A 72,089-nucleotide genomic window follows, 5' to 3' on the forward strand; every position below is an offset into this window, starting at 1 on the left:
GCTTGGCACGACATAATCCTTCAGCCTGTATCCATACTCTTTCCGCGTACAGAAACTGAACCTGTATACATCACTACAACACAACATGGAGATGTCGACGCGCGTATATTGATGAAATTAGCAGGCGTCGATATACGCGTCACAATGTGCGTTGATATACACGTGGAAATGGTTTATTTCCCACGCGTATATCGACGCGTATAGCGACGCAAAAAAATTTGGGGGGAAAAAGCGAAACCCGCGAGCAGTAGGGGCCATTTTCGCTTGCGCTCTGCTCAAATCTTGGCCTCCACCTGCTGCGCAGGTATTATGCCCCCCCCAACCCCTCTCTCTCTCTCTACATCGTGTGTGTGTCTGTAGGAAAGAGAGAGAGAGAGAGAGAGAGAGAGAGAGAGAGAGAGAGAGAGGGGGGGGGGGGGGGTGTGTGTGTGTGTGTGTAGGAAAGAGAGAGAGAGAGAGAGAGAGAGAGAGAGAGAGAGAGAGAGAGAGAGAGAGAGAGAGAGAGAGAGAGAGAGAGAGAGGTGTGTGTGTGTGTGTGTGTGTAGGAAAGAGAGAGAGAGAGAGAGAGAGTGGTGTGTGTGTGTGTAGGAAAGAGAGAGAGAGAGAGAGAGAGAGAGGTGTGTGTGTGTGCGTAGGAAAGAGAGAGAGAGAGAGAGGTGTGTGCGTAGGAGAGAGAGAGAGAGAGAGAGAGAGAGAGAGAGAGAGAGAGAGAGAGAGAGAGAGAGAGAGAGAGAGAGTGTGTGTGTGTGTGTGTGTGTAGGAGAGAGAGAGAGAGAGAGAGAGAGAATTAATGTATGCTTAGGAAATTAAAATTAAAGAAAAATAATTAAAGAGAGAAATGAAATGAAATGTTATATTAACGTCTTCGAAAGGCCAAAGTGACCTATGAGACATGAGACAAGAAAGTTACAATGTGATGGATCTGATACAAAGTCAGAGTAAGAAGATGACAAAATAAAATATTATGGAATCCTAAACTGCTGGGTATGGACTAAACGGCTAAACCAGCTAGCTGGGATAGGTAGATCATAGGAGATCTAGCAGCTGTCGCTGGCGGATCTCATCAATCTCCTCCATGGTCAGTAGTCTGACCGGGCGTTATGCATGTCAAGCCAAAGTGACCTAGCTAGATCCTCTAATGCAGCCTCTGTCAATGTTGTGTAGTCCTCCGCAATCGTGGACGTCTAGATCTCCCTAGCTCAGTCGCTCGTTCGATCAGTAGAGAGATAGGGAAGTAGAGAGCGCGAGAGAGAGAGAGAGAGAGAGAGAGAGAGAGAGAGAGAGAGAGAGAGAGAGAGAGAGAGAGAGAGAGAGAGAGGTAAGTAGAGAGAGAGAGATAGGAAATATCTAGAGAGATAGAGAAAGAGAGTTATAGTTTTATATATATATATATATATAGATAGAGAGAGAGAGAGAGAGAGAGAGAGAGGAAATAGAGAGATAGAGAAAGAGAGTTATATATATATTTTATATATATATATATATATATATAAATATATATAGAGAGAGAGAGAGGTAGGGAAATAGAGAGAGAAAGAGAGATAGCGAGAGCGAGAGCGAGATCGAGAGAGAGAGAGAGAGAGAGAGAGAGAGAGAGAGAGAGAGAGAGAGAGAGAGAGAGAGAGAGAGAGAGAGAGAGAGAGAGATAGTGAGAGTGAGATCGAGAGAGAAAGAGAGATCGAGATTGATTTTTTGAGCAAGAACCATGCAAGGCTTCTGAATCTTTCTCAAGTTGCTCATCCATCTCCACATTATCTTCTGGCTTGGACATGGAGGCCCCGTCCGGTTTACAATCAAATAGAAAACTTTCATTGGGCTGAGAACTTCCATGGCTTGTGCATGTGGTGAAAAAAACACCAGGATGGGCATAATATCCTTGGAAAAACCTGTGCAAAAAATTGCAAACAGACGGAACATTACAAAAATGACAAAAATGGTCATGCTTTAATATATTATTCATCAAGTGCGGCATTGGAAAGCTTTCTCTGACAGGCTACCTCGAAATGGAGGCAGGTGGGTTCGAAGATAGAGAAGAAGACAGGCTACCTCGGAATGGAGGCTAACTCCATTGAGGCAGTTTGCATGATTGAGAAGTATCTACCCACGAGCTGCCTAACTATCCAAAAACACTTGCTCGTCCATGTAGTAGATGAGGTTGCAGTGGCAGGTACAGTCCACAGTCGTTGGATGTTCTTTCTAGAGCGGTTCATGAAAACACTTAAGGGTTTTGTTCACCAAAAAGCGCGTCCAGAGGGGAGCATGGCAGAAGGATGGCTAGTGCAAGAGTCTCTTGTATTGACGACCGAATTTCTATCCGTTTTTGACCCAGAAATGCCTCGACTGTGGAGCGATGAGGAGGATGCAAGACTGGTGGGAGAGGAGCCACAAGGGCAAGGGGTGCCGAAGAAAATGAACCTGGCCATGCGAGAAAAGATCATGAAGTTCTGTATACTAAATTCACTGCCGATGCAAAAATGGCTTGAAAGGTACGAAGAAGAGAAAGAGAGACGCAATCTAGAGCGACAGGATTTCAGGCGAAGTCGAACGACTAGAGGCTTACCCTTGCTAGACTATCTCGCTCGTCTACCTGAATTTCCTACAATGGCATGGTTGGACAAGACAGTGAGAGCAGCTCGACAGATCGGAGAACCCATATCTCTAGAAGAGGAAGAGCTGGCTATTGGATGTGACTGGAAGTATCATACATACATGGCACTGTGGTCGCATGGAAATCATTTCAGAACACAACAAATTGACAACAGAAGAAACGCGTTTGACAGTGGGGTAATGGTTAGTTTCATGCAAAAGAGCAGGGCCAGTGCTAGAGACACGAATGAGAGCACTAGCAACCTGGATTACTGTGGTCTGGTGTCAGATATCCTGAAAGTAAGCTTCAGGCGGTTTGAGATGTTTTTGTTGGATGTGAAGTGGTTCAAGGTGATTACTTCTGGTCGCAATGCAACGGTACGCAGAGATGGAAACAAACTTGTGCAAATAGATTCTACAAATACTTGGACAGATGCGAGCGGCACATTTTCTCTCCCCGAACATTGCGAGCAAGTGGTCTTTGTACCGGACCCTCGAGAGCGACAATGGTGGTTTGTGGTTCAGGTTGCTCCAAGAAATAAACAAGTATTTGAAGGGCAAGATCTCCTGGAGGAAAGTCAGTCAGACGACGTCCATACTACTGTGACATTAGATGAGATGGATGAAGGTATGGCAGAGGAAGCTGACAGATATACGAGGGATGACGCAGACGAGCCAGAATTGACACTTGTAGATGAAGATGCAATGGATAAAGATAATCTGCCAGAACGAGTTGGGGCAGAGTTATGTTTGCAATTAGAGATAGACGATGATACGGTGCAATATCTTATCGATGATGCCTCACTTGTCGAGGCCTAGGCCTGTAAGTGTTTGTGTGAAGACTTTGATTTAAAATTAAGCTTAAAGTTAATTTAAACAGCTGTGTTCTGACGCTTTATTTTACTTTGTGCAGGACTTTAGTATGGCAGACGAGATTCCAGATCCCGCTTCCATGAGTGCAGATGCATTCGTGGGCTTCGTTACACGGATGACGCCTGCTTAGATGGCAGAGTCTTCTCAGTGCTGGGTAGCCAGAGGCATGGGTACTACGCCTCCGGGCTTCACATCCGAGGGACCGACGCCTAGGGGGGGACGCCTACGGGGTTCAGGACGCCTATGGGTACGACGCCTTCTTCTCCCATCACGGCCGCTTCGACATCTAGGGGTGGGGCAGAGGCGGGTACGTCCTCATCTCCGTAGCACAGGCGCACTCGCCGATCTCGGCGATCGTCAGGTGGAGGTGGTGGTTGCTGTGGAGGAGGATCCACAGATGCTTCGACCCCTCCTCGCTCACGACCCGCGTCTTACCCAGGCACACCTCTCAACACACCTCTTGGCACACCTCGGACACCTTGGGGGGCACACGATCCTAGTGCCTCCAAGCTCTATATTGTACGGGGAGATAGTTCTGTTGACATGGATAGAGTCGGTACTGAGATGCGACAGCGGATTCGCCAGCTCGTGGAGCTGCAGTTTTCGACCAGCATTCTGACGTCTTGGGATCAACAAGAAAAGGAAAAAGTCACTTACATAGTGGAGACCTGCATCCTGAGAGAGTACCAGCCTACTCCGGGTTCTTCCGTTGTTTCGGCGCGGTGGATCAAGGGTGTTGCACGAGACACCATCAAACATCGACGAGATGCAGCTCGGAAGGCTTTCAAGACCGGATCGCCGAAGCCTTCGGGCATCCCACACGAGACGTGGCTGCAAATCAGGGAGGATGAGCGGACAGCAGCCACGCGGTTCAGACAGCAGCGTGAGGCCGCGCAGGTACGACAGATAACTAGGGGGACATCTCATCTTGGCAGTGGAGGCTTCGACACCTTTCGCTATGAGTTTGTGAGTTTCTAATCTAATCTTAACTATGACGTTTTTTTTAATGCGATGAATCATGTATTCTTATTACTTTGATTTTTGTATAAACGCAGAATCTTGCGATGCATCGAGCTCCATCACGCGAGGAGGAGTCAGATGGATATCGCAGAGGTATCTATGAAGTACTGAATGATCTTGAAGCTTCAGGAGAGCCTGTAGACTGGGAGGCCTTACAGTCTCGCTGATCGCTTGAGGTGAGACGTTAATATGTGTGAGTTGATTTAATTAAGTCAGTATATGTGAAGTAATATCAATACTAATTTTGTGAATTGTCCTATGTGTAGGTTGCGACGCCTAGTCATTAGTGGACCAGATTTCATCTATATGCTTTGTGAGACACAGACACGCTTTTGTGTCTCTTTTTTGTACAAACAGTTAGTGTTCAGACAGTTATTGTTTCCCTTATGGTTATGATTATTGTCATTGTCATTGTATAGACAATTATTGTTTCTTTTTCTGGTTATGCTTATGGTTATTGTTAATTTTGTTTATGGTTATGGTTATCTGCATTATGGTTTTGATCAAAGTGATTATAGCCGGTTATGGTTTTAAGTTATGGTTATGGTTCGTTATGGTTATGCTTTTAAGTTATGGTTATGGTTCGTTATGGTTATGCTTTTAAGTTATGGCTATGTTTTTCAGTTGGTACGGTTGTCTTTCATTGGCCTTAAATCTCATGTGAGATCCTACATGGATAGCATGTAGGAGGCGTATACATGATATGATTTTTTTTGAAAAGTTTATGTAAAAACAAAGGGAACTCTGCCGAAATTTTTGCGCGTGGGAGCATGGTTGATATTTTGGTGCTGCTCGCTTTCTTGGGCACAGGGCAGGAAGTCTAGCTGTGCCTGTGTCCATCTTTTAACTGGGCACAGGCCAGGCTACCTGCCCTCTGCCCAAGAAATAATTTTTCTGCTATGATCGTCGCTATATGTGTCTCTATGGTCATCGCTATATGCGTCGCTATGCACGTCGCTATTAGCGTCGCTAATAGCGATTGGTTTCACAGCGACGCCTATAGCGACACTCATAGCGACGGGAAGCGTCGATATATGCATCGATAACACATTCTTTTGTTGTAGTGCATTGTGAAACGCCTGCATCATACACCATAACTTTGGTACCTGCGAAAGAGAGCTCCAGAACACGATCTACCTCCAAAAGACTGTGCACATCTTCTTGCACAACACTCTTCAACAACAACCCCATCAAAAGCATAGCACAGACCTTGAATACCTTCTTTTTGGCCTCCAATTTCCGCATAGCGATGCATACAAATTCTTCATATCTATCATCCACCAGACTGAAGTGCCCAACCCCTAGCTCTAGAAGTGCTCCTTTATCCTTAAATCGGCTACGACGTGTTCTTCAATCACCACATCATTGGACAAGCAAGACAAAAACTGATCCCACACTTCATCATCTACAAGGTTGGCAGCCTCCTACACTTCACAAGGAACCTGGCTCTCACAAGCCGCACAAATACCGGTCTCCACAGAGTCAATTGCCAATTGCGAGAGCTCTCTCTCCACGTCCACACGCTTGCTTTGAAACCCTAAAGTGCACCTCTTCCTGTTGATCAAGGCAAGGTTTTCCCACCCCCTGCATAGATAAAACACCACCACATACCTCTACTTCACCTTCACTCAAACCAAATGTAGATAGCAGACCTTCTTCCTCCACTAGGTCTTCAAAGTCTTGCACTTCCACATGGTAAGCTAGGTCAAGCATCACCTTCCAATCTTCATCATACGTCGCAAAAGCCGCAAAATCCTCCGTAGAACTGGAGCTTGAGTCACTCCAAGCATCTTCGTCACCACTTTCATATCCACTACTGGCAAAGCTTGTTACATCTTCATTATAGGAGTCAACATCAGCAATGCATACCTTTTGGTCGAATCTTCCACCCGATAGACGAGTCTTGAAATCTCTGACAAAACAGGTTCCAACCCTATCGGCAATGTCCACTCCCTAGAACCAAGCTTTGGCCTATCCTTGTAGCACTAATGGTAACGCCTTTAATTTGGCTTCATCCCCAACAATTCCCATCTGCAATAGGTATAACTCCAGATCCAAAAACCAATCTTCTGCCTCTTCATCTCCAGCACCCCAAGCAGCAATTTGATACTAGGCATCATCTTCACACTTCAACACTTTACCGAGGAGAAATCAGTAGATCCTCAGTGGGGGCACCACTGATGGGATGGGGGAAAAGGATACAACACCCTACACACAATACACTGCCTCTCTATAGCCCAAGGTAACAGTCCGCACCCCTACCCACACAGAATCGCACGCATATGCACACTATCTACCGACCTTCACAACACAAAGCGCCCTCGAGCAATCACGACCACCCACAACATCAACACTTCAGTACATTAAATCCATCAACAAACCCTCAGATCCCGACACCAATGGATGCCTACAACTACCAAACCTGTAAATGCATTCACACCGAGAGACCTCGCAAGACTCGACCACGCACAAAACCACACTCAATCTGCAAACACAACCACTCTCTCCATCTCTCTCTGCTCACAAACACACAAAAGACCCGGAGCCACCGCTACCACGGGCACTATGCACGAGACAAAAAGGACAAGGTGATTATATCCCAACTATGAAAAAAAAATAACCATAGATACGTTATGTATCATCAATAGCTAGACACAATAATGGCGACGGTCGAATACACTTTTTTGGAGTGTTTTAGCTTCATCCACACATGGAACACCTTCCCCTAGCTTGTGGCATCCCTCACATGTCCTGTCAATCTTCCATCTTGTCCTTTCACGGTCACTACGGTAGCAAATGCACTGATGGGCTGCAGTCCTTCCACATGCAACTCGCGGCCCCTCGCGGGCAACCCTCAGCCTTCATTGGTCAAGCCTCTTGGCGGCAGCTCTCTTGCTCCAGCCTCCTACAGTCCTGCTCCGACTTGGCAGCCCTTTGTGGCTTTCCTCACCCACTACAGTCGACTTCCCTCTCTTATCTTGCATCACCTCCTCTTGCATGCCCTCTATCGGATCTTCTTATCACGTGGCGGCCCTCCAGCCTCCCCTTACTGTAGCGCTGCCCAGCCATTCCACCACCTTCCTTAACTGATCACTTAGATGCCCTCTTTGCCATGCGAGCCCTCTCATCCACACATGGAACGCCTTCCCCTACCTTGTGGCATCCCTCACATGTCCTGTCAATCTTCCATCTTGTCCTTTCACGGTCACTACGGTAGCAAATGCATTGATGGGCTGCTGTCCTTCCACATGCAAGTCGCGGCCCCTCGCGGGCAACCCTCAGCCTTCATTGGTCAAGCCTCTTGGCGGCAGCTCTCTTGCTCCAGCCTCCTACAGTCCTGCTCCGACTTGGCAGCCCTTTGTGGCTTTCCTCACCCACTACAGTCGACTTCCCTCTCTTATCTTGCATCACCTCCTCTTGCATGCCCTCTTTCGGATCTTCTTATCACGTGGCGGCCCTCCAGCCTCCCCTTACTGTAGCGCTGCCCAGCCATTCCACCACCTTCCTTAACTGATCACTTAGATGCCCTCTTTGCCATGCGAGCCCTCTCACCTGGCGCAACTGTCCCTTCAAATTGCCGGTTCTTCTCCCATGCAAGCTTCCCATCTGGCAAGCTTTCCATCCTCAACTGCCGTCGACGTCTCCTTTCCCATCTAAAATCTCGCTGCAGTCACCTTTTTCCTTTAAAAAAAAAAAAGAGGCTAGTTTGGCCTCAGTTCCCACGCCCACAACTTCAGTTTCTCTTCTGGCTCTTCTATGGCCGGCTCCTCTCAGCAGCCCTTCTTTGCTTGTGCCTTCCCTACCAAACTGAGGGCAATGCCCCATGCACATGTAGCTTTCACCCGACCAGTGCTACCATGCCTTTTTACTTGATTTCGGACCACTCTCTAAGTAAGACGACTTGCAGTTCCAATGTGAGCAGCACAAAAATCAGTGAGGACATGTCTATCAGAAAACCAACCGGGTGGATAACTAGGCCATGTCAAACCGTACGGATTTCTCCCTGATATCTTCAGGGCTGGCTCCACAGCGCCATGGTGAAACGCCTGCATCATACACCATAACTTTGGTACCTGTGAAAGAGAGCTCCATAACACGATCTACCTCCAAAAGACTGTGCACATCTTCTTGCACAACACTCTTCAACAACAACCCCATCAAAAGCATAGCACAGACCTTGAATACCTTCTTTTTGGCCTCCAATTGCCGCATAGCGATGCATACAGATTCTTCATGTCTATCATCCACAAGAGTGAAGTGCCCAACCCCTAGCTCTGGAAGTGCTCCTTTATCCTTAAATCGACTGCGGCATGTTCTTCAATCACCACATCATTGGACAAGCAAGACAAAAACTGCTCCCACACTTCATCACCTGCAAGGTTGGCAGCCTCCTCCTCTTCACAAGGAACCTGGCTCTCACAAGCCGCACAAATATCGGTCTGCACAAAGTCAATTGCCGGATCTCTCTCTCCACGGCCACACGCTTGCTTTGAAACCCTAAATTGCACCGCTACCTATTGATCAAGGCAAGGTTGCCCCACCCCTTGCATAGATAAAACACCACCGCATACCTCTACTTCACCTTCACTCGAACCAGATGTAGATAGCAGTCCTTCTCCACTAGGTCTTCAAAGTCTTGCACTTCCGCATGGTAAGCTAGGTCAAGCATTACCTTCCAATATTCATCATACATTGCAAAAGCCGCAAAAGCCTCCGTAGAACTGGAGCTTGAGTCACTCCAAGCATCTTCGTCACCACTTTCTTATCCCCTATTGGCAAAGCCTGTTACATCTTCATTATAGGAGTCAACATCAGCAATGCATACCATTTGGTTGAATCTTCCACCCAATAGACGAGTCTTGAAATCTCTGACAAAACAGGTCCGAACCCTCGACCATGACTGCCTATCGGCAACCTCCACTCCCTGGAACAAAGCTTTGGCCTGTCCTTGTAGCACTAATGGTAACTCCTTTATTTTGGCTTCATCCCCAACAATTCCCATCTGCAATAGGTATAACTCCAGATCAAAAAACCAATCTTCTTCTTCTTCATCTCTAGCAAGCACCAATTTGATATCAAGCATCATCTTCACGCTTCAACACTTTACCGAGGAGAAATCAGTAGATCCTCAGTGGGGGCACCACTGATGGGATGGGGGAAAAGGACACAACACCCTGCACACAATACACTGCCTCTCTATAGCCCAAGGTAACATTCCACACCCCTACCCACACAGAATCACATTCACATGCACACTATCTGCTGACCTTCACAACACAAAGCGCCCTCAAGCAATCACGACCACCCACAACATGAACACTTCAGTACATTACATCCATCAACAAACCCTCAGATCCCGACACCAATGGATGCCTACAACTACCAAACCTGTAAATGCATTCACACCGAGAGACCTCGCAAGACTCGACCACGCACAAAACCACACTCAATCTGCAAACACAACCACTCTCTCCATCTCTCTCTGCTCACAAACACACAAAAGACCCGGAGCCACCGCTACCACGGGCACTATGCACGAGACAAAAAGGACAAGGTGATTATATCCCAACTATGAAAAAAAAATAACCATAGATACGTTATGTATCATCAATAGCTAGACACAATAATGGCGACGGTCGAATACACTTTTTTGGAGTGTTTTAGCTTCATCCACACATGGAACACCTTCCCCTAGCTTGTGGCATCCCTCACATGTCCTGTCAATCTTCCATCTTGTCCTTTCACGGTCACTACGGTAGCAAATGCACTGATGGGCTGCAGTCCTTCCACATGCAAGTTGCGGCCTCTCACGGGTGACCCTCAGCCTTCATTGGTCAATGTGGCTTTCCTCACCCACTAGAGTCGACTTCCCTTGCGTATCTTGCATCACCTTCTCTTGCATGCCCTCTATTGGATCTTCTTATCACGTGGCGGCCCTGGAGCCTCCCCTTACTGTAGCACTGCCCTTACTGCACCTAGCGGTCTCCCTCGGCTGCCCCTTGCTTCTCCTTCATGACCACCTCAAGGCTGGAATTTGCGCCACCCCGTGGACCTCAGCCCGTACTGCAGCTCCTCCACATCTCTGCAAGGGGGCCCCCCTCGGCTGTGCTTACTCAAGCTCCCCTCGACCCTGCCTTCCCAGATTCTCAAGCCCGCCCTTGGCCTGGCTCTGTCATGTGCCCCCTGTTCAGTATGGAGACTGATTTACCCTTGTAATTTTCTGTGGTAAAAGCGCACATTTGTAAGGCCCCCATTATGAGGAGAAGCCATCGTGCGTGAAGGAAAATCACTCACCGGAAACCAAAATTTTCACGGACAAGAATTAGGGGCAACTTTAGGGGCCTCGGGGGCGGAGGCCCCCGAGACTGTTTTTTTCCCCTTCGCCGGAATATTCCTTTTCGTCGAAATATTATGCTCGGACGGCGGCCGGAAAGTGGTCAGAAAACAACCGGTCGGTTGGCCAATGGCCGGTAGTCAATGGCCAGTGGCCGGTGGTCGGAAGTCAATGGCCGGTGGCCGGTGGCCGAATTCAAAAGCGGACTTGTCTTCTCAAGGGCGGCCACACATGGGCGGATTGGAGGGTCCGATTTGGACTTATTCGCACAAGAGCGGCTACACATGGCTGCCTCTCATAAGAGAGGGCTTGGCCTATAAAAGGAGGCCATTTCTACACACATTTCATAGTGTGAAGTTGATGCAACAAGGTGAGTGTGAGGTGGTGAGAGTGAAGCAAGGCGAGAGCTCTATTAAGGGTTTAATCCCTTTGTAAACTACTTCTTCTTTTGAAGTGCTAAAGCCATTGAGTGGCTGCTTTCCCATGGACGTAGCCCACATTGGGTGAACCACGTATATCGTGTGTACTCTCTCTCTCTCTCTCTCTCTCTACTCTATAATCTCTTGTGTGTGAAATCTATCTCTCTCCATTAAGTAATCTACTCATAGTCCTCTGGCTCTGGCCTATGGAAATCTCTTGCTACTGGCCGCCCTTTGGCCATCGCCTATCCACCCTCACTGGCCATGCCACCTCTGTTCTGCCCTGCGTGCTGTTCTCCTTGGCATGCAGGTGGCCTCGTGGCCTTCTCCACTTCCCATCCATTCCACCACCTCCCTTAACTGATCACTTGGACGCCCTCTCTGCCATGCAAGCCCTCTCACCTGGCGCAACTGTCCCTTCAAATTTCCGGATCTTCTCCCATGCAACCTTCCCATCTGGCAAGCTTTCCATCCTCAACTGCCGTCGACGTCTCCTTTCCCATGCAACATCTCGCTGCAGTCATGTTTTTCCTTTTTTTTTAAAGTCTATTTGGGCCTCAATTGCCACGCCCACAACTTCCGTTTCTCTTCTGGCTCTTCTATGGCCGGCTCCTCTCAGCAGCCCTTCTTTGCTTGTGCCTTCCCTACCAAATTGAGCGAAACTCCCCATGCGCATGCTGATTTCACCCGACCAATGCCACCATGCCATTTTACTTGATTTCGTACCACTCTCTAAGTAATAGGAGTTGCAGTTCCAATGTGAGAACCACAAAAATCAGTGAGGACATGTCTATCAGAAAACCAACTGGGTGGATAACTAGGCCATGTCAAACCATATGGAATTCTCCCTGATATCTTCAGGGCTGGCTCCATAGGGCGATGGTTGCCTGTGTCTGCATACGAGCAGTAACATACTCGTCTCCAAGCACATGAAAACATTTGAACCCACTGAGCTTGACCAACGATTCTACATACTTCATGGAATCATTTGACGATTACACTCACCAACCTTTGACATACTTAAGCTCTAGTTTCGCTAAGTAAAAGTCATCATAAGCCTGTTGAATGTCACGTCCGACATAGCCATCATCTAGCACAAATTCCAAGCTGTGTTCTAGGCTTCACCAAACAAATGCACCAGCGTTCTCATATCCACCTAACAACTGCCATGTACATGCTATTAGCACTTCCATGAGCCGACATATTTTGGGTGTACCATCATTGCCCACCCCCTCGTTGAGCATTGATACTCAACCATAGCATTATGTAGGTAGTATTCGACTGTACAAGAAAAAACTAATAAATAATATTTACACAAGCAGTTAGATAGATAGAGAGAGATTTTCATCTACTGTAGAATCCGTCAGGGTCAAATGGAAAGACACAGGCTCTCCCAAGCATGTTTTGTACTCCACCTGGATCAAAAATATGGCACTGAGCACTACCATCCGTCTATAAAACATACAACTTCCATCCTCCCTTCGCATCTGCAAGCCCAAGAATAAACATCTCGTTCAGCTTCGCATGACATAATCCTTCAACCTGTATCCATACTCTTTCCGCGTACACAAACTGAACCTGTATACATTGTCAAACGCCTGCATCATACACCATAACTTTGGTACGTGCGAAATAGAGCTCCATAACACGATCTACCTCCAAAAGACTGTTCACATCTTCTTGCACAACACTCTTCAACAACAACCCCATCAAAAGCATAGCACAGACCTTGAATAACTTCTTTTTGTCCTCCAATTTCCGCATATATAGCGATGCATACAGATTCTTCATCTCTATCATACACCATACTGAAGTGCCCAACCCCTAGCTCTGGAAGAGCTCCTTTATCCTTAAATCGACTGCGACCTGTTCTTCAATCACCACATCATTGGACAAGCAAGACAAAAACTAATCCCACACTTCATCACCTGCAAGGTTGGCAGCCTCCTCCTCTTCACAAGGAACCTGGCTCTCACAAGCCGCACAAATACCGGTCTCCACAGAGTCAATTGCCGGAGCTCTCTCTCCACGGCCACACACTTGCTTTGAAACCCTAAAGTGCACCTCTGCCTGCTAAACAAGGCACGGTTGTCCCACCCCCTGCATAGATAAAACACAACCGCATACCTCTACTTCACCTTCACTCGAACCAAATGTAGATAGCAGTCCTTCTTCCTCCACTAGGTCTTCAAAGTCTTGCACTTCCGCATGGTAAGCTAGGTCATGCATCACCTTCCAATCTTCATCATACGTCGCAAAAGACGCAAAATCCTCCATAGAACTGGAGCTTGCGTCACTCCAAGCATCTTCGTCACCGCTTTTATATCCGCTACTGGCAAAGCCTGTTATATCTTCATTATAGGAGTCAACATCAGCAATGCATACCTTTTGGTCGAATCTTCCACCCAATAGAGGAGTCTTGAAATCTCTGACAAAAGAGGTTCGAACCCTCGTGTAAGGTCTCTGACCCCGATCAAAAAGAGCACCCTTGTACCATGAAATGAATATAATGGAGTAAGTTACTATTTTTAGCAGTTTTCCAAATTCTGTCAGTGCCATGATGTTTAGAATGTTTTAAAGCTTCGAAATATGAATTAAAATAATTTTTGTAAAAAATTTCCAAAAATAGCAAGTTTTTTGTCACCCGACCCGTCCAGTCTTGATCATCTCGAAAAACTGCACCCGTACCCCAAATTTGAAAAAAATGCATTTTCGAACCTCGGGGGCTGCTAAATATGGCAGGTACTCGAGCCAGTACGTCCTAATTAGATCTTCTTATAGCAATTTTCGGCATCAAAATCCGACTCGTATGACCTGTTTTAGCCTAGAACCAAATTTCCTAAAAATTATCCGGGGAGGTACCGGGGCCCGAGGCTGTATGGGAACAGGTAGGGGGCCCGAGCAGCTAGGGGGCGTCCTCTTGCCTTGTGGGAGTCCTGGGGAAGCTGCCAAGCCAGTAACTTAGTCAAAGAACCAGTTAACCAAGCCAACCTGACACTTGGTTGGTAGGGAGCTGGACTTGCCATGCTTAACTCGAGAAGCTCCCAGATGCATTTAGCAACCCAGGTCAATTTTCAGCTTGTAGGAGCCTATTTAAAGACCTGCACACACACACACACACACACACACTTATGCTCATACACGCACACTGTGCATACACACACACCTACACACCTTGGGAAGGTGTTGCCGATTCACACTTTTTGAAGGAGAAGCAAGGAGGGAGGTGCTGCCGAATTCTCGCCTCAAGAAGCTAGATTAAATCAGAGAATCAAGAAGATTATCAGCCCTTAATCACGGTAACCACGGTTTAATTAATGCCATCTGTAAATTCTTTTCTCTATCATCTAAATTCCTCGTCTATTATGCTTATTCCTAGTCGTAATTCTCTATAATTACTCTCTAAATTCTCTTTAACCATATTCTATTATGTAATCATCATTCCATAGCTGAATTATCATCCATTCATCACTCTCGATTAATGATTAGTGCATAATTATTAGAACTTTCCCTCTCTAGGTAGCATAGTAATTAGTCGGTAAGCTAGTAATTGTGTAGATTGAGGAGAATCACTTTTTCTATCACCCATTAATACTGTAACTAAATTAAATTCATTTCCTTTATGCATTAAGGTGTAATTAAGAAAAAATTAATCTGTCATTAAGTCTCTACGATTTGACTTTCCTCACACATATGCATAAGATAAATCTGCATCATCTAGTTGCTAGGAAAGAGATTAATCATACTTAACTCATCTCTCTGGTAATTCCATTAGTGAAATCCTATTATTATTAATCATGTAAGCCGAGTAATTATCATTTAGAGCCGGTTCCCATAGGATTATGTGTCATCCATAATGATTACTATATGGAAAATTCTAAACCTCGCATATAGGGGGGATTAATTTATGTTGCTAATCTACATATTGAATTGTTATGACACTTGCGAACCTTAGTTCTTTCTCCGAGATAATCATTTAAAGTAGTGAGAAATGGCCCCGGTTAAGAGAACTCGCTTCGGTGGTGCCCATGACTGCGAGGCGGGAACCAGCAATGTCAACGGGAAGTGGAAAGCTCCCATGGAGGAACAAATACCGGCCATCTCACGGGCCATCGACGAAGATATGGAAGAGGTAGGTCATTTTTCATTCAAGTTGTTTTAAGTTAACATTGCATATGTTAGTTAGGAACGCACATATCCCCAAACATGTTGGAGAAATCCAACGGAAACCGCGGCATTGAATTCAGTGTACATTAAGTTCTAAAGTAGGAAGGTAATGCTTGATGGGTATGCTGTTTGAAAGAGGAAAGAATGTTTGCTAGGGAAAATTTAGCTCGGCTTGTTCATTTTATTTCCAATGTTGAATCAATTTTGACCCCCCTACTGATCACAGGGGGCAGAGTTCCTCGTTAAGGGCTCTTGAATCCATGACTTGCTTTTTATGCGGTGGATACCCACGACTTTCTTTCTATACCGTGGGAACCCACGTCTTGCTTTCTATGCGGTGGGAGTGTCCATGACGTGCTTTCTATGCGGTGGACGTACCTAGTTGTATGGGCAGCTAGGCGACAACGGGAGGAGTGAACTCTCGCTGGAGGGGGGATGTTGTACCTCTAGAGCATTGGAATTTTTATAAATAAGTTTGAGTAGAATTTTTACTAGAATTCTGTCTTGGTGTTGTTTGCAATATTGGTTGAAGGGTTGTTTTAACGAACAATGTGATTCGGAATTAAACAAGGAATCTTTATGTTGAACAACCTTTGTGGTAGTAATTAGGTCACACAAGGAAGTGTGAGTGTGGGGGTGGAAAATGGGGGCTTGGCTCAGGTTGCCAATGCCTACGAGATGGGTGGTCTCGATTGGTCCGGAAATCTCTGTCCCCATAGTGCTTACTCGATATTAGTAATGCTCATTGCCCCTAGAGTGGGGAATTCTCGAGAGTACGTGCCTCTGAAACATGGGTAAAAAGGCACTCGAGGCTTGTCTCCTCTTGGAAGGTGGGTCTTAGGATCGCTAGATAGCTCAAGTACGCTTCCCTTGCGAGGTGGAGCTAGATCTCCCTGCTATAAGTAGGCTTGAACTCGACTCACTTTGTGATGAGAGATCGTTCGCTAGTCGAACCCCGAACCATTTTGTTTGCTTCCGCAATAGATCTAGTGGCCACTAGGTTCACCATGAGATCCGTCGTTGATACGGTGGGGTGGGGACCTCACACCTGGTATTAGAGCCTAGGTTAGGCTGGGAAATAAAGTCGTATTGTTTGAATATCTAAAAGGAACTGAAAGTATATAGGTAGCTCATCCAAATTCCTTGCATTGGTGTTGCAGGAAGACCCCGTGCTCGAATATCAGAAGTTCCAAGTGTTTGAGCTTATTTATGAGCAAGCTCAAAGATCCCCAGTTTACCAGTTCAGGTGAGATGTCATGATGATACTGTTGAAGGCTTATACGCCACACTCCACTCGCATTGATAGAGGATGGGAACTTGATTGGAAATTTCCAGGAGGGGTTTACTACATCAACGCTCGGAAGCTAGGATGCCTGGCTACTGATTTAAAGAAGATACCTTGGGGAGAAGAGTTGAGAGTAATAGAGATATTCTACTTGGTTCCTACTCGATTGGACCAGACTGTTTCAGACAATTCCAATCAAACCATCAACGACTAGCTCTTGGAGAAGGTCACCAATGTGATCCCAGCAAACAGAGTCAAAACCTTTGGATTACTGAAAGCGGAACTCCGGCTCGATATCTTAGCTTATTATCCACTCAAGAATGAGTATAGGAACTATTACACAAATGAAGTAGTGCATCATGTCTATACCATCTCTTAGGCGTATGTTATACGCAAATCCATAAAGCCATGTAATAAGTTGATCATCAGTTATCCTAAACCTTAAAGGGTTCGATTGTAATAAATTTTCATCAATAAAGCGCTTTTTGTCTCTGAATCTCTGTCTCTTGATAAAGTGGAATTTTGAATTTTATTAAAGTCTCGTGTCTATTTTGAAATCCAAGTAATGGTATCAAGAATTCGTATAATCCATGTAGGTACCGCCTGTTGCTCTGTACTCGGCAGCGCAAGAGAAGAAACTCCTCCTTAAGCAAGCCCAACCTCTGATCTTTAAGGGCGAGGGGTCAAATGTGGAGATAGATGCGGAAGTATGGATGGAAGCCATGGACGATTACTTTGAAGCTGCAGGGACCCAACCCGTAAATCAGACCATGCTTGCGATGTTCCGCTTAACTGGAGATGCCAAGATATGGTGGAAGCAACATTGCAGGGACATGGATATTGAGGGATCTTCCCAGTCCTGGGAAGACATTAAAGCTGCGATAATGGGGTGTTATTTACCACCTGCCTATAGAACTTTGAGGATGAATGAATACTTTTCACTTCTGCAGCTGAATTCATCTGTCAAAGAATACTATGCAAAGTTTGTCACTCTTCAGAGATATGCTCCTAAGATGACCTTGGAACAATATGTGGCAAGGTTCTACCAAGGACTAATCGATCCCCTGAATACTCGGTTGGAAGCTCTCAGGCCGTCAACACTACAAGATGCCTTGTTGAGGGCCAAACCTTTAGCTCTCGAAGTACAAAATGCTAATCATAACAGGAGGAATCATTGGGCAAAGAGGGCAAGGACCACTGCTTGGGATAACAGACCAGCCAACCAAGCATATAACCAGCGCCCTATTGTGGCTACCACCACAACCATGGAGTTCCCTGATGTCCGATGATATGGCTGCGGCGAGCATAGACATTATAGATCCAATTGCCCCAGGAACATTCAGGCAACCAATGCCAATGCCATACCCTTGAATACCCGTGGGCATGGCCAAGCTAATGGAAGAGGAGGACGAGGAAGGATGAACAGAGGGCAAGGGCGTGGAGCTACCGCCAGAGTGAATGCCGCAGTGGTACAACCAACTGTGGGTGACGAAGCAGTGGAGAGAGCAACCTTGCATGCTGCAATTGACAATCCCAATGGTTGTGAGCAATACACAGTCATTCATACACCAGGATCTCTCAGAGGTGAACAAGTTAACTTCCTTATAGATTGTGGTAGTACTCTTTCATTTCTTTCACCCAGATGCATGAGGAAGCTAAAGCTAGATAAGTATCCAACAAGTAAGCTAGTTGTAGAGTTAGCAAACGGCAAGGAGGTAGTATCTCAACACTCTGCAGGAAAAATTGACTTTGATTTAGGGGGACACCCAACTTCTGCCCAATTTTGAACCTTACCCTTAGGATTCTTTGATGGGATACTAGGGATGGACTGGCTAAAGCAAAATAGGGCCCACATATATACATTGTGCACAAGGGAATTTTACCTTTACAGATAACTTGGGTAATGAAGCCTTAATCTAGGGGGAAAATGGGAGACCTAAGGCTACTCTAGTTAAGGCCAGCAGAGTTTTGAAGGGACTAAGGAAGGGTCAGAAAATTTATGCGGTTAAACTCAACAAGGAGGACCAATCAGATAGCTCACTTCGGCCAAACTGGTTGAGGGAGTATGATGATGTATTAATACCCTGAAGACCTTAAGAATCTTCCACCACACAGAGAGGTAGATCATGAGATTGAGACTATCCCTGGGTGTGAACCTATCTCAAAAAGACCTTATAAAATGTCACTTCCAGAGGCCATCGAGCTCAAAGAACAGCTTAGGCAACTCATTGAGCAAGGATTCATTCGACCCAGTACTTCTCCTTGGGGTGCTCCAGTTCTTTTTCAGAAGAAGAAGGATGGGACCTTAAGACTATGCATAGACTACCGTGGACTGAATCAGGTAACTGTCAAGAACAAGTATCCAATTCCAAGGATTGACGAACTTTTGGACAGACTCCACGGCGCCAAAATGTTTACAAAGATAGATCTAAGGTCAAGATATTACCAAATCAGGATCAAGGAATCGGATATTCCAAAGACAGCTTTCAATACTAGGTATGGGCACTACGAGTTCACAGCAATGTCTTTTGGTCTAACAAATGCTCCTGCAAGCTTCAATCGACTTATGCAGGATATTTTCATACCTTAGCTGGATGATTTTGTCTTGGTTTTCTTTGATGACATTCTGATTTACTCTAGAACGGGGCAGGTCACGAAGAACATGTTCGCAAAGTACTTGATCTTCTTCGAGAACACCAACTTTACGCTAAAGAGAGCAAGTGCACTTTCTGCTCACCAAAAGTCAACTATCTTGGATTTGTCATATCGGCTGAGGGGATTTCAGTGGACCCAGACAAGTTCAAGGACATCATTGATTGGCCTCAACCATCCACCGTCAGTGAAGTAAGAGGATTTCTTGGAATAACGGGATGGTACATGATTTTTGTCAAGGACTATGCACGTATTGCTGCACCTTTGACGGAACTCCTAAAGAAGGGAATGAGGATCGAATGGAAGACCGAGCACGAGTCTAGCTTTGCTAAACTAAAAGAGTTCTTGGTCTCAGCTCCTATTTTAAAGCTTCCAGATTTCAGTAAGGAATTTGAAGTAGCGACTGACGCTAGCAAATTTGCTCTAGGCGGAGTTCTTACTCAAGAAGGAAGACCAGTGGCGTATACTTCGCGGAAGCTGAGAGATCATGAAAAGAATTATCCTACTCATGATTTGGAACTTTTAGCAATTATACATGCGCTGAAGTTATGGAGACATTATCTTCATGGACGCAAGTTTCAGCTGGTTATAGACCACAAGAGTTTAAAATGGATTTTTACTCAACCTATTCTCAATATGCAACAACGACGATGGATAGAGCTATTACAGGAATATGACCTTGACATAAAGTATAGACCAGGAAAGGAAAATGCAGTTGCAGATGGTCTTAGCCGAAAATACTTTCTCGGAGCTATCTCTATTCCAAATAACCCTATCTAGGATAGAATCAAAGAAGCATCCTTGGTAGATCCAGAGTACCAATGTATAGTATCACTGGTTCAGCAAAATAAGATGCATGAAGCTAAAGATTACTCTCTTATGGGGGGGATGTCTTTACTACAGACATAGACTCTGTGTACCCAGAGACCCAACTCTAAAGAAGGCTATTCTGTATGAAGCACATGATAGCCCTACATCCGGACATCCAAGCTATGCTAAGACTCTTCATGCTGTCAGGAGAAGTTATTTTTGGTCTGGAATGAAAGGGGACATACTTCGCTATGTGAGGCAATGTCTTTCTTGTCACCGGATAAAGGCCGAAAGAATCAAGTTACCAGGGCAACTTCAACCTCTTGACATACCCCAGATGAAATGGGAATGCATCAGTATGGATTTTGTTATAGGATTACCTTCTACAGGAGGTTATGATTCTGTTTTCGTGGTTGTTGATATGCTCACAAAAGTGGCTCATCTAATACCCGTAAAGACAACCTTTACTGCTTCAGATGTTAGCAGGGTATTCATCAAGGAGATTTTTAGATTACATGGTCTACCCAAGCGTATCGTCAGTGATAGAGATGCCAAGTTTACATCAAAATTTTGGACTTCTCTTTTCCAATCTATTGGGTCACAATTAGCCTTCAGTACAGCGTATCATCCGCAGACAGATGAGCAAACTGAAAGAGTTAATCAAGTCATCGAGGACATTCTCAGAGCCTATTGTTCACAAGAGCCAAAGAAGTGGTTACAATATCTACCTTTGGTGGAGTATGCTTATAATTCTTCCGAACACAGAAGCATTGGAATGTCACCTTTCAAAGCTCTTTATGGACAGGACTGCTTAGTACCACTGAACTTCTCAGATCCAACCATCAGGGTAGAAGCCTCTAGAAAGATGTTAGAAAATATGGAAGCACAGACAAGAGCTATTTTCCAGGATATTCAGGCCGCTCAGGATAGACAAAAGCACTATGCAGATAAGAACCGTTCAGAAAGGACTTTCAAACAAGGGGATAAAGTTTTTCTGATAGTCCGACCAAAGAAAAGCAACTTGTCACTAGGCATATATAAGAAGCTCAGCCCAAGGTACTGTGGACCATTCGAGATCATTAAGGTTGTGAGTGACCAAGCCTACAAGCTAAAGTTACCCGCAAAGTTGAAGGTTCATGATGTGTTCCACGTCAGCTTACTCAAACCCTATATTCCTAACCCTGATCAATTTTTGGACTCAGATCAGATAGTCATGCCAGCACAAGGAGTTCTCGAGCTCCAACCTGACTATGTACTTGAAACAAGGGAAAGGAAATTACGCAACAGAACTATCACGGAGCATCTAGTAAAGTGGAAGGATTACCCTGAAGAAGATGCAACTTGGGAGGACGAACCAACGCTCATAAAAGACTACCCAAACACATTCTTGAGATGAGGACATCTCAATTTTTCACGTTGGGGAGGTTGTAAGGTCTCTGACCCCGATCAAAAAGAGCACCCTTGTACCATGAAATGAATATAATGGAATAAGTTACTATTTTTAGCAGTTTTCCAAATTCTGTCAGTGCCATGATGTTTAGAATGTTTTAAAGCTTCGAAATGTGAATTAAAATAATTTTTGTAAAAAAATTCCAAAAATAGCAAGTTTTTGGTCACCCGACCCGTCCAGTCTTGATTGTTACCATATACATGTGGTAGTGATGTGTGTGAACACACTAGGACCGCCGGGGCATTTTTTCCCTCTTTAGGAGGTTTTTTCCCCCGTGCATTGTATATACGCCCATCACTCTAGGGCTATCTATCTTTCCATTGCACACTAAGTAACACACTCTCTATTGTGTGCCTTGAGCTTCCTTCGTCTTCTCCAAGCTGTGTGTGTTTCTCTGCAACCCTAATTCCAACAATTGGTATCAGAGCAGGTCACGTCCTCCCGGGCTTAGTCGCCAGCTGCTCCAGCACACGCCTGCTCACTTTCTCCGATTTCAGTGAGCTTTGGCAAGCGTTCGCAGGTCGACAAATATTTTGGGAGAGCTTAAAGAGCTCGGTCTGCTCAGAATTTTGATTTGGGCTCATTTCGGCCACCGTTTCCACTACGGGCAGTACTGCACAGGTTATTTCGTCATTTTGTGCAGATTTTCTGTCAGTGCCGTTTTCTGCATAACAGGTGCCTTATAGTCTTCTACGGTTTGTGCTATATAGCACAAGTTGTTCCCGCTCCATTTCTCCTATTTTCGGGCAGTTTTCACATCAGGTGCAGCATTTACCATGGCTGACAACAACAACACAGATGTGTTCAAGATGTTTGCTGCTGAGGACAGGTTGGATGGGGACAACTACCCTATGTGGGCTTATATGATGCAACACGTTCTTGTGTCAAAAGGTGTCTGGAACATTGTGCAGGGCATTGATGTACGTCCTGGTTCTGAAGATGTAGGCGATATTGAGGATGTTGCAGGTCTTGCTGCAAGGATTGCAGCTGTTAGAGTTGTTTTGCCTACAGCAGAACAAGCTCGTTGGGATGTTAAGGATGCGCAGGCTCATGCATTGATTGCGTTGTCTGTGAAGCGCACCATTATTCCTCACATCCGTTCAGCAAAATCTGCAAAACAGGCTTGGGATATTCTAGCAGGTCTTTATGCAAGCCGCAATGAGGCTAAAATTGCTTTGCTGCGTAAAGAGCTAGAGTCGAAGATTATGCATGAGGAAGATGATATGGACACTTTCCTTGCTAGTGTCAAGGATATCAATGAGCAACTCATTTCTGCAGGTGAAGTCATTTCTGACAGTTCCCTTGTGCAGACTGTTCTTGATGCCTTACCAGATTCCTACCAGACTTTTGCTAGTACTTGGAGACTGATGACCCAAGGAAATCCTGAAGTTGTCAAGTTTGATGCATTATGCACATTGCTGTTGCAAGAGTCACTTTCTAGAAAAAACAGGACTAGGCAGCGTGCAGTTGAACAGGCTTTTATTGCTTCTCAAAGAAAGGGTGGTAACAGTAATGCAGCCACTTCTTATGGTTCTGCTGCGAGTGGCAAAAATTCTGTTCCTAATGCTTCTGCTGGCAGCACTTCGTCTGGCAATTCTGGTGATAAGGGCAAAAAGAAGATGCGTTGCCATTATTGTAAAGCGAATGATCACTTGATCAAGTCGTGTCCTAAGTTGAAGGCCAAAGAGGCTAAGAAGAAAGAGGGTGGTTCCACTGCAAATGCTGGTTCCACTACAAATGCAGCCATTGTTGAGTCTTCTGTGAAAGGAGATTGTGATGCTGATGTTGATGCAGAATGGGCTTTTAGCGCAGAGTGCACTTACAATCCTGCTGTCCATGATGCATGCTTGTCAGTTGCTGCAGATTCACATGTGTGGTATTTCGACAGTGGTGCTACAAAGCACATTACCTCACATCGTGAATTGTTTACCTCTCTCGAGTCTGTCCCTCATGGGAATTCAGTCACTTGTGCCAACAACGCCTCTTATCCAGTTCAGGGAGTTGGAAAGATTGTGCTCACTGCTGCTAATGGCAGTTCCTTCACACTTGTTGATGCACTTTATGTACCTGGGATCAAGAAGAATCTCTTGTCTGTATCCGCACTTGCTAGACTTGGACTTGTAGTCAAATTTGTGGATGACAGATGTACAGTTCATGATCTCAGTTTTGGTGATGAAATTGTTGCATCTGGGCTTTTGTGCCGTGGGCTGTATAAGCTCACTTTGTATGACAAGTGTGGACAAAATTTTGCAAATGCTGTTGCAGATTCAAGGGCTATTTCAGATGCAAAACTTTGGCATGCACGTTTTGGTCATCTGAATTTTGCCAGTTTGCTGCGTTTGCAGAAATCTGATATGGTTGCTTCTTTGCCGCCTCTTGAAGCACCTATCAAACATGTTTGTGAAGGCTGTATTCTGGGTAAAATGCAGCGTTCTAAGTTTCCAAAGGATGGTTCAGTTAGGGCCACATGCAGGTTGCACCTTGTGCATAGTGACGTTTGTGGGCCCATGCAAACTCCGTCCTTGGGCAATTACCTGTACTTCGTGACTTTCATTGATGATTACTCCAGGCATGCGTGGGTATTTCCGCTTAAAGCGAAGTCCGAAGTTTTTATGTGCTTCAAACAATTTTTGGCTATGGCTGAAAATGTCTCAAAATGTACTATGGGCACCCTCCGTTCCGATCGAGGGGGGGAGTATATGTCTCATGAATTTAATGCATTTCTGGCTAGTCGTGGGATAAAACACCAATGTACAGTGCCTTATACACCTCAGCAAAATGGTGTTGCTGAGAGGAAAAACAGGTCACTAACGGAAATGGCACGATGTATGGTCAAAAGTCAAGCTTTGCCGCATTCTTTTTGGCTTGAGGCCATCATGTGTGCCACTTATGTACTTAACAGGTGTCCTACGAAAGCTTTGCAGTCTATTACTCCATATGAAGCATGGCATGATAGAAAACCTTCTATTGAGCACATGCGTGTTTTTGGCTGTTTGGCATATGCTTTGGTGCCACAAGTGCAGCGCAGAAAATTGGATGATAAGGCTGTCAAATGTATTTTTGTTGGTTATAGTGCTGAAAGCAAAGGTTACAGGTTGTATCATCCGCAAACAAAACGTATTTTGGTTTCACGGGATGTAGTGTTTGTGGAAGATTCTGTTCAACCCTTGCTGTCATGTACTAGAGACAGTAATGTAAGCTCACAGGACATTTATGACACTTTGTTGCCTCTTTTCAGTGGTGGAAATACGAATGTAAGTTCCAATGAGGCAAATGTACAGCCTATGGGGGTTTCTGAAAATGTTTTAGAACAGCCTATTACTGATGCAGATGTACATGATGTACTTGATGAGGAAAGGGCTGAAAATGAGCAGGCTAGAGGTATGCCAAAATGGCTGGTGCACACTTTGCGTGACAGTAAATTGGATGCACCTTTATCTAGTCGTACTCGTTCAGGCTCTCGCCATGCATCTTATGCATCAGATTGTTATGCTTTGGCTGTGTCTAGTTTACATGATGTTGAGGAGCCTCTGTCTTTTGATGAAGCACAGAATTCAGAAAATTGGATTGCTGCCATGAAATCAGAATATGATGCACTTATAGAGAATGACACATGGACTTTATGTGATTTGCCTCCTGGCAAAAAGGCCATTGGTACGAAGTGGGTTTACAAGTTGAAACGCAAGCCGGATGGTGAGATCGATCGCCATAAGGCTCGACTTGTTGCAAAGGGTTATGCACAACAAAAAGGCATAGATTATGAAGAGACTTTTGCTCCCACTTGTCGTATGACTACTGTGCGTTTTCTATGTGCATTGGCAGCACATTTTGGTTGGGATGTACATCAATCAGACATTGTTACTGCTTTCTTGAATGGTGACATATTTGAGGAAGTTTATGTAACGCAGCCTCGCGGTTTTGTCATAAAAGGACAAGAGGACAAAGTGTGCAAATGTAAGAAGGCTTTGTATGGGTTGAAGCAATCTCCTCGTGCTTGGTATGAGAAAGCTGACACTCATTTGGTTAAACGAGGCTTTCGTAACAGTCCAACAGAAAGCACATTGTATGTAAAGCGTGAGGATGATGTATTTCTCATTGTGGTTCTTTATGTTGATGATTTGCTGATCACTGGACCAAATGAGAGACATATTGCTGAATTTAAGGCTGATTTGAATGCTACTTTCAAGATGAAAGATTTGGGGCTGTTGCATCATTACTTGGGTATACAGTTTAAGCAGTGTGATGGTGGTATTGCCTTGTGTCAGAAAAGTTACATAGAGACATTGCTATGTAAGTTTGGACTTGAGGATTGCAAACCTATTGCCACTCCCATGGAAACAGGTTTGAAGTTGAGTCTACATGATGCTGGCGATCCTGCTGATGTCACTCTTTACCAAACTGCTGTTGGCTGCCTCATTTATGTATGCAACATGAGGCCAGATATTCAGTTTGCAGTCTCGCAGGTCAGCAGATTTATGCATAGCCCAGGGTCTAAGCATTGGCAGGCTGTCAAGAGGATTTTCCGCTACCTTAGTTGCACTTTACATCTTGGCTTGTTTTATCCCAAGGGGGGATCATTGCCGCCAGACTTACATGCTTTTTCGGACTCAGATTGGGCTGGTTGTTTTGACACGCGAGTGTCCACAAGTGGTTTTTGTTTCATGCTTGGCAGTTCATGTATATCATGGTTGAGCAAGAAGCAACCTACTGTGGCCACTTCGAGTTGTGAGGCTGAGTACAGGGCAGTCTTCACAGCTACGGTTGAGTGTGTATGGCTCAGACGTCTTATGGCTGACTTGGGTGTTGGACAGGACACTGCCAACACTATCTACACTGACAGTCAGAGCGCATTGGCAGTTGCGAGGAACCCAGTTTTTCATGCTCGCACAAAGCACATTGAGGTGCATTACCACTATGTCAGGGAGAGGCTCTCAGCAGGAGAGATCAGCTTGGCTTATGTGCCAACACAGGACAACCTTGCAGATCTTTTCACAAAGGCATTGTCTCGTGAGAAGCTTGAAGCTTTCCGCAAAGCTTTGGGCTTACTCCCCTTTGTGGACTGATCCTGTCCTCAGGGCATGGCACTTCCCTTTACTCATGTGCCAGCTCTCGTTCACCGCATCACTCCAGGGGGGATTTGTTACCATATACATGTGGTAGTGATGTGTGTGAACACACTAGGACCGCCGGGGCATTTTTTCCCTCTTAAGGAGGTTTTTTCCCCCGTGCATTGTATATACGCCCATCACTCTAGGGCTATCTATCTTTCCATTGCACACTAAGTAACACACTCTCTATTGTGTGCCTTGAGCTTCCTTCGTCTTCTCCAAGCTGTGTGTGTTTCTCTGCAACCCTAATTCCAACATTGATCGTCTCGAAAAACTGCACCCATATCCCAAATTTGAAAAAAATGCATTTTCGGACCCCGGGGGCTGCTAAATATGGCAGGTACTCGAGCCAGTACGTCTTAGTTAGAGCTTCGTATAGCAATTTTATGACCCGTTTTAGCCTAGAACCAAATTTCCTAAAAATTATCCAGGGAGGTACCGGGGGCCCGAGGCTGTATGGGAACAGGTTCCAGCCCACTCCAGACCAGCTTTAGCAGCTAGGGGGCGCCCTCTTGCCTTGTGGAAGTGGTGGGGAAGCTGCCAAGCCAGTAACTTAGTCTCAGAACCAGTTAACCAAGCCAACCTGACACTTGGTGGGTAGGGAACTGAACTTGCCATGCTTAACTGGAGAAGCTCCCAGATGCATTTAGCAACCCAGGTCCATTTTCAGCTTGAAGGAGCCTATTTAAAGACCTACACACACACACACACTTATGCTCATACACACACACACAGTGCATACACACACACCTACACATCCTAGGAAGGTGCTACCGGTTCACACACTTTTTGAAGGAGAAGCAAGGAGGGAGGTGCTGCCGAATTCTCGCCTCAAGAAGCTCGATTAAATTAGAGAATCGAGAAGATTATCAGCCGTTAATCACGGTAACCACGGTTTAATTAATTCCATCTGTAAATTCCTCGTCTATTATGTTTATTCCTAGTCGTAATTCTCTGTAATTACTCTCTAAATTCTCTTTAACCATATTCTATTATGTAATCATCATTCCATAGCTGAATTATCACCCATTCATCACTCTCGATTAATGATTAGTGCAACTTTCCCTCTCTAGGTAGCATAGTAATTAGTCGGTAAGCTAGTAATTGTGTAGATTGAGGAAAATCACTTTTTCTATCACCCATTAATACTGTAACTAAATTAAATTCATTTTCTTTATGAATTAAGGTGTAATTAAGGAAAAATTAATCTGTCATTAAATCTCTACGAGTTGACTTTCCTCACACATATGCATAAGATAAATCTGCATCATCTAGTTGCTAGGAAAGAGATTAATCATACTTAATTCATCTCTCTGGTAATTCCATTAGTGAAATCCTATTATTATTAATCATGTAAGCCGAGTAATTATCATTTAGAGCCGGTTCCCATAGGATTATGTGTCATCCATAATGATTACTATATGAAAAATTCTAAACCTCGCATATAGGAGGGATTAATTTATGTTGCTAATCTACCTATTGAATTGTTATGACACTTGCGAACCTTAGTTTTTTCTCTGAGCAAATCATTTAAAGTAGTGAGAAATGGCCCCTGTTAAGAGAACTCGCTTCGGTGGTATCCATGACCGCGAGGCAGGAACCAACAATGTCAACGGGAAGGGGAAATCTCCCATGGAGAAACAAATACCGGCCATCTCATGGGCCATCGACGAAGATATGGAAGAGGTAGGTCATATTTTCATTCAAGTTGTTTTAAGTTAACATTGCATACGTTAGTTAGGAACGCACATATCCCCAAACATGTTGGAGAAATCCAACAGAAACCGCGGCATTGAATTCAGTGTACATTAAGTTCTAAAGTAGGAAGGTAATGCTTGATGGGTATGCTGTTTGAAAGAGGAAAGAATGTTTGCTAAGGAAAATTTAGCTCGGCTTGTTCATTTTATTTCCAATGTTTAATTAGTCTTGACCCCCCTACTGATCACATGGGACAGAGTTCTTCGTTAAGGGATCTTGAATCCACAACTTGCTTTTTATGCGGTAGATACCCACGACTTGCTTTCTATGCAGTGGGAACCCACGTCTTTCTTTCTATGCGGTGGACATACCTAGTTGTATGGGCATTTAGGTCACAACGGGAGGAGTGAACTCTCGCTGGAGGGGGGATGTTGTACCTCCAGAACATTGGAATTTTTATGAATAAGTTTGAGTAGAATTTTTACTAGAATTCTGTCTTGGTGTTGTTTGCAATATTGGCTGAAGGGTTGTTTTAACGAACAATGTGATTCGGAATTAAACAAGGAATCTTTATGTTGAACAACCTTTGTGGTAGTAATTAGGTCACACAAGGATGTGTAAGTGTGGGGGTGGAAAGTGGGAGCTTGGCTCAGGTTGCTAATGCCTACGAGATGGGTGGTCCCGATTGGTCGGGAACTCTCTATCCCCATAGTGCTTACTGGATATTAGCAATGCTCATTGCCCCTAGAGTGGGGAATCCTCAAGAGTACGTGCCTCTGAAACATGGGGAAAAAGGCACTCGAGGTTTCTCTCCTCTTGGAAGGTGCGTTTTAGGATCGCTAGATATCTCAAGTACGCTTCCCTTGCGAGGTGGAGCTAGATTTCCCTGCTAGTAGGCTCGAACTCGACTCACTTTGTGATGAGAGATCGTCCGATAGTCGAACCCCCAACCATTTTGTTTGCTTCCGCAATAGATCTAGTGGCCACTAGGTTCACCATGAGCTCCGTCGTTGATACGGTGGGGTGGTGACCACACACCTCGACCATGACTGCCTATCGGCAACGTCCACTCCCTGGAACCATGTTTTGGCTTGTCCTTGTAGCACTAATGGTAACGCCTTTAATTTGGCTTCATCCCCAACAATTCCCATCTGCAATAGGTATAACTCCAGATCAGAAAACCAATCTGCTGCCTCTTTATTTCCAGCAAGCACCAATTTGATATCAGGCATCATCTTCATGGTTCAACACTTTACCGAGGAGAAATTAGTAGATCCTCACTGAGGCCACCACTGATGCGATGGGGGAAAAGGATACAGCACCCTACACACAATACACTGCCTCTCTATAGCCCAAGGTAACAGTCCGCAGCCCTAACCACACAGAATCACACGCACATGCACACTATTTACCGACTTTCACAACACAAACCGCCCTCGAGCAATCACGAGCACCCACAACATGAACACTTCAGTACATTAAATCCATCAACAAACCCTCATATCCCGACACCAATGGATGCCTACAACTACCCAACCTGTAAATGCATTCACACCGAGAGACCTCGCAAGCCTCGACCACGCACAAAAACACACTCAATCTGCAAACACAACCACTCTCTCCCTCTGTCTCTGCTCAAAAACACACAAAAGACTCAGAGCCACCGCTACCACGGGCACTATGCACGAGACAAAAAGGACAACGTGATTATATCCCAACTATGGAAAAAAAAACCATAGATACGTTCTGTATCATCAATAGCTAGACACAATAATGGCGACGATAGAATACACTTTTTTGGAGTGTTTTGGCTTCATCCACACATGGAACACCTTCCCCTAGCTTGCGGCATCCCTCGTATGTCCTGTCTTCCATCTTGTCCTTTCACGATCACTACGGTAGCAAATGCACTGATGGGCTACAGTCCTTCCACATGCAAGTCGCGGCCCCTCACGGGCAACCCTCAGCCTTCATTGGTCAAGCCTCTTGGCAGCATCTCTCTTTCTCCAGCCTCCTGTAGTCCTACTCCGACTTGGCAGCCCTTTGTGGCTTTCCTCACCCACTACAGTCGACTTCCCTCTCTTATCTTGCATCACCTCCTCTTGCATGCCCTCTATGGGATCTTCTTATCACCTGGCGGCCCTGCAGCGTCCCCTTACTGTAGCGCTGCCCTTAGTGCACCTGGCGGTCTCCCTCTGCTACCCCTACCTTCGCCCTCATGACCACCTCAAGGCTGCAATATGTTCCACCCCGTGGACCTCAGCCCGTATTACAGCTCCTCCGCATTTCTGCAAGGCGGCAACCCTTGGCTGTGCTTCCTCAAGATCCCCTCGACCCTGCCTTCCCAGATTCTCAAGCCCGCCCTTGGCCTGGCTCTGTCCTGTGCCCCAAACCCGCGGCCTAGTCCTCTGGCTCTGCCCTATTGTGGAAATATCTTGCTACTGGCCGCTCTTCGGCCATCGCCTATCCACCCTGAGTGGCCCTGCCACCTCTGTTCTGCCCTGCGTGCTGTTCTCCTTGGCATACAGGTGGCCTCGTGGCTTTCTCTACTATCGAGCCATTCCACCACCTCCCTAACTGAGCACTTGGACGCCCTCTCTGCCATGCGAGCCCTCTCACCTGGCGCAACTGTCCCTTCAAACTGCCGGTTCTCTTCCCATGCAACCTTCCCATCTGGCAAGCTTTCCATCCTCAGCTATCGTCGACGTCTCCTTTACCATGCAAAATCTCGGTGCAGTAACCTTTTTCCTTTATAAAAAAAAAAGGCTAGTTTGGCCTCAGTTCCAATGCCCACAACTTCCTTTTCTCTTCTGGCTCTTCTATGGCCGGCTCCTCTCAGCAGCCCTTCTTTGCTTGTGCCTTCCCTACCAAACAGAGGGCAACTCCCCATGCACATGCAGCTTTCACCCGACCACTGCTACCATGCCTTTTTACTTGATTTCGGACCACTCTCTAAGTAAGGAGTTGGAGTTCCAATGTGAGCAGCAAAAAAATCAGTGACGACATGTCTATCAGAAAACCAATCGGACAGATAACTAGGCCATGTCAACCGTACGGATTTCTCACTGATATCTTCAAGGCTGGCTCCATAGGGCCATGGTTGCCTGTGTCTGCATACGAGCTGTAACATACTCATCTCCAAGCACATGAAAACATTTGAACCCATTGACCTTCACCAACGATTCTGCATACTTCATGGCATCATTTGACGATGACACTCACCAACCTTTGACATCCTTAAGCTTGAGTTTCGCTAAGCTAAAAGTCATCATAACCCTATTGAATGTCACATCCGACATACCCATCATGTAGCACAAGTTCCACGCTATGCTCCAGGCTGCACCCAACAAATGCACCAGCGTTCTCGTATCCACCTGCGAAGTACCATCTACATGCTATTAGCACTTCCATGAGCCAACATATTTTGGGTGTACCATCATTGCCCACCCCCTCGTTGAGCATTGATGCTCAACCATAGCATTATGTAGGTAGTATTCGACTGTACAAGAAAAAACTAATAAATAATATTTACACAAGCAATAGATAGATAGAGAGAGATTTTCATCTTCTATAGAATCCTTCGCGGTCAAATGGAAAGCCACAGGCTCTCCCAAGCATGTTTTTTACTCCACCTGGATCAAAAATATGGCACTAAGCACTACCATCCGTCTGTAAAACATACAACTTCCATCCTCCCTTCGCATCTGCAAGCCCAAGAATAAACATCTCGTGCAGCTTGGCACGACATAATACTTCAACCTGTATCCATACTCTTTCCGCGCACACAAACTGAACCTGTATACATTGTCAAACGCCTGCATCATACACCATGGTACCTGCGAAAGAGATCTCCATAGCAGGATCTACCTCCAAAAGACTGTGCACATCTTCTTGCACAACACTCTTCAACAACAACCCCATCAAAAGCATAGCACAAACCTTGAATACCTTCTTTTTGGCCTCCAATTTCCGCATAGCAATGCATATAGATTCTTCATGTCTATCATCCACAAGACTGAAGTTCCCAACCCCTAGCTCTGGAAGTGCTCCTTTATCCTTTCAATCGACTACGACCTGTTCTTCAATCACCACATCATTGGACAAGCAAGACAAAAACTGCTCCCACACTTCATCACCTGCAAGGTTGGCAGCACCCTCCTCTTCACAAGGGACCTGGCTCTCACAAGCCGCACAAATACCGGTCTCCACAGAGTCAATTGCCGGAGCTCTCTCTCCACGGCCACACACTTGCTCTGAAACCCTAAAGTGCACCTCTGCCTGCTGATAAAGGCAAGGTTGCCCCACCCCCTGCATAGATAAAACACCACCGCATACCTCTACTTCACCTTCACTCCAACCAGATGTAGATAGCAGTCTGTCTTCCTCCACAAGGTCTTCAAAGTTTTCACCTCCACATAGTAAGCTAGGTCAAGCATCACCTTCCAATCTTCATCATACGTCGCAAAAGCCGCAAAATCCTCCATAGAACTGGAGCTTGAGTCACTCAAAGCATCTTCGTCACCACTTTCATATCTGCTACTGGCAAAGCCTGTTACATCTTCATTATAGGAGTCAACTTCAGCAATGCATACCTTTTGGTCGAATCTTCCACCCAATAGAGGAGTCTTGAAATCTCTGACGAAACAGGTCCGAACCCTCGACCATGACTGCCTATCAGCAACGTCCACTCCGTGGAACCAAGCTTTGGCATGTCCTTGTAGCACTAATGGTAACGCCTTTAATTTGGCTTCATCCCCAAAAATTCCCATCTGTAATAGGTATAACTCCAGCTCAGAAAACCAATCTTCTGCCTCTTCATCTCCAGCAAGCACCAATTTGATATCAGGCATCATCTTCACGCTTCAACACTTTACCCAGGAGCAATAAGTAGATCCTCAGTGGGGGCACCACTGATGGGATGGGGGAAAAGGATACAACACCGTGCACACAATACACTGCCTCTCTATAGCCCAAGGTAATAGTCCGCACCCCTACCCACACAGAATCACATGCACATGCACACTATTTTCCGACCTTCACTACACAAAGCGCCCTCGAGCAATCACGACCACCCACAACATGAACACTTCAGTACATTAAATCCATCAAACCCTCAGATCCCGACACCAATGGATGCCTACAACTACCCAACATGTAAATGCATTTACATCGAGAGACCTCTCAAGTCTCGACCACACACAAAACCACACTCATTCTGCAAACACAACCACTCTCTCCCTCTGTCCCTGCTCACAAACACACAAAAGACCCGGAGCCACCGCTACCACGGGCACTATGCACGAGACAAAAAGGACAAGGTGATTATATCCCAACTATGAAAAAAAAAAAATCATAGATACGTTGTGTATCATCAATAGCTAGACACAATAATGGCGACGGTTGAATACACTTTTTTGGAGTGTTTTGGCTTCATCCACACATGGAACCCCTTCCCCTAGCTTGCGGCATCCCTCACATGTCCTGTCAATCTTCCATCTTGTCCTTTCATGATCACTACGGTAGAAAATACACTGATGGGTTGCAGTCCTTCCACGTGCAAGGTGCGGCCCCTCACGGGCAACCCTCAGCCTTCATTGGTCAAGCTTCTTGGCAGCATCTCTCTTGCTCCAGCCTCCTGCAGTCCTGCTCCGACTTGGCGGCCCTTTATGGCTTTCCTCACCCACTACAGTCGACTTCCCTCTCTTATCTTGCATCACCTCCTCCTGCATTCCCTCTATCGGATCTTCTTATCACCTGGCGGCCCTGCAGCCTCCCCTTACTGTAGCGCTGCCCTTACTGCACCTGGCGGTCTCCCCCGGCTGCCCCTGGCTTTGCCCTCATGACCACCTCAAGGCTGGAATCTGCACCACCCCGTGGACCTCAGCTCGTATTACAGCTCCTCCACATTTCTGCAAGGCGGCCACCCTTGGCTGTGCTTCCTCAGCCTCCCCTCAACCCTGCCTTCCCAGATTCTCAAGCCCGCCCTTGGCCTGGCTCTCTCCTGTGCCCCCAGCCCGCGGTTCAGTCCCCTCGCTCTGCCCTATTGCAGAAATCTCTTGCTACTGGCCGCCCTTCGGCCATCGCCTATCCACCCTCACTGGCCATGCCACCTCTGTTCTGCCCTGCGTGCTGTTCTCCTTGCCATGCAGGTGGCCTCATGGCCTTCTCTACTGCCCAACCATTCCACCACCTCCCTTAACTAATCACTTGGACGCCCTCTCTGCCATGCGAGCCCTCTCATCTGGCGCAACTGTCCCTTCAAACTGCCGGTTCTCCTCCCGTGCAACCTTCCCATCTGGCAAGCTTTCCATCCTCAACTGCCGTCGACGTCTCCTTTCCCATGCAAAATCTCGCTGCATTCACCTTTTGTTTTTTTTTTTTTTAAAAGGCTAGTTTGGCCTCAGTTCTCACGTCCACAACTTCCGTTTCTCTTCTCGCTCTTCTATGACCGGCTCCTCTCAATAGCCCTTCTTTGCTTGTGCCTTCCCTGCAAAACTGAGGGAAACTCCCCATGCACATGCAGCTTTCACCCGACTAGTGTTACTATGCCTTTTTACTTGATTTCGGACCACTCTCTAAGTAAGAGGAGTCGCAATTCCAATGTGAGCAGCAAAAAATCAGTGAGGACATGTCTATCAGAAAACCAACCGGGCGTATAACTAGGCCATGTCAAACCGTACGGCTTTCTCCTTGATATCTTCAGGGCTGGCTCCACAGGGCCATGGTTGCCTGTGTCTGCATACGAGCCGTAACATACTCATCTCCAAGCACGTGAAAGCATTTGAACCCACCGAGCTTGATAGCGATTCTGCATACTTCATGGCATCATTTGACGATGACACTCACCAACCTTTGACATCCTTAAGCTCCAGTTTTGCTAAGCTAAAAGTCATCATAAGCCTGTTGAATGTCACGTCCGACATACCCATCATGTAGCACAAGTTCCAGACTGCACCAAACAAATGCACCAGCGTTCTCGTATCCACCGGCGAACTGCCATGTACATGCTATTAGCACTTCCATGAGCCGACATATTCTGGGTGTACCAACGCTGCCTAGTCCTATTTTTTTAGAAAGTGACTCTTGCAACAGCAATGTGCATAATGCATCAAACTTGACAACTTCAGGATTTCCTTGGGTCATAAGTCTCCAAGTACTAGCAAAAGTTTGGTAAGGCATCAAGAACAGTCTGCACAAGGGAACTGTCTGAAATGACTTCACCTGCAGAAATAAGTTTCTCATTGATATCCTTGATACCAGCAAGGAAAGTGTCCATATCATCTTCCTCATGCATAATCTTCGATTGCAGCTCTTTATGCAACAAAGCAATTGTAGCCTCATTGCGGCTTGCATAAAGACCTGTTAGATTATCCCAAGTCTGTTTTGCAGATTTTGTTGAACGAATGTGAGGAGCAATGGTGCGCTTCACAGAAAATGCAATCAATTCATGAGCCTGTGCATCCTTTACATCCCAACGAGCTTGTTCTGCCATAGGCAAAACAACTCTAATAGCAGCAATCCTTGCAGCAAGACCTGCAACATCCTCAACATCGCCTACATCCTCAGAACCAGGACGTACATCAACGCCCTGTACAATGTTCCAAACGCCCTTTGACACAAGAACATGTTGCATCATATAAGCCCACATAGGGTAATTATCCCCACCCAACCTGTCCTCAGCAGCAAACATCTTGAACACATCTGTGTTGTTGTCAGCCATGGTAAATGTTGCACCTGAAGTGAAAACTGCCCAAAAATAGGGAAAATGAAGCGGGAACAACCCGTGCTATATAGCACAAACCGTAAAAGATTGTAAGGCACTTGCTATACTAAAAACGACACTGACAAAAATTTTGCAAAAAATGATAAAATGACATGTGCATACCTGCTTGTAGTGGAAACGGAGGCCGAAATGAGCCCGAATCAGAAATCTGAGCAAGCTCTATGAGCTTACCCAAAAAAATTTGTTGACCTGCGAACGCTCGCCAAACCTCACTAAAATCGGAGAAAGTGAGGAGGTATGTGTTGGAGCAGCTGGCGACTAAGCCCGGGAGGAGGCAATTTGCTCTGACACTAAGAAACGTACACATCTTGGAGAAGACAAAGGAAGCTCAAGGCACACAATAGAGAGTCTGTTTCTTAGTGTGCAATGGAAAGATACATAGCCCTAGAGTGATGGGCGTATATACAATGCTCGTGGGAAAAAACCTCCTAAAGAGGGAAAAAATGCCCCGGTGGTCCTAGTATGTTCATGCACATCACTACCACATGTATATGGTAACAAAGTCGATGTCGTTTATCAAAGTAGTCCTTGTTTTTCAATGAAGCATTTTTTAGTCGTTCTTTTGCAGCCTCAATGTCTTCAAGTCTTCTCTCTAGTTGCCTTATGTGCAATGCAAGGAGACCTTCCCTATTAAGCCTCTCTTTCCAAGGTAGTACATTCCATGTGGGAATTGTATCTTCAATCGGCATCACTAGATTTTGACCATCCATCAGCTCCGCAGGCATATAGCCAATTACTGAGCTATGTGTTGTACAATCAACCCATAAAGCATAAGGCAACAATTGTGAACACTCACCAACTCCTCCTTCGGCAAGTCTTAGCCAAAGTTTTGATGATAGGAGGATGCCCTCTTTCACTCTTTCCATTGCCTTCAAGGTTGTAAGCTGTAGTATGAGAAAGCTTGATTCCTACCTTGGAAAAGAACTCCTTCGCTTCCTCGGCATCCATTTCACCTCTATTTGTAGTGATCTTTTCCACACAACCATAACGGAAAATCACCTCATCAAAAAGGAATTTGCACACAGATTTTGTGATTTTAGCTCTTTATGCTTGCCCTTCATCCTGGTTAGTTAGGTCCTCTTGTATAAGAACTAAGTACCTCATCTGCCAAAATCCTAAAGGCATTGTGACTAGATCCACAACCCATTTATAGTGCATGGCTAGTGGATATGTAGGGTGTAATCCATCATGATGTCGGACATTTGAATACATTTGACAAGTTACCACTACAAGAGGCTATTCATATTAGCGACGCTCACACAGCGACGCTCAAAAAAAAATTCCCGGCGTCGCTATGAGCGTCGCAAATTTCTTTGTAAATTTGCGACGCTCATAGCGACGCCAACTGGGCTAAAAAAATAACAGAGCGCGCCCAAAAACTCAGATCTCATATCTGAGTTTTTCGGCGCCTTCAAGCAAGGAGCAGGTAACGCTCTCCCTCTCTCTCTCTCTCTCTCTCTCTCTCTCTCTCTCTCTCTCTCTCTCTTTTTCTTCTCCACACACACACACACACACACACACACGAGGAGAGGAAGGAGAGCCAGGTATGCTCCTTCCCTCTCCTCACTCTCATGTTCCCTTCCCCTCTTTCTCTCCCTCTCTCTCTCTCACACACACACACATACACACACACATAGTGTTTTTGAGAGAGAGAGAGAGAGAGAGAGAGAGAGAGAGTACAAACATAAACAAAAACGCACACACACATACATAAACAAAGAATGCACACACACATTGAGAGAGGAAAAGAGAGAGAGAGAGCATGCATAAACAAAAAACGCATGCATTGAGAGAGGAAAAGAGAGAGAGAACATGCATAAACAAAAAACGCACACATTGAGAGAGGAAAAGAGAGAGAAAACATGCATACGATCCAAAAAAACGCACACACATTGAGAGAGAAAGAGAGAGAAACTAATTTAACGTCGTAGGAAACTAATTAAAATTAAAAGACCTAAAGATCTAGCCGACGAGGAGTTGAACTCAAGACCTATTATTCAAGAGGGAAATGGCATAATCAATCTATCATACTTGGCATGGGTGATAGAAAGGTTATACCATTTATCTCTTTTTATTGGCACACACATCCACACACGCGCACACACACAAGAGGAAGAGAGTTATAACGTCGTAGGAAACTATCCTAAAAGACGTTAAAGATTAGGTTAGATGTAGACTTACGTTAAATTAGATTTAGGTTTATTTAAGTTAAATTAGATTAGATTTAGGTTTATTTTTAATTAGATTTACGTTTATTTACGCTAGATTTAGATTTATGTTATATTAGATTAGATTTAGGTCTCCATAGACTGCGATGCCTGCATGAAGCGGGTGAAGAAAGCCCTCAATGGAATATAGGGTATTGCTGCCTTCACTCATGGTGGGCTCCGTCGATCCAAAATTACTGGTGAAATGTCTTCAGAAGATAGGGAAGAAGGTGGATCTTCAGGACGGTAAGAGTCACTACATCCCTGACACAATGACCATCTAGACAACCTCTAGTCATTCAACAGCAACTTCAAAGTTAGTAATAAGAGCAAGAACGGTCTAAAGGGCCAATTGCTGTCGTCAGATGTGGATGGAGATGAGGCAGCGTCACTGCCGGAAGTTAACTCTCACATCTTTAGTGATGAGAATGCCAACTCTTGCCGAGTTATGTGAAAAATTATGTGTTAAATCAGTTTTAAGGTTCTTATAATCCCTGTTAGTTTAGTTCTTTGTTTTTAATATAACATAATTTACGTTAGATTTAGATTTATGTTATATTAGATTAGACTTAGGTTTATTTAGGTTCACCCACCCACACACACACATACACACACACAAGAAGAAGAGAGTTTTAACGTCGTAGGAAACTATCCCAAAAGACGTTAAAGATTAGGTTAGATGTAGACTTACGTTAAATTAGATTTAGGTTTATTTTTAGTTAGATTTACGTTTATTTAGATTTACGCTTATTTACGTTAGATCGAGTCCACGCAAGAATTACTTACGGTTTAGGGTTTAGAGTTAGACGAACAGTGAAAAGATGTTAAGATGTTGTGAAGTGCTACAGCTAGAGAAGAGGCAAAGGGGTTTTGTCCACTACATGCAGTATCATGTAGACGTGGGTATGTAGATTTCTTGTACCCACAAATTTAGGTATTGACCAATAAAGACGAGATTATAACCCGGTGGTTCTGATCTCCGTGCACCTCTAGACCGAGGTGTGCGGGGATTGGACATGACTAGAGAATGTGAGGTAGACAGAGAGAGAGAGAGAGAGAGAGAGAGAGAGAGAGAGAGAGAGAGATAAGACGAAGAATGCCAATAGAATATTAAATTTGTTGTCCAGGTTATAAGATTTTTATCCTCATTATGAGTAGTGACGAGGATGTGGGACCGTCCAACCGAAACACCTATCTCTCAACGAGGGTCTTATGTCCTTGTAATCAATGCAAGCATGCTGTGCGACGGACAAGACGTGTTTCTTTGCAGCACGTTCGCGAATTTGGCGAGTTCGATCCATCTATTATAGATCGAGTTGTTGCCAATTATAACTCGTCGGACTTTGACGTTGGCCAACAAGCAACAATCTTGCAACCCAATAGACGTGTTCGCAGGCGCTTTGTTCAAGCAGCATATGTGAGGCCACAAGATGTAGCCTCTGACAGCTCGGGGGATGATCATGCAGAGCACATTCCCAACGAGTCAATGTTTGAGCCCGAGATTGATGAAATGATCGAGACGATCATGGATTCAGAAAGGCTTATCTATGATGATATGAAAAGTGAAGCCGATACGCCATTGTATAATGGAGCACGTATGTCTAGATTGAAAGCACTCCTGGTTCTTCTCAACATGCAGGCAAAGTTTGGATGGAGTGACACTAGCGTCACAACGCTTTTCAGGTGATCTATTACAATTAGTTTACTTTAATTAAACTCTAAATGTATAATGATCTGATAGATTTTTACACGACTGTATCGTATTTTTATATTGTGTAGATTGCTTAAAGAGCACATACTACCAGCTGACAATGTGATGCCAGATTCCCGAGATGAAGCAAGAAAGATTTTGCGAAACTTGGGGATGGATTACAATTCTATCCACGCTTGTCCTAATGACTGCATTCTTTTGAGAGGGGAATACATAGACATGGAGAAGTGTCCGAAATGTGATTCCGAAAGATATCGAGTAGATCTCCACGGGACAAAAATTCCACAAAAGGTTTTGCGACATTTTCCTCTGCTTCCTCGCATCAAGCATTTCTTCGAATGTAAGTCCATGGCCGCCCTAGCATCATGGCATGAGGAGAATAAATCTTCGGATGGTGTGCTACGAATTCCTGCAGATTGCGCAGCCTGGAAACATATAGATGGAACATGGTCGGATTTTGCCAGGGAAGCTCGAAATTTGCGCTTAGGCCTGGCTATGGATGGCGTAAATCCATTTGGTCAAAGGTCAACATCTTACAGTGTATGGCCCGTTGTCATCGTCAACTACAACATTCCCCCGTGGTTGACTACGAAGAAGGGGCACCTATGGCTAAGCTTGATTGTGCCAGGGCGATATAAAGTGGGGAATATGGATGTGTATCTTCGTCCACTATTGGAAGAGCTACAACAATTCTGGATTGGCATAGAGGTGGTGGATATGAGCCGACACACAGGACGACGGAATGTCTTGATCAGAGGCATTCTAATGTGGACCATGCATGACTATCCCGGGCTAACAGAATGCTCAGGTGATCTATTGACACTCCTCACTCAGACACTGTAAATCTTGTTTTTTCCCATAGTTGATCTATTATCATGTGTATACATGCAGGGCTTCAAACAAGCGGATACAGAGCATGTGTCACATGTGGACCTAGACTGAATGCACGTAGGGCGTCCTCACTGAAGAAGCAAATCTACGAAGGTCATCAAGCGTATCTTCCACAGAATCATGTGTTACGCGACAGCTTTTTGGGAAGAGAGCCACCAAGGATGTCTGCACAAGCATGGTTAGAGCAGAAGGAGATGTGCGATGACGGATTGCCTCCAGCCACAGCATCGCCATCTACGCTAGGTTTTGCACGACTGACTGTTCCTAGCAGCTACACACCTCCACCTACTCCGCTAGGGGCCACCCCACTCGACACTCCTCGCTTCGGGGCCCAGACGCCGGTGGAGACACCTGACGTCCATACCCCCATCGACACGCCGCTAGAGACCCCTGCCGGGACACCCAGGTTCACGCGTCACCGGCCAGAGGGCTTGCCTTACTCCGTCGACTTCAGCGGCGGCATCATCATGGATGATGACGGCAAGAAGGTGATCTCGCGCATGCGTGGTCTTTGCTCTCAGCTGTTTAGACACTACATACTAAACAAATGGAGTGAAGTACCAAGTGATTTAAAAAACAGAGTCATCAGCATACTTCATGATGAGTTTCTCGTTCCAACACGGGATCAACGTTTCAATGAAGACCTGATGAAGATTCGAATGCGCGAATACTGCAAACACAAGCGTTCCGAAGTGCAAAAAGCAATCAAGCATGGGTGGAACAGGCCAGATTGGCTGGCTAAAGAAGATTGAAGAATGCGAAGAAAGCAACGCGCGAGAATCCCGACAAGTGGAAGCAACAAAAGGATGCAGCCAGAGCGCGAGTAGAGGCAGGGAGCTCGCACCACTTGGGGAGCGGTGGATGGGCATCATTTGAGGCCGATTTTGTAAGTGTTTTCGCATTGCTCTTTATGTTCGATAGTTTAGGGTTTATGAGTTTTTTAATTCTAACATAATGAATTCTTTGTATGTTTTGACAGTGGTCGATGACAGGACGTGATCCCACACCGTACGAGCGCGAGTACGCAGGCAGGAAGGGCTTAAACGCCCTGATGGACATTCTCAGTTCTCGCGGCGGCATGGTTAGTATTAGGGTTTACTCTTTTCTATTTTTTGTATTGTTTTATAAATGTCGTTATATGTTTATACTTACTGAAGGCTGTCTTATTGTCTTTTTTTGCAGAATCCGACAGATACGCCGCTTGGACGCGATGAGACGTCTGACTAGACGACGTCAGTTTAGCCGTAGCTAGATAGCATTAATTTAGGGTTTCTCATAGCTTATGTATCATGAGACGGATTTTATACGTCTTTTTGAACCATGTATATTATTACATTTGTCACCGCAGTTCATTTTGCAAATCAATTCTTTATGCCTATGATGTTGTACAATTGTCATTATTACATTTGCCAATCAATTCATTTTGCCTATGATGTGTACAATTGTCAATTTTACGCTTGTCAATTTTGCAAACAATGCGTCTTGTGGGTGACTATTTTGGGTCTATTATCTACCCTTGCACTTTTTTTAAAGAGTGAATCAAGTACAATATGGTTGATGGGTGGCAGGGCATTCAATGCCCTGTCACCAAAAAAAAAAATCTCTCGGGCGTCGCTATAACCGTCGCTATTTATGGCTCTGTAGCGTCGCTATGATCGTCGCTATAGACTTCTGTGTAAACGTCGCTATGAGCGTCTCTATATAGCGACGCTCTCATAGCGACGGTTTTAGCGACGCCGGGGGTTATAAAAACCCAGTGTATTTCCGTCGCTAACAGCGTCACAAGAGCACACAACCTCTTGTAGTGTACACATGATTCTACAAATTGAGATACATCTTTATACATACCCCCGTCCACCAGTATTTTTCTTTCAACCTAGAGAAGGTTGCACATACACCCGTGTGTCTAGCCCATAGCTCTCATGAAACTCTTGCATGAGATTTACTTGAGTCTCTTTTTTACATATAACCCTTTGTGGTGTAACACCCTTTTGTTTAGGATTCTTCCACAAGTAACCATCCCTCAAAAAGTACCCATATGCTTTCTTGCATATCCTCTCGAATTCTTGTTCAAACCAATCATCCTCTTTTGTTAGAGTACTCAAGTAGTTTCCAATAAGAAGCCAATCACCTTCATAAAACTCTTCCAAGAACAATTCATGTGGATTAGTCATGCAGACATTGTTATCTTTGACATGAGAGATAGAATAGAACTTTGTACCCACATCATCTCCCTCATCAATCATCTGTGCCTCATCTTCATACCTTGCCCTTGATAGCATATCTGCGAGTCTTACCAAGCACCGAGAAAATTTTACCGAGCAAACACAAAAACCGAGCAAAATCCATGAGACACACACACACACACACACAGATTGTACACTAGGCTTGGAAATGTAGCTATCAGACTTCACCTAATGCCAAACTCTACTTGACCGAAGCAACCTTTGCTTGTCAAGTTGGCATGGTAAAATAATTCTACAGGATTGAATAAGTTCAAAAATTGGAACTTAAGTTTAGTGGACTTGCTGATTTTCTGTAATCTTCACCCTTGGCATAAGAATGTGTATGGTGACAATTGATCAGCTCAAGTGCAAAAACACTTTGCTTAGGAAACATGTCCTAGTAAATCTTCAAATCCTAAAACTTGGAGATGAAGAAAGAGAGACCCTTTCCAGCTTCATGAATTGGAACAAATAGTTGGAGAGGCCGATCATGTTTGCCTCCTTTGTCAAGCATAGGCTGCATGACAGAGAAATCTAATTCTAACCAACAAAGAGTTGACCGTGCCAAACTTCTTTGCCCCTATTTTCCATTCTAGCAACATGCCTTGTCTTTGCAACCAAAATTTCTTTGGAAACCTTTTGGAGGCTTCCTGCAATATTCACTCATATATGAAGGTCAAAAAAGTCAAATAATGCTAAAATTTGCCAATCTAATGGTCCTTGTTCAGTAATCTGCTCTGCATGATGCCTTGCATTTGTAGGATCTTCCTAGATTCAGAAGACCCCTCTCCAAACATTTTTTATGCTTGCATTATTTGACTTACCGTACTGCTAGGTAACCTTGCTTGCCATCTAATTTTGATGTGGAATTGTATCCGCTACCATAATATTATTAGAAGATGTGGCCCTAGTATTGTATGAAAATCTAGTCAAATAAGCCTTGCTCCGAGATCGATGAGATATCAATAACTAATGGAATTACCTAATGTAGTTCTATCAATTTATTGAATGTTGAAAATTGATTTCATGATTACAATGTGTTGCTTTTTTAAAACCCTCTTTGTATCATCATTCATCCATATGGCCACATTGTTGAAACATTGTGAATACAAAGACATGCTTTGAAGTTTGTTGAGAAAATTCACAACTTTGCTAGCAAATTTTGTTTGTATTTTTGTCTTTTTACTGGTTAGTGGGATATGGGTCTCAACCCGTATAGGTGTAGGGATTGACGGCCTTGAAAAGCATTGGAGACTTTCTGCAAAGTGTGTATGGGAACAATTGCCTAATTGCCTGGCCACTTTTAGGGTAATGGCCCTTTGAGTATGAGCTTAGGGGCCCCAACTGCTGGTTGGTGGGATAGTATAGGGCTTGAAGGCCTTGCCAAGCATTGGAAACTTGCCGCAAAGTGCATGAGTGGGAACAATTGTCTAATTGCCTGGCCACTTTTAGGGTAATGGCCCTTTGAGTATGAACTCAAGGGCCCCTACTGCTACAACCAGCAATGGCAGAAACCAACATAAGAAAGAGAGTGAGATAGACACTTCGCACATCATTTCACTCCCCAATGTGTTGCAAAAGCAAAAAACACGCTTTAGGCTCTGCTAGGTCTTGGTGTAGATCCGTCATGGTCCCTCCTCAATGCAAGCGGCCACTCTCACGTTCTTTGGCTTCTGAATTCCTTACTTATGTGTAAGGACCCATGCTTCCCACACCCATCTTCAACCCCGCATCCATCCTTTTTTGCATGGCTTCAGTCATGCTTTGCATGAGCACATGCATGGTACCCAAGTAGTAGGAAACAAAACATTATTATGTGCACAAAAAAAAGCGATCCTTCAGAACCATGGTATGAAATTGAGGAACCCAAATCATACCACATCGGCATGGAAGGTATTAGGAAAGGGTCCCAAAGGAGCTTTCTCTTCTCTATTCAGGGCACACTCCTAAACCATACCGTGTCGGCATGGAAGGTATTAGGAAAGAGTCCCAAAGGAGCTTGTTTTCGTATGCTTAGAGCCCTACAGTATTTCTCTTCTCAATCCGGGTACTTTCCTACAAAGCCTACACTTGAGTTTGCATTTGCTGGAGGGACACCTTTGCTTCTCCTCAATCTAAGGCACGACCCTAAATCATACCGCATCGACAAGGAAGGAGTTATGGCATGATCCTGGGTACTTTCCTACAAATCCCTACACTTGATTTTGCAGTTTCTAGAGGGACTCCATGCACACCTTTGCTTCTCCTCTCAATTCGGGGCACGACCCTAAAATATACCGCGTCGACGCGGAAGGAGTTATGGCATGATCCCCATTATCAAAACAGTGATATTAGCCCATGTTCCTTGCAGCTATGACCTGCCTCGCCTCCTCAGGAGTATTGAAAGCGATGAGCAGTTAAGTGAGTCTCTTGCCCATATCCTCTCTCAAAAAGTCTAATGCCCCACTCCTGAATACGCTAGACCTACCCAACTGTAGTGCAAGCCATCTCTGCATGCACCTATAACCTAGCGTAGCTCACCCGAAAACCTGTCTCCTGCCCTCTATGAATGCATGCCTGGCTTCTGTACTGAACTCCATTTCCATCCTTAACCCCAATCGGCAGCGGCCAAGCATGTAGTCTATTGAGATTTCAGCCTATCCAAAGAATTACCTGGCATGGCTCCAGAGTGAGCCCGCCGACCATGTAGGTGCACACACCCCATGCTTAAAAGTTTCTTGAATTACATCGGTACAACAAGCTGGACATTGCTCTAACTACTCACGCGTCGGCACGGGATAGTTTAGGGTAATGTCCCGATGAGGTGTTGTAAAAGGTAAAGTGACTGAGAAATCTATTCAATGTAAGGTCACAGAGGATGAGAGAGAGAGAGAGAGAGAGAGAGAGCGCGAGCTGGTGCGCTTGGAGCTTTTAATGCCCAAGCTGCAAATATTGTGTCAGCAATTTTTTTTCATCGCAACAGGTCATGAGATCTTGCAGTGTATTACAATGATGGAGCCCACAAAAGCCGGGTTTGACCTACTGCATGTTTCCATCACTATGACTTCTTTGGAGGTTGCAACGATTGGAGGTGGTACACAGCTTCCATCGCAAGCTGCATGTTTAAACCGTCTAGGAGTAAAAGGTGCAAATGCTGACGCACAAAAGCTTTAGTTGATGGGGCAGTTTTAGCTGGAGAGTTGTCACTAATTACGTCGACTTTAGCAGCAGGGCATTCGGAACACTCGTTCTAGTAGAATCTGGCTAAAGAAGCACAAACATGTCCTTGATTTTAATTTTGGAGATCAGTAGGGTAGACCGTGAATCCCTAAATGCTCAGCTCCTAGGCAATATTATTTATCGACTTTCAAAAATGTCTACACAATATACCTACCCTTGCTTTTTTGCAAGTGCTCATTTGAGAGAGAGAGAGAGAGAGAGAGAGAGAGAGAGAGAGAGAGAGAGAGAGAGAGAGAGAGAGAGAGAGAGAGAGAGAGAGAGAGATTTGGTCCAATCAATGCTCTCGCTTTCAATCCCCGCAATAGAGGTTTCTCAAATGGAGCCTAAGATGGTTATGTATGTGTGCATCATTTCGATGCTAATTATTTCAATACCAAAGTGTAAAAAAGTATATTTTGATAGAGGAAGAGCAACTCGTCAGTTTGCATGAGTGCATGTGAAAAAGGCTTCAGGTATAGGCTCATTGTGGATGGGTGTCCCCCAAGGTTTTTAGTTCCTGTTTGTGTTTTAGGTTGTCTCTAGATAATCTTGAAGCCTTACTTTAAAGAATAGCTACTTTCCATACCTATTCGGGTGGTCCTCTCTTTGCATTGATGAGTGTTACTGATTATTGCAATAATAATTTTTCTGGGAAAAAAAAGGAAAGACAGAGAGAGAGAGAGAGAGAGAGAGAGAGAGAGAGAGAGAGAGAGAGCACTTGTAAGTTTGCATTAATTCCATGCATTACATCTGAACAAGATGGGCATTGCCCTAACTACTACCGCGTAGGCACGGGATAGTTTAGGGTAATGTCCCAACATTCTTGTCATCCTTCCATATTGCAATGCACATTAGGCCAATGCTAGAGCGAGGTGTTGTGAAAGGCAACGGGACATAGTTGAGAAATTCATTCTCTGTAACTTGTAAGGTAACTGGGAATGAAGAGAGAGAGAGAGAGAGAGAGAGAGAGAGAGAGCACTAGTGAATTTGTGTTAACTTTGGATAGCTATTGTATTGAGATTTGATGAGTAGGGTGACAATTAAGCGTGGAGGTGTTGTGGTTGCAAGAGTATGGAGGCAAGAGGCATCCAAGGTGGTCATAAAGGGGGTTTGGTTAAATATCGTCCTGCTTGTATACGTGTACATGGAGGTGATCTACACCGTCGATCACGGCAGACACCAAAACTTTTAGAACTATAAACAGCATGCATCCCTAACTGGTAGTTTTCCACATGTGTGCAAGTAGCGAGATGAAGTTGATTAAAGTTGAGGAATATAATTTGTTTGGGGAGAAAAATCAGTTATCCACTTGAAACCTTTTTGGTCCCAAGTTTAGACAGATGAGGCAAATGCAAATTGAATTGTAGTTCGTACTATCTACTTTCGTGGAGCCAAAAAAAGATGCTTGAGAAAGAGAGATGGTGTGTTTTTCATTGGGAGCAATGCATGGTTAAGCACACCGTTAATTGTATATATTCCTCATTTCAAGATGAGCATAAAAGACTCTATTATAAATTATTATTTTCACATCAAAATATGCAATCATCCACAAGACAACGATGCACAACTTTTCAACCAGTTTTATGAGCATTCAGTCATTATGTGCGTCAAGTAGAAGACATGTTGATGTAGCTCAATCAACAATTCTTGAAATGCAAGTACTAAGTCCAGAGATGAATAGAGATAGAATACGGAAAAAGAGTGTGCAAAAATTGCGATCAATCTTTATTGACCCAGATGAAACTCTTGAAGAAAACTGCCATATTTAAGAACGGTTTTTTACTATCACTACAAAACTTTACAATGTACCACATAGTAAGCATGATTTTGTTGCTCCAAGTCTATGGCTGGAAAAGAAGGTGCCTCGGAAAATCTTGACACGATGACAATGGGTTTGTGTTGCAAGGTGACAATGTGGCAACAAAATAGAACAACTACCCAAGTGGGCAATGTGTGCTAAATTCAAAGATGGAAAGCATGCTGGATGGAGTTCAAAAGTAACCAAATACTTCAATGAGATGATATCATTGGGTAGAAGCATGCAAGCACAACTAATGAAAGAGGTTATATTGGTACCTAACGCATCGCATGTTTTTCATGTTAGCACTCCTGACTCGGTTCAAAAGGGGGTGAACTATGTTGTGACCATTGCAGAATTCCCTCGATGTACTTGTGAGGATTCCCAGAAAACAGATAGCAAGTGCCTTGAAAGCACATGTACTTTGCGTATTTTTGTGTCCTTGAGTTGGATTCTTTAGCTCATGAGTTTGTGCATCAGGTTGCACTAACAAAGGTAGAGCTTTAGAGGTATTCACCTACTATGGATTGACCATTTTGTTGGACTACCTACAGTTGACATTATGGTACCGAGGCTTAATACAAAAAAGGAATTTTGTGTTACAATTCTCTTTACCTTTGCTTGAAAAAATGATATGCTTGGTTTTCTCCGCTCGGTGTATGGATTTCCTCCATATCTGCCACTGTATTGTCTTTACCTGTAATGTGCTTAAACTCAAGATTTAAGGACTTAATGTAGGCAATCCACTGCAATATAGCAATGTCTAGCGTTGATCATCTTGTAATCATCCCAGGAAGTGGTAGAGAATCTATTTCTACACACATGCACCAAGTAGGTACTCTTTCCCATTTTTCAAGGCTATAATTGTGCCCCATAACTCTCTCTTTCTCTGTGGATAGTTTCTTTGGAGAGTAGGAGACTAAGCATGGGAGGATGCAACCTGCTCTAATACCAATCATTGGAATTAGGGTTGCAAGAAAACACACACAGCTTGGAGAAGATGAAGGAAGCTCTAGGCACACAACAGAGAGTATATTACTTAGTGTACAATGGAAAGATAGATAGCCCTAGAATGATGGGCGTATATACAATGCAAGGGGAAAAAAACCTCCTATTGAGAGGAAAAATGCCCCGATGGTCCTATGCGTGTTCACACACATCACTACCACATGTATATGGTAACAATGTAATGCCTCGCATACAAGCATAGAATTCTAAGATATATTTAAGCTAATTTATCTACTTGAATAGAATGGTTTTGCAAAATCTTGCATAACTAACTACATCTGGCCAAGGATTTAATATATATGTAATCATGTAAAATTTTGTGATTACTAAGTGTTATTTACATGATCACAATTAATCCGCTTTTATCTTCTCTCTACGGGCTCATCAAGAAAAAATGAATTATCTTTGGGACCATGAAGAAAAGCTAAAAGCTCGACAGCCTACAATATAATCAAAAGGCGGCGGGCCTGGATGGCCCACAAGGTAGCTTTTTAAAAGCCAGAGAGAGAGAGAGAGAGAGAGAGAGAGAGAGAGAGAGAGAGAGAGAGAGAGAGAGAGAGAGAGAGAGAGAGAGAGAGAGAGAGAGAGAGAGACGATGACCTTTGTAGGTAAGTTGAGAAGAGGGAGGGAGTGAGAGGGTTGTGTGGGAGCATGCTTTGTGTTGCAATGTGTGGCAATAGCAGAGCACCTGACCACACAAATTGTGTGTGTGCATTATGTGGTAACATGCCTTGTGTCATATCGTATCGCAATAGCAAGGTACCTTACCACACAATTTGGGTCCATCTATGAAATTTTTCTTACCACGAGGGAATCACCTCGGTGACGCGGGGAATATGATGTCCTTGTGGTAAGTATTGGTTCCTCGTATGGGTACTATGTTGGTAATGTTGTAATACTAGTATCATTATGGGAGTCAACTTCCCTTCCCCATGCAAAAGAAACATATAGGCATCAGTCGATAACATGGTCATATGATGCTTGTATTTAAACTTTTTTACTCTTTAGATTCAAGGTGCACTTGGTCAACAATGCGGCTAGTGTGTGTCGTTTGTTACAAGCATGTGTTTATGCATTGATGGCCGGTTTTTGAAACCGCGACTACGAGAACCAAACCCCAAGAAGGGGAGAGCATATTATTAAGAAAAACAATTTTAAAAAAATAGTTTTTTTTAACATTCGCCAGCCCTCTAGGCTTAACCATTGGCGGGACCCCACCAATTTGGCCACATCTCTCCATTACCGCCAGAAGACAGAGCCCTCTCTCTCCCTCCTGTTCGACTCCGTCCACTCTCTCTCTCACTTACCCTGCCTCTACATCGTGCATAAAAAAAACACTACCACCGTCTATATTCCCTAGCAGGCTGCCACGCTTTTGCAAATTCTCCCTCTCTCTATTTCATTATTCACAAGCTCTCTCTCTCTCTCTCTCTCTCTCTCTCTCTCTCTCTCTCTCTCTCTCTCTCTCTCTCTCTCTCTCTCTCTCTCTCTCAACCCTCCTCGCTTGTCCATACCCCTACCCAGTGGGCCGCCATACCTCACCCCTCCCTCTTCCTTCTCGTCCAGACTCCCTCGACCTCACTCTCCCCTACCTCTCTCTCCCTCTTGTTTTCTTCCCACCGACGGGCCGCCATACTCTCTCTTCCTCACTATCTCTCTCTCACACTATCCCTCCCACCATCGATTTGCTCACTCTCTCTCCCTCTGAGTAAGCGGCCCCGCGGGCATGGAATAGAATCTCTCTCTCTCTCTCTCTCTCTCTCTCTCTCTCTCTCTCTCTCTCTCTCTCTCTCTCTCTCTCTCTCTCTCTCTCTCTCTCTCTCTCTCTCTCTCTCTCTCTCTCTCTCTCTCTCTCTCTCTCTTAATTCACCCCCACATACCCTCTTTCTCTTCCCCCCCTCTCACTCAGACACTCTCTCTCTCTCTCTCTCTTTCCCCCGGTGTAGGAACCCGCCATGCATAACAATATTTTCTCTCTCTCTCTCTCTCTCTCTCTCTCTCTCTCTCTCTCTCTCTCTCTCTCTCTCTCTCTCTCTCTCTCTCTCTCTCTCTCTCTCTCTCTCTCTCTCTCTCTCTCTCTCTCTCTCTCTACAACCACACACACACACCCTTACTCTCTCACCCCCACACCCCTCAACCCTTCAGTCTCTCCCTGGCCCGTTGCTCATCTCCACCACCCCCATCCCGTTGACCTTACCCCCCCCCCCCTTCCCTCGCTCTCTGTCAACCATGAGCTGGCCCTCTCTCTCTCTCTCTCTCTCTCTCTCTCTCTCTCTCTCTCTCTCTCTCTCTCTCTCTCTCTCTCTCTCTCTCTCTCTCTCTCTCTGTCTCCCGGTTCAAGCCCACACGGGCGCAGTTCACAGGACCGCTTATTTCTTCCCATTATCAACTCACACACACACTACCCCCCGCATACCCCTCATCCCCTCCTCGTCTCTGTCGGATACAGGGCCGCCACAATCCATCTCTCTCTCTCGCACTCTCTGTGTACAAGCCCGCAAGTAGAGCCATTCATCTCTCTCTCTCAACACACACACACACACAACACATACACACACACACACACTCACACCCTCACATGCCTTCCCACCCCCTCTCACACCCTCACGCACACACTCTCTCTCTCACTCACGCTCTTTGTAGATGCCGCCAGCACGAAAAATTAAAAAACAATATATATATATATATATATATATATATATATATATATATATATATATATATATATATATATATATATATATATATATATAAGTAAATATATATTCTTTCTCTTGCTCCCATTCACACACACACACACGACCCCGAACCATACGCACACACACTCATAATACTTTTTATAATAAAACAACACACACATTACATACGTAAACTCACACTCACGCACTCACACCTATATACACACGCCTACACGCACTCTTTATCCACACATACAAACGCACACCATACGCACCCACCAAAAATAAACCAACGAAGGAATTGACATCAGACGGCCAAAACGAAAGACGGCCAAGTCGCGCGCCGTCAACACCGAAACAAGAAAAGACGCCAAAGGCATGCCCCGATCGAGCCTGAAAATGACAAATGCACTACACCGATGCACCAGCTAGGCCACCACTCACCGGCATTGCATCCACGATGCCCTCTTCAACAAAACCCGTAGGTTGTCATCATTTTTTCCCAGTTTTAAACCAAATCTTGTAAAAATCCCAATTTGTAAATTATCATCTTTCTCTAGGTGATGGCCACAAAGGCCCACCTAGAGGTTTTCCTTTATAATATTTCCCAAGACAAAGCAAGGGTCAACCATCCAGGGCCCACCACCTTGCTTTGTCTCCCCTAATTAGAAACCTAATCTAATCAGATTACCCTAATCTACAGCAGCAACCAGCACCTATAAAAGGGCATTGAGTGATCACTATCAAGTGGGACTTTGATTTGGGAGATTGACAAGAGATTGTGAGAGATTGGGGGGTGTGTAGTTTCATCGGAGGTCAGCACTTGGTAGTATTTTGGTGGGAGGGATTGGCAACATTTGCATCACAAGAGAGGGGACTTAGTGTAGCGATTTTCTTTGGGAACTTGCACCATGTAAAGAAGTTATGTCTACATCTCGACTCCAATGGTCGACACACACACACACACACTCATGTTAGCAAGGTTTTCGTGTCTGTGAGTCATCTCTAGAGAATGCACTTGTAGGCTCACTATCTCTCCCTCTATCTCTCTATCACCATGATTTCCACCTCGCCGGAAATAAGGTTGCTATAAATATTACAAGAAAATAGTTCTCCCTCACACCCGAGTGTTTCATCACCTATCATATTCTCTCTCTATTCTCTCTCTCTCTCTCTCTCTCTCTCTCTCTCTCTCTCTCTCTCTCTCTCTCTCTCTCTCTCTCTCTCTCTCTCGGTGTGTAGAGTCTATGATATTTCCAATCACTGTTGTCTGCGTCCTAGCCGCTCAAGGCTAGGTGGTGCCCCCTGTTCACTTCATTGTGGCAGGCTCGCGGCGTGCATCGGCTCCTGGGGTTTTTGAGTCCGTCGGGGTCCATGTCGCTCTTTGTGCTTGTCATTTGGTGCCCCCACTGAGGAGGGCTTCTCGGAAACGTTCAGTTTACAATGCTTAAAACAACGCACATCATCAATCATGGACGAATGGCTAAAAGAATTCTCCAACTGGAGAACGAAAGAGGAGGAGACTAAAGAGGCACTAACCGCCTTCATTGAAGTACTACTATCAGGCTGTAGTGTCGTCAGTATTCAAGAGGTAAGCTCCTCATCTCGTGTTGCTCGTTCTAACCCAAATTGAGAGCATCAGGTGGAAAGTCTATGAAGTGCCATCACTGTTGTCAACCAAAGCACACTGTCAATGAGTGCCAGCAACAAAGGTAGCGAAGGGGTTGAAAGCATCTACATCGACATTCACACGAGGAGGTCGTCGATATCAAGGGAGAAAAGAAAACAGTAAGGCCTCTCTTTCCTAAGGAAACTGCAAGCAAAGGTATAACCTCTACTCCAAAGTGGCCAAAAGGGACTGCTCGAGCCAAAGGTAAGGAAGGGCTAAGCCAGTCTGGAAACACATGACCCCAAAGGAAGAAGCATCTAGCCATGATCCGAGGCTAAGCGGCGGAAGGTAGCCTATCGATTTGCATGGCGCATGCGAGTACTGCCAGTCCATTTCGACAATCTTGAAGTAGAAGTGGTAAGAAGGTTTCCATGCCCTAAGGAGGAGTGGTTTGGCTACTGCTCTCGCTGTTTTGGAGGAGGGGTAGAGGGTCTTCCTCCTCTCCCCGTACAGCTCATCCTGAAGAAGCTCTCCACCACGGGTGAAACCTAGTGGGCTGGAGATGACAACTGAATGGAGTAGAGTTCATGCAATGCGCTGACTACGATAATTACCTGTAGCAGTTGCAGCTAGCTAAAAGGCTAGGATTAGTCAGACGCATCGCCATCACCCCGTACATGCTGAGCGATGAAGGAAAAGTGGAGCCTATGAAAGGTGACGACCTCATGTGGATGTGCCGACTCATCAACATCGGCATGGTAAGAGTATAAGTAAGTGCTCCACCCTCTGTGGATGATGGAAAACGGGCCAACAGCGTTCCCGTTTAGATTTTTGCAGCACATGCATGTGAATATTTATGTAGATAGGAAAATATTCTACCAACAAAAGATTGTGTTTCTATTTGGTGCTGTGGTGCTAGGAGAAATCCTTAGCTCCCCAAACCCTATCATTCTCCCCATATTGGATTACCACCACTCCTTCAATGGTTCCATCTTTATCCTGTTTTAATCTATCCACCCAACCCTATAAAAAGCCACTATGAGCCGCTATTGTCATTAATCTTATATAAAAAAAAGTTTGTAATTTCCTGAGTTACTACCATGGCAAGTGTTTCTTAAGTAGCCCGCCTTAAAGACAAGAAGCTGTGCATGCAAGCAAGAGTCAATGAGTCAGAGAAATCAAGCTCAGTCCGACCAACCCCAGTGATTGCAACAGCCGTTCATAGAGCCCAACACAAGAGGCATCAGAAGAGCAGCAAGACCTGCTGATTTTCATCACTACCCAACTCGAGAGTTTATCCGTGAATCTAGTGTAGCAAGGGCATGCACCTGTCAGAAATCCAGAACAAGGGAGAGGATAATGAAGGCAAAACCAAGAGTACCACTGCTATAATTGCCGGGAAGACGGCCATGGAATGTACTACTACCCACATCCAAGAAGACAGAATTTCAATAGAGGAGGAAGACAGAATCAGATCTCTCCACCAAGGGCAAGACCACCACCACCCACGCAACGAAGGCCGATTCCACGAGTCCAAATCCTTTGACTGTTATGGAATTGATATTTGTTGCAGTTGACAGGTGGAAAAGACTGGGACCGAGCTAGGCCTATGTGAATGAAAGTATATACATTGTACATTTTATTATTCAAGTGGTCTTTTATGAGCTTTGGCCATTTATGACCGGCCGGCCACTTTGTACTCACTTTGACCATTCAAGAATATATAAATTAAATACGTGCAAGAGGGAAATGGTCACTCTTGCACGGGGGGAGATTGCACCCAGTGTCTGTGTTATTCTTCTCTCCTCTCTTCTCTTCTCTTCGCTTTCGCCATGCTGGTGTAGCACTCCCCTCTAGGAGGTGCATCCGCACGTGCCCTCTCGCTCTATCTTGCTCTATCTCGCTCTCTTTTCCTCTCTGTTCGTGTACAATTTGATTATATGCTCAGAGGCTTTTTCAGGTATGCGTATTTGTGGTGTTTTGTTGTTTTTATCATGCTATTTGAGGTATTTTGCAGGGAAGCTATGTCTTCCGTCTGTAGCAGTGGTATCAGAGATAAGGTTGCACTCCTGGTAGCGAGCAAAAACACCTGGTGCAAGATTCGTTTTTTAGCAACAAAGCTCTTCACATTTATGTAACACAGATAAGTACAATTTTATACTTCTATTTTGTTTTATATCTTGTTTAATCTCTTCTTAATGACGTATATCTTTGCAAAAATTTGGGATCACAATGCATATCCGATTATGGAAATTACTTGATTGGATCTCATATGTAGATATATGCAAGAGTGTGTGGGAAGAAATGTTAGATGAATCGGAGTAGAAGAAGTAGGCAAGGCGAATGATGCTCGAAAGGCTTTAGGAAGAAGGATGAGAAGTTTTAACTCCGTGAAGCTTGAAGTCATAGGAAGACAGAGAAACTAGAAGCGTAAAATGAAGATTTTCTTTTATTTTGAGAAAAACAACATCGAGAGCCCTCAAGTAGTTGCTCGACAAGGCTAATTTGACTTGGAGCAGGAATTGAATATCTAACACAAACACACAAGATATATAAAAAACTTGTTTTGCACTAATCAGCTCGCCCAGGGTCGAATACACTGGAGGGATCTTTCAGACGGTGGGAACTCACCCAAATCAACCACCAATTTTATTAAAAGAGAGAGGAAAAAAAATATGAGAAAAAACAAATAACTATGGCGCTAGTTGTCCAAGGCAGTACAGTGGAGAAAATCAAGGCCCCCGGCCGACCTCCCATGTGATAGGCCTAGCGACGGCGTTGCTCCCATCCTCGCCATCACGGCCATCACGGCCGTCACATGTTGTTGCTGGCCATCACGGCCAACAGCAACATCGACGGCGAAGGCAATGATCGATGGCAAGAGATCTTCTTCTCTGTTTATCTCTCCCCCCCTTACAACGACCGTAGATCATCTCTCTCTCTACAGTCCCCACACATGCAAAGTGATTGCACCTTCTACTGCTAGACTACCCGATAACCCTCCTATAGATCAGGGCGCTACCATCCAATAGACAATCTCTCTCTGTCGCTAATGCCGTCGACAACCCTTTTTCCTCTCTAAGTTGCATATTGGCTCCCTCGCCTTCATCTGCACGCACCCAAGTGACGTGCCTGCAAAAATAAAAACGAGATTCTTCCTGGTGAGGGCGAGATTTTAGAAATGGGGCCTCTAAACCCAAACCAATGGGCCTACCCTCACAAAATGTTCGTAAAGAGGTACGCACACTACTTGGAGCACCACCTTCTTTTGGGAGTGGAGAAGGAAACCAATCAAAATAACATTTGCACTCACCCACTCAAGCAACACACTTTGAGAACCCTTACTCTATGTACACTTTGGACACTTGACACCATCAACGATTATGCAACCCAATGTCGTGCATCAAATGTAAATATGCAATTTGTGGAATAGCATTCACCTTCTCCCCATAAGAATACCCATGATACATCCAAACTCCTCTTCTCTCAAGGACTCATCAAAATATCATGCACACAAGACCTGCCTCTCAAAAAACAGACAAGAGAATCACCTACATCGAACTAACACACTTTGCATAGAGAGCTCATCTCCATCTATGCAATACCGTGACAAATAAAATCACCATGAGAGGTAGCCACATGCATATGTAATGAAGCAAAAGAGAGTTGGACTGAGAATTTTCTTTAGACCAATTGAATAAGTGTGGAGAAACAAACCAATGGTAAATTGAGAATAGAACACTTACTTGATTTCTCGCACACCTTTTAAGGGGAGGACAAACGCTAACTAACCATCACGAATTGCGACACTTGAAAGTTTTGAAGATGATTTAATGATCATTAACATAACCATGAGAGAGATCATGATGTATTTACAAGTTATTGAGGGGCTACAAATAATTGATTGGGTTGATGGAGTAAGAGATTGTAGAATAGAAAGAGTGGAGGATAGAGTTGCACTTCCTCCAAAGAGGAGAGTTAGGAGGGAGGATGTGAAAGAGGGAGAGTTGGGGTTTTCTCTACTATTGATCAAGAAACAACATGAAGTTGAAAATATAGGTGTGTGTCCTTCAGTCTCTCCAAGGGGGGCTATTTATAGTTGTGTAGGAGTGGGATTATACTACACTTAATTAGGGTAGGTGATTAGCCCTAATTAAGTGTCCTTTGACCACTCATTGAATATTGGACATAAAAGGGACTATTTATTCACCAAAAATATCATTTTAGACCGTAAAGGCTCCATAGGGGTGCATAATGTAGGTGGGCCCCACCATGAGGCCCTACGGGTGGCTCCTGCAGGGTATCTCAACTTGTCTGTCTTGGCATTTAGAAAGCATCTTTAGGTTGGTCCCATCACATGCAAGTAACCTTGAACACTCATTGCTCTTCTAGAAGATGAGTAGGGAAAAAATAAGATCTCACCCTCTTGATTTACTTGATTTACAATTTCCTTTTGCTGCGAATCTGACAGATTTACACTATTTTGACCATAACTTTTTAAAAACCTGTAGCTTGGAATGACATGCTTCAAAAGGCAAATTTGACCTTCTCAACATGTTTGATATGAATTTCGACTATTCTTCACGCCCATGCACCAAGGAATTCGGTTTGGAAGGTCCACACTAGGCTAGGGAACCTTTTGCTTCCAAGTCTTCTTGTATGGGCCCTTTGCTTGTATGCATCCAAGGGGAATCATGCTTTTTCAAAAGGCTATGATGCTTAAACAAATAGAGGAGGGCCCAATATTACTTTCTTGTGAAAAGAATATACAATTGGAGTCTTTTTGAAAGGAGAAAAACTATATGTATATTCTTAAGAGATATTGGGCCACCTATGTAGGGGGCATAGAAGACTTGTAGAGATGGACCATAATCTTTGGTAAAGATAAGTGGAGAGCTGATTTCCATGGTAATTTATCTATATGGGATGGAAGATGGATATATTATTTTTCTACTACTAATTCACAAGAGGTAAGAAAGTTTGGGGCTAGATAGTTGGTTATTATATGCTTACTTTTATTTACAAAGAAAAAAAGAAAAGGGTGGTAATATAAATATATGACTAAGGTGACATTTTTGGGAAGATTACAATGTATGTGTCGCCACAAAGGTTAAACAAAGAGGGGGAATTTACTCTAGATAACTTAATAGCGTAGAAAAATATATACACATATGAGGAAGAGGACGTTGAGTAGGCTGAAAAATGTTGCAAAAAGATGGTTACCATTTTATGCCACTCATATTAGCCCTCCCCCAAGCCTAGAGATATTCATATCTTTAGGAGGACGGTGTTGCTTGTTTTTCTTTCTTTCTTTTCTCTTTTTTTTGTCATTTTTCCTTTTCTACTTTTTTTTGTTTTCAATAGGAGGAGTGTCATGCACTCTTTTACTCCATTAGACCTGCTTTTCATTACCTCAATCCCATAAATCGGAGATGGGAGGGTTGCCTTGGGTATGTTCAGATTCCAAGGCTGGTTCTTCTTTTCACATCAAAGCTTTAAAAATAGGTTGAGCATATGCCAAGCCGAAGGGAGCCATGCCAATTTGGAGCTTAGACGATGTAGGCAGATGACTGCCTATCAACGGATTGATACGTTGAAAGTAGGGCTTTAATCTCCATCCATTGACTCTGATCTTGTGGAGTTTTTCTGATAAATCTGCTAATCTGTAACTACCATTCCCAAACTTTGTTTTTATCATGAAAGGTCCATCCCATCTTTGCAAAAACTTTTTGTCAAGTCGAGTATCAAGTCGGTTATCATAGCGAAGAACCAACCTACCTTCCTTCAATCCTTTCCCCTTGAGCTTCTTGTTGATTTTGTCCCTTTGGCTTGTCGCTTTGGTGATGTAGTTATCAATGGACTCTTCTCTATCTAGCTCAAGTCGTTGGAGATCTAAGATTCTTTCATGTAGAACCTCTTTTGGTTTTTTTCCCACTCTTGCAAGAACGCGCAAGCTTGAGAGCTCTACCTCAATGGGGAGAAGTGCCTCCTGTCCATAAACTAGATGAAAAGGGGTGAATTGGGTAGATACCTTGAAAGATGTCCTATACGCCCAAAGAGCAGCCGTCAAATGGCGATCCCAATCATTAGGCTTCTGCTAGGAGATGGATGAAGCGAGACATGTACCTCACTTTGTGGTTGAAGATCATTAGCTCCTTAGTTGTTGTTGGTGGAGATAATGACAAAAGGGCCTCTACTTTAGAGGGATCCACTTGAATTCCTTGTGAAGAAACCACATGGCGTAGCAAAACCACCTGAGATTCACCAATATGACACTTCTCTGGGTTGAGTTGTCCCCCAAATTGATGGATCCTCTTAAGCCCCTCTTCAACCTTTTGGCAGTGAAGTGATCTACAACTATAAATACAGAAATCATCCATAAAGACTCTTATAGATTTTCCAAAAAATGGCTGAAATACAAATATTGTGGATCTCATGAAGGTGCTAGGAGCATTGGTGAGCCCAAAAGGCATTACTCTGAATGCAAAACATCCCCAAGGTGTGATGAAGGTGGTTTTTGGTTGGTCCTCTTCTTCTATTCTAATTTGAAAATATCATGAATACCCATCACACAGTGTAGCATTCGTGACCTGCTACTTCATTCAAAATTTCATCTTGGAAAGGGAGAGGGAAATGGTCCCTCTTTGTCGCAGTGTTGAGGGGTTTGTAATCCATGCAGACCCTCCACTTACCATTCTTCTTGGGAGTGACTACAATAGGTGATACCCATTCGGAGTTGGATAATGGATAGATGAAGCCAGCCTTCAAGAGTCGATTCACTTCTTGTAGGAGAGCCTTTTGTTGCACAAATCCTAGTCGCCTTAACTTTTGAGCCACGGGTTTGGTCTCTGGTTTCAATTCAATTCGATGCTCTATTACATCTACACCTCTTATTTGTGAGTAGTCAGTGATAAACAAATTGGGATACCTCCTTACCATATTGATGTAGGAGGTCTTCTCCTCACAAGTAAGATCTTTTGCAAGCATCTTCTCAAATCCTTCTTCAAGGTGGTGGCATCTTTCATCCCCTTGTGTGTGATTGTCTGTTGGCTTTTCTTCTACAGAAACATCTTGGGTGTTGGTGTTGAATACAATTCCCATTACCTCCAAAGAAGACTCCTCTTCACTGGTTGATGCACTGGTTGATGCTTCCTCATCACTTGAGTAAGGACTCTCCTCCTCGCTCTCTTCATCTGCCGTGGTTTCATAGTTGATATCTAGTTGCTTTCCTTCTCGCCAATCATACACCACCGGTTGACCCTTCTTAAGAATCAAACGACCACTTCCCCATTTTTGATCTGCATTCACAGCAATGAGCCAAGGCCTCCCTAGGATGATGGGATAGCCCTCCCCCTTAGCTGGCATGACATACATATCCACTCGTGCATCTATGTTACATACAGAGACTTTTACATTTTCAATGATCCCCAAACACTTCACACTTGAGTTGTTGGCTAGCCTAGCTTGACAATTAGAGGACTTTGTAATTTCAAGCCCTAACCTGTTCATTGATTTTTCCGTGATCACACACATTTGAGCTCCACCATCAACATATACATTAGACACCTTTTTACCCCTTATGTAAGCATCCACAATGGGTTCCACATCTTTTTGTAGCTTTGAGGCCACAACCTTAATGGAAAGATTTGCTTTCTTTTTTGGAATTCTTGTACTTACCAACTTTGTCCATTGCCTTCTTACAAGCTCTACTTTAGCCTTTAAAAGTGGATACAAGCCAACCATGAATCTCTCTTTTTTTAGAAATTTAGGTGCACCACCATGATTTTCTAATGTAGCCTCCCACCTACCCCATAGATTGACAAAGGTTGCTTCATAAGAGGGATAGTCTTCAAGTGATACCTGCTTATGTCCAATAAGACATTTCCATAGTCCTTCAGAAGTATCACCTTGCCCAAACTTGGAGAGGAAGCTTGCTCGCAGTCTCTCCCAGTTGGACTTGATTTGGGGTTGCAAGGTCTCATACCATGCTTTAGCTTCTGCTTTTAGAACCAACGGGAAGGCTCGTAGCTTTACTTCCTCTTCATCTCTCCCGGATATGAGATGTGCCATCTCCAAGTTGTCAAGAAACTCTTGCGCATCTTCCCCACTTCTTGCATAGAACGTGGGAAAAGAACTTGACATTTTGTTTAGACTTTTTGAAATTTCTTTTTTTTAAAGAAACTTTTCTCTTACAGGCCGCACAAGATGGTTGACACTATAAATCTGATTACATTAAAATGAAGATGTACACATCCATTGTTAATTCGTACTTTATCATAGGTAGAATAAATGGATTAATTGAAGCATTGATTTCATTGAGGCGAGTGGATCCAAATATCCTCCTTATGATAGATTGAAACCTAAACTTAGTTGCAATGATTATATGAATAGATTGCCGAGCAATAGGCCTAAAAGGTTCATTTTTTTTATCGTGATTCATGTGCTACTCCTCGTTGTTGGTTTGAAGACCTCGTTCCTTCATATGGCCCTTGAGCACCCCTTCACCACTCCTTGTTCGTGCCTTTAAAACAAAATGAAAATGTGAACATCAAAAGAAGTTTCATAATTGATGATTGAAAGTATAATTGGATTGGATGATGCCAGTATTTCTCTAAGTCTTTCTGCACTAAACATAAAAACAATGCGTTGCTGGAAAAAGACTTTTCTATCTATGTGAACATTTACTCTAATGTGTTGTGCAAAATGAAATGGATAGATGGGAACTCCATTGTTCATCACTAAAAAATTTGAAGGTAACTTGGAAATATGTTCCTCAGTGGGGGCACCACTTTATGAGGGCGAGATTTTTGAAATGGGGCCTCTAAACCCAAACCAATGGGCCTACCCTCATAAAATGTTCGTAAAGAGGTACGCACACTACTTGGAGCACCACCTTCTTTTGGGAGTGGAGAAGGAAACCAATCAATAACATTTGCACTCACCCACTCAAGCAACACACTTTGAGAACCCTTACTCTATGTACACTTTGGACACTTGACACCATCAACGATTATGGAACCCAATGTCGTGCATCAAATGTAAATATGAAATTTGTGGAATAGCATTCACCTTCTCCCCATATTAATACCCATGATACATCCAAACTCCTCTTCTCTCAAGGACTCATCAAAAAAATCATGCACACAAGACCTGCCTCTCAAAAAACACACAAGAGAATCACCTACATCGAACTAACACACTTTGCATAGAGAGCTCATCTCCATCTATGCAATACCGTGACAAATAAAATCACCATGAGAGGTAGCCACATGCATATGTAATGAAGCAAAAGAGAGTTGGACTGAGAATTTTCTTTAGACCAATTGAATAAGTGTGGAGAAATAAACCAATGGTAAATTGAGAATAGAACACTTACTTGATTTCTCGCACACCTTTTAAGGGGAGGACAGACGCTGACTAACCATCACGAATTGCGACACTTGAAAGTTTTGAAGATGATTTAATGATCATTAACATAACCATGAGAGAGATCATGATGTATTTACAAGTTATTGAGGGGCTACAAATGATTGATTGAGTTGATGGAGTAAGAGATTGTAGAATAGAAAGAGTTGCACTTCCTCCAAAGAGGAGAGTTAGGAGGAAGGATGTGAAAGAGGGAGAGTTGGGGTTTTCTCTACTATTGATCAAGAAACAACATGAAGTTGAAAATATAGGTGTGTGTCCTTGAGTCTCTCCAAGGGGGGCTATTTATAGTTGTGTAGGAGTGGGATTATGCTACACTTAATTAGGGTAGGTGATTAGCCCTAATTAAGTGTCTTTTGACCACTCATTGAATATTGGACATAAAAGGGACTATTTATTCACCAAAAATATTATTTTAGACCGTGAAGGCTCCATAGGGGTGCATAATGTAGGTGGGCCCCACCATGAGGCCCTACGGGTGGCTCCTGCTGGGTATCTCAACTTGTATGTCTTGGCATTTAGAAAGCATCTTTAGGTTGGTCCCATCACATGCAAGTGACCTTGAACACTCATTGCTCTTCTAGAAGATGAGTAGGGGAAAAATAAGATCTCACCCTCTTGATTTAATTGATTTACAGTTTCCTTTTGCTGCGAATCTGACAGATTTACACTATTTTGACCATAACGTTTTACCTGTAGCTCGGAATGACATGCTTCAAAAGGCAAATTTGACCTTCTCAACATGTTTGATATGAATTTGGACTATTCTTCACGCCCATGCACCAAGGAATTCGGTTTGGAAGGTCCACACTAGGCTAGGGAACCTTTTGCTTCCAAGTCTTCTTGTATGGGCCCTTTGCTTGTATGCATCCAAGGGGAATCATGCTTTTTCAATAGGCTATGATGCTTAAACAAATAGAGGAGGGCCCAATATTATTTTCTTGTGAAAAGAATATACAATTGGAGTATTTTTGAAAGGGGAAAAACTATATGTATATTCTTAAGAGATATTGGGCCACCTATGTAGGGGGCATAGAAGACTTGTAGATATGGACCATAATCTTTGGTAAAGACAAGTGGAGAGCTGATTTCCATGGTAATTTATCTATATGGGATGGAAGATGGATATATTATTTTTCTACTACTAATTCACAAGAGGTAAGAAATTTTGGGGGTAGATAGTTGGTTATTGTATGATTACTTTTATTTACAAAGCAAAAAAGAAAAGGGTGGTAATATAAATATATGACTAAGGTGACATTTTTGGGAAGAGTACAATGTATGTGTCGCCACAGAGGTTAAACGAAGAGGGGGAATTTACTCTATATAACTTAATAGCGTAGAAAAATATATACACATATGAGGAAGAGGACGTTGAGTAGGCTGAAAAATGTTGCAAAAAGATGGTTACCATTTTATGCCACTCACTGGCAGACAATGCTCAACCTGCACCTCTGGTTGCGCAGGCGGAACTGCACTCTCTCCAGTAACGCTACTAGTTACCTTCATAATTGCATGACGACTGCACTCACTCCCAGCCCCATGCAATCTCTCTCTCTCCCCTCCCAGCCAACCTACCTACTGAACCACCCCGTATCTCTCTCTCTCTCTCTCTCTCTCTCTCTCTCTCTCTCTCTCTCTCTCTCTCTCTCTCTCTCTCTCTCTCTCTCTCTCTCTCTCTCTCTCTCTCTCTCTCTCTCTCTCTCTCTCTCTCTCTCTCTCTCTCTCTCTCCCCTCCCCCCTGCGGTGAAGAACTCTCCTTCTCTCTCTTTCATCAGATGACTGCCTGTCAAAGCAGCAGCTCGCTGCCCTACGTCACAAGGACGCCGCTTCTCCCAACTAGTGGGACACAGCTGCAGTGGGGGTGTGATGATCTATGCATGTGCCCACCCACTGAAATCTTTCTCTCTCTCTCTCCATCTCTTTCTCTCTCTCTCTCACACGATGTTTTCTCTCTCTCTCTCTCTCTCTCTCTCTCTCTCTCTCTCTCTCTCTCTCTCTCTCTCTCTCTCTCTCTCTCTCTCTCTCTCTCTCTCTCTCTTCTCCTCCTTCCCCAGTCCAACTACCTGCGCTAGAGTCAGCCACTAGCTGCCTATTGCAGACATCTTAGACTCAACTTCAAGAGGAGCTGATGCCACATATGATCAACAAGACAACTTGACCCCTCCAAATCAGTCACCAAGCTGGCATGACAACATTTCCATAAGATACACATGATCAACTACATTGTTGATCTGAAAGAAATTGCCCATTTTCCATTGAGCTGTTGCGATTGGATATTCCCTCCAGTGTTGGACTCAATAGCTGCAGGTTGAACCAGTCGAGGCCTTTATCAAGCCTCTACAACCCATCCCTTGCTTGAGCTTGCACTGACCTCCAATTGTAGGCTGTGGAATTCTTGCTCGTAAGGTACAGTCACTGAATGCCCAGTAGAGATCTCGGTAGCATGGAGGTCCAAGGACACTACTGGAGTAGAGTCTGCAAGAATGCATAACACCGAACGACGGCTTCCAGAGGCGGTGCCCGCTGCAATATTTATGCTGCTGATGACGGGTTTCTTTCTCTTTTTTTCCTCTACTTCATTTTAAAAGGCACGGCATTGGATTAGATTCACACAAACTGCCTCATATTTTGGCCTTTTGAGTATGTTTAATATAACACTGTTTCATTTCATTTCTCTTTCCCCCCCACTACGACTCCCTGCAGAGATGGACATTGACGAACCTCTTCTGTAATCGCTGCAATAATTTCTCGTACAACGCCCTTTTTTGGGTGTCCTCGCGCATTGACGATGATGATATTGCTTTCCATCACACTATTTTTGGATTTTAGTTTAAATATCTCCGTCTTTCGTTTTTACTTAATTCTATTTTTGTACCCATTGGTTTAGATCCACAACGATTGTATTGATTTGGTCTCATGGCCTTTTAAAGAAGGTTAATATAACATTTCATTTCATTTTCTCCCTCTTCCTGCTCTCCCCGTACCACTACTGCAAAAAGGGACATTGAAGATGCTCTTTAGTGACTAATGTACTACTTTCTGCAACAACGCCCATTGTCGAGCATTATCAGTCATTGACCATGATGATGACCCTTTCAGTCTGATGTTTTTTAAGCTCTTCGTTTTTACATCTTTTGCTCTACTTCATTTTAGTTTTGCACCCATATATTGGATTAGATCCACCCGGATTCTGTCCAATTGCTCTCATTATTCTAAATGTCTAGTCCTACTCTCACACAATCAAATATCTCCCCATGTGAATGTCTCTCCTCGTGTTGGCCCACTCTAGCATAAACAACCTGAGGACTCTCATAACTCTAATGAGTGGTCTCACTCACTAAATAGACAATGCAAGTGGCTTCATATCTCATAGTATATTGGACGATGCCATATTGTGATATAGCCTTATCTTGGTACCTGTATCTTGGCCTCTGCTCGTATCCTTGTCCCTTTATCCCCCCCCCCCCCCCCACCCCACCCTTAATTACATTGCCAATACACCCCATCAACAACTACAATCTACCTAGATAATAATATATCCACAAATCTAACTAAAGCACAATGATGAACATTAACAAATGATACAAATTGCGATGGGTAACAACACAAATTTACGCAGCAAGTGTTTCGAACACAATAGAATATATCACACTATTTGCAGAGACTTTATTTTATTGAAGATTTTTATGGTATTCTGTCGGTACGTGGCACAATATTTTAAACACCTTTGCGATTCCTAGGAATGCTATTAGCATTTTATATTCAGTTGGTTAATGCTAGCACACGTTAGTACAAAATGTTCTATGCTCATACTCCTACTGCCAGCTTGCTCGGTAACCACTTTTTGCAACTTCATCTAATTACGACCCGGCTCTATTGCATGCTCTTTCTCAGATTCCTTGTATCGATCAACATTGTCAAATATCCTGCATTCTTAAGTAGGGACTTAAAAATTGTTAGACTTCTCAAACTGTGAAGATTTTCTGGGTTTTCTCCTTTCGAATAGCTTATTGTTACATTTTACTAGTTGTTGTACATTAGCACTGCTCCACATCATTATGTTTTAGTTCGTTTACCACAATTTTAAGGAAATAAACATATATGTCTTGCTTGACCGTAATCAAATGATTTTTATCATGATCTTCATTTGTTTTTGTTACATTTCTCTAACTCATCTAAGGATTCACAAAATCCTATCCAGACCATAATGCAAGGGCATCAGATAAGTGATCTCTTTACTTTGCAAACTCATTTTTTTCAGCTACAGTAATCATATCCTAGCCATATTTTATCCGATTTTATGATACCCCCCCCTACCCTGTTATCAAACCTTATTATTTCCTGCTTGACTATACTAACTCTGTCATACAAGCTTGTGCCCAACTCCTGGCTGTGTTTACTAATACCATTCCCAAAAACAACACAACTTTCTCGACATGCATACTCAGGTAGCCACTCCGGATCCTGTTGGTATGTACCTCGAATATGTCAATCCTCTTTTCTATGCATTCTATTTAAGCATCCCTACTCAAACACTACGAAGATTGTATTCAAGGGAATTTTTGTTGAGATGATTTGTCAATAAGCTATGCAGCTACTCAGGCGAGCTAAGGTGCTCTGGGATAGTGACCAACAATTTGTAAGTGCTTTGATATACTGCATTGTGATGTCAACAACATAGTAAATATTTTTTCCTTTATGTCTTGCCTAGTCCATTGGTCACGCACACACAAATTTGCCGATCTAGGCAGTGTGGAGATACTTATCTTGGTGCAGATCCACCGATTTAGGTAGCACATTGAACATTACTAATTCATGATTTTTAAATAATATCAAATGCAGATGTGCCTATTTAGGCAGCATTAGTGCAGATTCTCCGATTTAGGCAGCACATTTTATTGGTGTAGACTCGCCGGATGAGGCAACACCGATCACAAAATCATGCTGCAGTGGCTGGCCACCACTGTAACTGCCTGGCATGATTTTGTTACCCGGGTACATCATGAAAGTGATTTGGATTTGGTCGTATATTGTGGAATTGGAATTGGATTGGGATTTGGTATTTAATGATTTTATCACGTCAGTTTTCATGTGATGAGACTTGACAATATAAGATTGATGATGAGTGTGACCAATGATATCCTGATTCATCAGGGTATGACATATACTGCTTATTCTAGTGGTATGGGACACTAGAATAGGTAGTATGTGGATGACGGTAGGCATAAGTAATGTTGTCTAATTTTATAAATTTTTCTTTTACTATGTGATAGTTTCGATACAGATTTCTAATCACTATTTTTGACAAGTATTGTTTGCATATTTTTATCTTTGCAACTGAGGACACTTGCTTTCCAATGGAGAGTATGTTATGGAATTGATATTTGTTGCAGCTGAAAGGTGGAAAAGACTGGGACCGAGCTAGGCCTATGCGAATGAAAGTATATACATTGTACATTTTATTATTCAAGTGCTCTTTTATGAGCTTTGGCCATTTATGACCAGCCGGCCAGTTTGTACTCACTTTTGACCATTCAAGAATCTATAAATTAAATGCATGCAAGGGGGAAATGGTCACTCTTGCACGGGGGCAGATTGCACCCAGTGTCTGTGTTAGTCTTCTCTCCTCTCTTCTCTTCTCTTTTGCCGTGCCGGTGTAGCACTCCCCTCTAGGAGGTGCATCCGCACGTGCCCTCTCACTCTATCTCGCTCTCTTTTCCTCTCTGTTCGTGTACGATTTGATTATATGCTCACAGGATTTTTCGGGTATGCGTATTTGCGGTGTTTTGTTGTTTCTATCATGCTATTCGAGGTATTTTGCAGGGATGCTATGTCTTCCATCTGTAGCATCGACCACCTGTACAACAACCACCACCACAACCTCTTATTCCACCGCTACCCCCACCACCTGCTGTAAACCAAGCGGTGAGTGTTATTAGCTTGGAAGCTAAAGGGAAGGAAAAGGTAGAAGAACAAGTTCGAGAGAAGCACAAAGGGAAAGCAAACGTAGAAGAAGTGGATGCCATGGGAGTGAAGCATCCCAGGCAAAAAGAAGCCTCTCAAAAAGAAGATAAAATGAAAGGAAAAGGCGAGTCTAGTAAGCAGGCATCTAAGCCTCGACGAAAGATCGACATCCTGGATTTTTCACTAGGTGAGTATGCTAAACCATATGACTTAGTTCAGGATGTGTTGATGCAGGGCCCAAAGATAACTTGGCCCCAATTACTTCATCTTGCACCAAGGATGAGGAGGCAATGGACGAAGATGGTAAGTACAGGAAGATCAAGACCAAGGATAGCTGGGGCTATCTCTGGGAGGGACCTTGATGACATCCTACCAACCATGGATGCCCACATCAAGGGGCAACGTATCTCAAACTTCTACATAGATGGTGGTGTGCAGATATGTGTCATGAGTGAAAAATGATGCACCATCTATGCCTAGAGGTGAGTAGGCCGGCACCCTGCCAAGCCAAAATGGCAAATAAGAGTGAAATGCATAGGCATAATGAATGCGATCAAAGTAAAGGAATTCAATACGGAAGTGGAGGTAGACATTTTTGTCATGCCACACAAAGAGGAGGGCTACCCTATCATTCTTGGAAGACCCTGGCTCATGGATATGGAAGCTAAGCAAGACTGGAGTACCGGAATGATTCAGATGAAGGACGCTAAAGGGAAGTCCATATTCTATGACATGAGGGTTGGGAAGCAATGCAACATGATCTTGGAGGCTTCGGAAGATGAGTCCACCAGTGACTATTCGTCCACCTCGGGAGAAGAGACAACAACAACTGAAGAAAGTGACAGTAGCATCGAAGTGATGGGGGTCATCCTTAAAGACCCAAAAAGATTGACACAATCTGAAGCACCACCAACAAACCAAGAGGGACCATCAAGTACGCAATCCTTAGAGGATACAAGTAAGTTACATTGGATGCTCTCCAATGAGTTAACCGGTGAAGAGAGGAAGGAATATGTCTCCATGCTAAGTAACTTCACCACATTGTTCATTGATGGTTATGATAAAATCACAGGAATCACAGTAGTACAACACCGCATAAGACTCAAGGAAGGAAGTAAGCCCGTAGTGCAAAAGCTCAGAAGACTTGGGGTAATCCAACAAGAGGCACTACTCAAAGAAGTGAGGAATTTTCTACAGGCAGGTTTCATTTACCCCGTCGAAGACTCAGAATGGGTCTCTCTAGTACTAGTCACACCAAATAAGAATGGCAAGTGAAGAGTCTATGTGGACTATAAACCTCTCAATGCAGCCACAAAGAGGGATCACTTTCCCCTCCCATTCCAAGATGAAATTCTCAATGAAGTGGCAGGTCATGAGCGCTACACAGTATGTGATGGCTACTCATGATACTTTCAAATTAGTATTGCAGAAGAAGACCAAAAAAAAGACAACTTTCATAACACTTAGGGATGCATCATGCTTTGCTTACAGAGTGATGCCTTTTGGCCTCACCAATGCTCCAGCCACATTCCAGCGCTATGTGACTTTTGTCTTCCAACCATACTTTGGAACGTCAATACGGGTCTTCATAGATGATTTTTGCATCTTTAGTTCACGCTCCCTCCATTTGAGCAAAGTCTATGATGGTCTAACCAAGCTGCAAACCTTGGGTGGCCAGCTCAACATGGATAAGTGTCACATTGGTGAAAGCAAAGTCACTCTCCTTGGACATGTAATTTCAGTGAAATGGATTGAGGCTGACCCTAGCAAGATTCAAGCTTTGGCATCTTTGTCATCACCCACCACAGCTAAGCAGTTGGTCTCTTTCCTTCAGAAGGTAAGATACTTAAGAAGGTTCATTCACTTACTATCTCAAGTGGTTCTCCCTCTACAACAAGTCACCCAGAGAGATGTCTTCTCATGGAGGGATTCACCGCAGTAGAGCACATGGTGCTCGCATTAATGTTTGCTACTACAAAGTTTCACTCTTATCTATACTGCCTAGACCCTTTGTAATTCTGACAATGGAGGAGGTTTTTCCGTATGTAATGCGACACATGGATGTCTCATCTAGGATCTCTAAATGGCTGGTTAGATTACAAGAGTTTGACTACACCATGCAAGTAGAAAACTCCACCAGGGCTAGTCTAGCAGGTACTCTTACTCATCGCCACTATGAGAAGAAGCTAAAGGTTGATGCGGAAGCAAAAGAAGAGACACCAATGGTAGAAAGTCCTAAGCTAGAAAGAGCTCACTCTCTTTTCTTTGAAAAAGCATACAAGAGAACAATGGACCATACTGCAGCAGCTGGCATCATCATTTTCAATGAGCAACAGGAAAGGGTATTCTCCATCGGGCAGCTATTACACTCCCACTCCAACAATGAAGCAGAGTATGAAGCTTTAATTCTTGGGTTATGACAATGTATTTTGCAAGGGATTCAACGCCTAAATGTGTTTGGCGATGCTCTGCTTTTGATAAAGCAGATAAACGACACTTGGTTTTGTAAAAATCAGGTTTTACTTGGTCAACTACGCCAAGCTAAGGATATTTTAAGAAAGCTTGAAGCAGTGCAATTATTTCATGTCCCCAGGACAGAAAATTAGGAGGCAGATGCTCTAGCCAAGGAAAGAATACAAGACGTTTGCATAGGAGCAATCAAACTAAAACTACCCCTCTTTCAAGGTAGTGATGCTATGCCTGATATCATCAGCTTCTTAGACACATCCTGAAGGGTACACTAAGGGCCAGAAACAGTGGCTAGTAAGGAAGGCCAAGATACCGCCTTGTAAACGACCACTTGTATTGTAAAGGCAAGGATCATATTCTCAGGCGAGTACCAACCTCCAGTGAGATCACGGAGGTAATTTCAAGTTTCCATGATGGTGTCTGTGGAGGTCATTTTGCTTTAGATATCACCAGTAGGAAGATTCTACAGGCAGGATACTCTTGGCCTAGTCTGAGCAGGGATGTGTATCACTGGTGTAAAACATGCAACGCCTGTCAAGTGGCCAGTGATCGCACACTAACCTATGAACCACAGACTCCTATCATCTCATACGGTCCGTTTGAGAAATGGGGAATAGATGCAATCGATCCTCTACCAAGGGCCCAATCAGGTAAACTATACATTCTAGTTGGTGTAGACTACATGACCCGATGGGCGGAAGTAGCAGCCGCAAGAGG

The 72,089-nt window shown here is 44.1% G+C and overlaps 1 protein-coding gene and 4 pseudogenes across 1 annotated transcript; all 5 read right to left on the reverse strand.

The window, feature by feature from the left end:
* Positions 1-6,092: 6,092 nt before the first annotated feature.
* Positions 6,093-6,599, reverse strand: LOC147441149 (uncharacterized; annotated as a pseudogene).
* Positions 6,600-9,052: 2,453 nt separating this feature from the next.
* Positions 9,053-9,565, reverse strand: LOC147441150 (uncharacterized; annotated as a pseudogene).
* A 3,796-nt stretch (positions 9,566-13,361) lies between these two features.
* On the reverse strand, positions 13,362-29,637 carry LOC147441151 (uncharacterized; annotated as a pseudogene).
* A 2,163-nt stretch (positions 29,638-31,800) lies between these two features.
* On the reverse strand, positions 31,801-32,716 carry LOC147441152 (uncharacterized; annotated as a pseudogene).
* Positions 32,717-32,739: 23 nt separating this feature from the next.
* LOC147441153 (uncharacterized) lies at positions 32,740-33,847 on the reverse strand. The gene has a single exon (XM_086482853.1). The coding sequence runs from the start codon at positions 33,253-33,255 to the stop codon at positions 32,740-32,742; it is 516 nt and encodes a 171-aa protein (XP_086338979.1). The 5' UTR covers positions 33,256-33,847.
* Positions 33,848-72,089: the final 38,242 nt, after the last annotated feature.

The sequence above is a fragment of the Adiantum capillus-veneris genome, chromosome 15 (genome assembly GCF_014529385.1).
Source record: "Adiantum capillus-veneris isolate H3 chromosome 15, ASM1452938v2, whole genome shotgun sequence".
NCBI lineage: Eukaryota > Viridiplantae > Streptophyta > Polypodiopsida > Polypodiales > Pteridaceae > Adiantum > Adiantum capillus-veneris.

What these genes read in the sequence shown, in the direction of transcription:
- LOC147441153 (XM_086482853.1), bottom strand. Translation starts at nt 33,255, where the DNA reads ATGATGCCTGATATCAAATTGGTGCTTGCTGGAGATGAAGAGGCAGAA.